Consider the following 60,948-nt stretch of genomic DNA (forward strand, 5'->3'; position numbering starts at 1 on the left):
AAATCACTCAGAACTAGTGGGACACTCACTGAAGTTGTTGCAGTTGGCCCCTTGATAAAGGGGCCTCCCACCTCTGTGGGCACCTGGGACAGACCCTGAGCCTGCAGATCCCAGTCCTGCTGTTCTGCACTGGCTTGGCTATCGCTTTACAACACATCAGCATTCAAGCCTGCAGCCACAGCCTCTGCAACGTTTATCACTCAGAGCTTTCAAGTTCCTGGCAATTTGTGAAGATGTTTTTTAAGCATTAGTCAAGAAAGCCTGACTCCGAATGTCTATGTCTTCCCAATCTACCACTGAACTGTCTCTGAAAAGCAATAATCCAAGATTATTTTATTTTGGTGCTCTGAATTGCACCACGCTTGCTCACGATCTCAGTCTCTCCCCCAACTCCCTCTCCCTTCTCCCTCTGTCAGGGTCCTCTTAACTTCAAGCCATGAGTTGTGCTTGGGCTAGATACAGTACTAAGCCCAAACACAAGCTTTCATCGCTGCTCTACAAAGCTATGTATGCTTTGACTTCGGCAGCCAGCCATCAGCATGTTACTAGCAGATTTCTTACAGAAAATCTGAGGTGAGACTGTGAGCAGTAACATGTGTAAACTCACCCCAGGAGCAGGCAGAGCTCACACCTTCCTTGTCACCACTGCTCAAATATTCTCCCACGCTTTGGTTTGCCTCTCAATCCACTTCCTTTGTCCCATCTCTCTCTGCCCTGGGTTCCCTTTGCCTCATTCCTTTCCACACACAGTGACACACGCAAGTCACCTCTGAAGGGGGAGATGCTGTGTCACACTGGTGGCCACAAGTGCTAGCCTCTTGCAACAGACATGCTAGTTATTTGTGAAACCACTGGTCTTGAAAGCTGTTGCTTGCTCACTGAAACATGTCAAGAGTAGTACACTGCATTTGCATCTTCCTCTCAATTCCCATAGATTTAAAAACAGCAAAATGTAAAAAAATTAAAAGCATGATGTTTTTACAGGAGTACTAGTACTTCTGGAAGAAGCCAGCCTCTAGGAGACAAGAACATAGAACACACAAGAATTCCCACTAGCATCTGACCTTTGCAAAGTTTACTTGGAATAGATGACTTTCCCCAAGCTTTGGAAATTATTTCTTTTGCAATGAACTGTTTAACTGTAAGAGTTCACCTGGATTTCAAAGGTTTATCAGGTTTCCACAGAGCCTGTCCAGGCACTGCCTCATATCTTTCCTTTGACGTTGACTAACCAAGTCAAAACACACACCTTTAACCAGGTAAGCTGTTCCTGTGGAAGGAACTTGAGAGCTTTTCTTGGGTTTGTGCATAACCCACATTCCTAAACCACTCCAATAGCTGACCTCTCTTTATGAACTGATTCTTTCTTTGCAGCTCAGATCATGTTCCCTGGGAAGGAAAGAGAAATTAGGTCTTCTGTCCAAGTTGGGCACTGGCCAACTTTGGCTTCTTGATAAAGCTCTCAAAAAACCTGAAGACAATGGTGTGTAATGAACCAACACATAACAAGATGCTGCAAAAGACACAACGTTTATGAAGAGAAAGGGTTAAGATCTTTACCACCGTGTGCAGAGCAGACTAGGATAAACAACACACTGGGGCAGGCACACCATGGCACCAGAGTGGCACAGGTGAAGTGAGAAGGGCAGAGCAAGGTTAATTCACAACGCTGGCAATTCAGTCAGTCAAATGCTATTTCACAAGACTTAAAATTCACTGAGCATGCAAGGTAGTTCCATCAGCAACCACTGACAATTAAACAACAGAATTCATATTGCTCTCTGAGCAAACAGAAATTTGACAATGGAATAATGGAAAGTTAGTATTTAATACAGGACAACTCCCATCCTCTGAACTATATAGTCAGGCTTAAGCATCACAGTAAGTCTGGAGGAAAAGCGTGGCTGCTTCACTATGCTGAGTGATTCACTTCAACATCCAAACCACCTTGGGGAAAAAAAAATATACACGTAACATTCCTGGAATCATAGAATGGTTTGGGTTAGAAGAGGACTTTAAAGGTCACCTAGTCCAACCCTCCTGCAATCAGCAGGGACATCTTCAACCAGATCAGGTTGCTCAGAGCCCCGTCCACCCTGACCTTGAATGTTTCCAGGAATGGGCCATCTACCACCTCTCTGTGGTAGGGCAACCTGTTCCACTGATTCACCGCTCTCTTCATGAAAAAATTCTTCCTTCTATGTAGTCTTACTCTATCCTGTTCTAGTTTAAAATCACTACCCCCTTGTCCTACCACTGCAGGCCATACTAAAAAGTCGGTCCCCAGCTTTCTTATAAGCCCCCTTTAAGAACTGAAAGGCTGCAATAAGGTCTCCCCAGAGCCTTCTCTCAGCCTGTCCCCATAGGAGAGGTGGTCCATCACCTGATCATCTTTGTGTCCCTCCTGTGGACCCACTCCAACAGGTCCGTGTCTTCCCTGCGCTGAGGGCTGCAGAGCTGGATGCAGTACCCCTGTGGGGTCCCACCAGAGCGGAACAGAGGGGCACAGTCACCTCCCTCGCCCTGCTGGCCACGCTGCCTTTGGTGCAGCCCAGGGTACGGTCGGCTTTCTGGGCTGTGTGCACACGTTGCCAGCTCATGTCCCACCTTTTATCCGCCAGTACTGCCAAGCTCCTTCTCTGCCGGGCTGCTCTCAATCCATGCATCCCCGTTCTGCTACTCCTATCTCCTGTCCCATCAAGAGAATAAATGCCACCCACTGGATTATGATAGATGGCTCAGTATGGTCAACTGAACATTTGGTTACTAATCTTCAACATCTGCATGCATCGCTCATTCACTGTATTATTCTGAATTCACATATATTAAAAACAGATAAGAAAGATGCAGAAAAGACACTTGGTTGTCCAGCAGAAGAGAAAGTGGTGATAGTCCCAGAAGAGCTGTGACAGGAGAAGTCTTTACCAACAGTCCCAAGATATTCCTACCACACTGATGGCACAGACTGGTCTGCAAAGTGTTTCCTGCAACTCACTTAAAACAGCAGTTACAGATTAACTACAGGAAACAATAAATATACCAAATATAGGAATCACCTAGTCTTAGTGGTTATAAATATTATAATATGCTAAAAAGATTAATTGCTCCAGGGAATGGTTTTTCTATTTATGTTATCCAGAAGATTCCTCTGTATCTCTCAAGAACAATGCCACTTTATCAGAATGTAAAATGAAACCTGAGAACACACCCTGCTACTATAGCTGCATAGAGACAACAAAATATTTTAAAAAAAAAACAACCCAACCACCTCTCTTTTTTCCTTCACCTGTTGTTTTGTGGTGGTTTTTTTTCTTTGTAGGGAAGACAAAAGAAGATACATATGGAAGCAGCAAAAGAGGAGACAGAGTTAACTCCTTCACTGGGCCAGTCTCTTGACAGCTGTAGTAGAAACAGTCTCTTGCCTCTATTCTCACCAATGGCTGGGGACGTCTAGAAGGAATTATGTCCTACTTTGACTGCTTGTGGAAAGGAGGGAGGTGTAGGAGCCCTACCTTCCATCCTATCTTATGCCCCACAAAAACACCCAGTGCCCAGCCAGCCTCAGGAGCATACAGGGTCCTCACAGGCTTCCTCCAGACAGCACACACCTTCAGCTAGCCTGGATGCTCTTCTCCCCGCATCCGCAGAAGCTGCTTGCGCTTCCACAGTTGGGGTGAGCTGTCAGTAAAGGTACTGGCCCCACGTGTGGGTCCAAGTCTCATCCCTGGACTCTTGACAATGACATGTGCAGGTCTACAAGCTTCTTCTCAATTTTGGTTTTTAAAGATGATGCAAAAAGATGACCAAAACAAGGCTGGACTGTCTTCTAAAACTTAATTTCTACCCGGAAATAAGAAATAGATCAAATTTCTCTAAAAGATCACTAACAAAAACACTTCAGAGAGGTATGAATATCTAAAATACACCAGGAAAAATGCAGTGCAGAAATTATTTATTTCATGCCAGCTTAACTCTTTGACTAGATATTTTAACACACATTTCAAAAATATATCCAGTACAATAATTTAGAACACTACAGAGAAAAATTTGTAACTCAGTGAATTTCAAAACAAGGTATTATGCATACATACTTGTATCATAAGGCAAAAGAAGATAGTCTATCCATAAGCAGCACTCCTACAGCCTATCTTGATATTACACTGGACAATGAAGATCTTCTATTACTAAACCTATACTTAGAAATTAATTCCCTTATCTTCCAGTACCTCTATAGAAATAGAAGGTATTTCTATAGAAATTAATAAATTCCTACAGTGATAGCTAAGCTATCACTCTGGAACTATTATAATTCACAGGAATATGTCAAATATAACATTAACCTGAAGAAACAACTGAAGTTGCATATTATTATTGCCTGCCAATTACAACTAAAACACAGGCACACACAAAAGCATGCTGAAGAATACATACATTCCAGTGCACTTTAATAGAAACCAAGAACAAACCTGACTGGGCTCACCATATGAATGAAACAAGACACCAAATACAATGCAATGTGAACAATGACAGCAATTAATGCATTAGAAAGGGATCTATTTCAAAGTGCTTTTTTTGCTAGGAATGCCGAGTTTCTGTTAACGTAATCAAATGGTGTAGGAGTGTCTCAGCTTCAGGCTAGACTACTTCATTAGAGGCACAGCTAGTATTAGAGAAGCAGTACGTGTTCCTGCAGAGCCCATTAGGGAAAAGGAATGTAAGAGTTTCAGAAAGTGTACAAGGTTCACAAGTTAAGTTGCTCTGAAAAAACGAACCATTTTCTGAATTTTAAAGAAAAATTAAAAGCTAGGAGACTATATATATCTACACACCCTAAGTAGTGTTTTTGTTAATAATTAATATGCTTACATTTGTCTCTAATGGATATATCTGATTTCTTTAAGAAGCCTTTTCATAAAAAGCTTTCCTTCATAAAGTAATCTCTTATTTAGTATTGTAAAAGCCTCTCAGATTGCAAGTAATTACAGCAATAATTAAAATTGGAACAAAATACTGTATTTTTCACATAACATTTAGAGTATTTCAAGATAAATTTAATAAAATACAAATTACCATAAGTACAGAAAATCAGAGCAATCACTTTTTTAATACTTTCTATGTAAAAATCATTGTCATGGTTATGTTTCAAAATAGTAAGAATAAATTTTGAAAAGATCGCAGCTTTCCACCATCCCCATTAACACTGTTAATGACTATTTTACAAGTGCTTGTTTGCAAGATAAAGGCAAATTAAGTCTCATGATTTTCAGTAGTGTGAGTTACAGTAGTATGATGTTTGCTTCTTAACGTGTTGTTGTACCTAAATAAAAAAATACATCATAGTTTGCCCAAAGTGTCACTGTTAGCACAGACCAGAAGTTGCATATCTTTTACTTTCCCTCATAAAAATACTCTCACTTCACTGCCAAGAGATGCACCTTTCTTAAGCAGAGTGCAGAGGACTCACTCACAATATAAGTATCAGAATATGTATATTTTTAAATGCCTGAAAAAACAGACCTACAGATTTAGTAGGAGTAGTAAGTTTGACCAGACCTTTTGCTATCCATACTTTTTAAGAAATCTAACACTGACACACTGTTAAAGTAGCTACTGTTTTCACTCCCACTTTTCGAAGTTCATTACAACTTGCATGGATTCTTTTCACTGGTTTGAACCTCTGACATGAAGATATTCAAACATTTCTACTTAACTGGGGTGGGTTTTTTTGCGTTTTGGGGGATTTTTTTGGTGTTCACAGATGAAGAGGAAATTGTGGAAATTATGATGAAATGGAAGTATACCTTAACTGCTCAGTAATTCAGAAAGCGATATAAAAACGAAATACATTAATTGTCATTCTTTAGCTGCAAATAAATATGACTAAATAGTGACAGAATAAATACACCAACATTCAGTTCCCAAAAGCACAATTTGCAAGACAGTTATATTATATATCACCTAATATGGAGCATCAAATATGATGCAAGAACACCATTAGCCTATGGTACAGTCACTGCTTAAACATACCAAAGCTAGTTTTAACTTTTTTTACTGTAGTACTGTTAGGACTAGAGCAATAGTAGCAAAGAACTCATCAAGAGTTGCCGCAATCTGGCTGGGAATCATCACGGAATCATAAAATGGTTTGGGTTGGAAGGGACTTTTAAAGATCACCTAGTCCAACACCCTGCAATCAGCAGGGACATCTTCAACTAGATCAGGTTGCTTAGAGCCCAATCCAATCTGACCTTGAACGTTTCCAGTTCGGAGTGGGGTAAATCCTTAGGTACATAGCCCTCACACAAGTTCAGCATTACTTGTACTAGCAGTAACCAAACTAATTTAAAACTAGCTCAAGCACACAGTAAATGCTGTGCAGGCATATCCCTTATTTCCGCTATGTGCTTTTATAGCTGTCCTCCCTATTTCTTTGTTGAAAGTATTCCAGATTTAGTCAGATGAACTTGTAACTGGTGTTCAAAACACACTTTAAATTACTTGTCCTACAAATTGCACATAAATAGGGCAAGAGTATCTGCTGGTCAGCAATGAACACTATGGATGAAATCTGACTTCACTTATCAACTTCTTACTTCAAACACCCAGCGTTCAGTGAGCATGAGACACCAGGGATCTCCAAGTACAATCCAGAGGAGAATTCTTGAGATCTTCAGAGCTCAAAAAGCAACCATTGGTTACTCCACTACTCCACTGCAACATTAAAAAAAAGGTCAGTGGATTCCCACCTCACTGAGCTCAGAATTTCTATATTGGCAACTGATAGCCCACTGCCATTTATTTATTTAGCCAAGTCCTCAAATTATTCTATCTCAATGAAAACTGCGCAGAGAGCTTACACCAGGGACTAGTTACTTTGGTATATAAAATCCTGAAAGTCCTATTTGCAGCCACTCCACTAATTTTCTGAGAGGAGAAAAAACAGGCCCCGACAAGGTTCCAACTCTGAAGCCAGCAAGGGCTAGGTAAGGGTACTTCACATGCATTCAGAAAAACAAACATTCCTTCTACGACTTTTCTATTAGCACTGAATTTAGATCCCTTTGTAGTGACATTTCAAGAGTTAAATAAAGAAATTGAACCTTATTTCATCCGAAACTTTTTACAAATTAAATGAGATACAAATTTTAAAAATAGAAGTATCAAGTCTAAGAACATTCATGTGGATGCATATGCAAGAACACATACAACCCCTTTCATGTAAGGCTGAATTCAGGATAGCATTTCTAAGTAGATTTAAAATGAATAGGTGCCAACATAAAGTTGCTAAAGAACAACCCCAACAAAAAGAGTCTCATTTTCTCGAATTCCAGTCCCTGAAACAGCCGTAAAATTCTGGTCAAGCTTTTACAAAATATAAAATACCCAAATTAAAAAAAGTGTCCTCTCACAGGTAACCTGGACACTGCGTAAGCCTGAATACATGAGGGCATGGCTGTTGATCAGTGTATTCACCTAAGAACAGAACTGACAATTATCTTATGTCTGCCGATTTATTAATATTATTATTTCTATACAAATAGAGTATTTTTTCTCCTTCATAGCAACAATTCAGTGTTTTCAAACAGGCTGATTAATATATTACAAATACCACTACTGTTAGAACACATGATGTACTAAATCATAGGAGGTAGTTAGATCCCCATTAACAATTACTTCAGAAAACAAAGACTATTTTTAAAAATTACTAAAACACCTCATTCATGAAAATTTACTTTTCAGAAGAACTCATTCCTAGCTGTGTTAAGGGATGTCTGTTTTTTAAGCACAATAAAGAATTTATGATAGAAACATGTTCTCTGTCAGTTTTCAATGTAACTTTGCAATAAGCACATAAGAAACCTCCCAAGTGGTAAAGATTTAAGACAAACTGCAATAAAGCAACAATTTAAATTAACCAAATTTCCAAAGATATCATGAATTTGACCACATCTTTTACCTTATGATTACATTTGAAAATTCATTCCACTAACTACAGTTTAAAAATATATCTACACCAATGAAATTAATGTGAAGCTTTTTTACACTGTTAATAATTGGCATTTTTGAATGGCATTCAAATGAATAAGCATTATTCTTCTTGCAACGACTTACTGCAAAATACAGGCACCTTAAAAACAGATACATAATGCAACCAGGGCATCTGGGACATTAAAAGTGTTTACCATTACCTAGTCATGCTATGTATTTCCCTTCTTTTAATGAAATACTTTGCAATTTGAAGCCGTGCTTGAGGTGTGTGCAAATTATAATGTTTCAGCATTTAACTCAATTTTCACATTATATTCTTTTGCAGTTACAAAAACACTAGTGTGCCAAGATTTTCAACAGTTACAACTGTAAAAATCTTAAGCAGATGTCTTATCTTCGATAATGTATTCTTGCTATTGCACATATGCTCATATGACAGTGAAACTCTGATTCATATTCAGTTTCAACTATTTACACATGCTAAGATCATTTATCTGCATACAATGAAAAAGAAATGGCCTTTCTTGACCAATTGCTTGCTTTCTTGCTCCAAAATTTATGCCAAAAATTCACAGAATCATAGAATACCAAGTTGGAAGGGACCCCAAGAATCATCTGGTCCAACCTTTGTTGACAAAAGCACAGAATCACAGAATGGTTAGGTTTGGAAGGGACCTCTGGAGATCATCTAGTCCAACTCTCTGCTAAAGCAGATTCACCTAGAGCAGGTTGCACAGAATTGAATGCAGGGTTGTTTTGAATGTCTCCAGAGAAAGAGACTCCACACCCTCTCAGGGCAGCCTGTTCCAAGGCTCTGTCACCCTCAAAGAAAAGAAGTTCCTCCTCAGATTCAGATGGAACTTCCTGTGATGCAGTTTGTGCCCATTGCCCCTTGTCCTGTTGCTGGGCACCACTGAGAAGAGCCTGGCCCCCTCCTCTTGACACTCATCCTCAAGATATTGTATGCCTTGCTAAGATCCCCTCTCAGTCTTCTCTTCTCCAGGCTACACAGGCTCAGCGCTCTCAGCCTTTCCTCATAAGGGAGATGCTCCAGTCCTCTAATCGTCTTCATAGCCCTCCACTGGACCCTTTCCAGTAGTTCCCCGTTTCTCTTGAACTGGGGACCTCAATGTTAAAAACATCCTGTGTTGTAGAATCAACCACTTCAGTGGGGAGATTATTCCAATGGCTGATTGTTCTCACTGTGAAAAATTTTCCTCTTATGTCCAATCAGAATCTCCCAGGAGCAACCTGTACCCATTACCCGTTGTCTTTTCCATGTGACGTGACTCCTTGTAAAAAGGGAGTCTCCATCTTCTTTTTAGCCACCCTTAAACACTGGAACATGTATTTTATGATTTAATGGAAAACAGCCTGCCATTCAATCTTTCTGCTTATACAGGGTCTGATTCAAAGACCACTGAAACCAAAAGAAGCCTTTATTTAATTCAGTAGGTTTTGGACTAGGCATAAAGTTCAAATAGAAAAAATATAGAAAGTGTTTACTACAGTAATTGATATAACTGCACTTTGGATGCATTAAGATGCTCTCACAGCATTTGTAAAATACAAAAAAATTCCATCCAAAATATCCCCTTCCTAAAACTCACATTACAGTTCAAGTTGAGCCCTAGGTGTATTGATGAAGTTTATCTTCTACTAACTTAAGTAATAGTCTTCTCCTTTTGGTCATAACAAAAAAGCCCACACTGACGCACAACAATATCTACAACAGAAGAAGCACATTCTTGTCGTAAGTAGTGAAAGTTACCATACAGGTGCATTTCCAAAACAGTTGCTCCTTCATATTCTTTTTTTAAACAAAAATGGTCTTTTCTGGTTCAGCGATATATCATAAGTACACTATTTACCAAACAATGAATAGGAAATAGATATCCACCAAATCTTCAGCTTTGAGGAATTTAGACATCATCAAATATTTTGCTTCGAGACATTGACAGGTATCTTCCACCAGGCTGGTACCTGCAGAATCAATTTTAAACATGAAAAAGTATCACAGGAAATAAAAAAATGAAGACTTATGAAATCATATAATTCTCACTGCACTTTTACTCCTTAATAAATTACAGATTTTGAAGTTCTACTGAGTTCCTGTTTCCATGAAAATTTGATAGACAGTGATCAAATCTCATGTGACCAAGAAAAACAGTGATACAAATACTGGGAGTCTTAAAGAACTTTGCTTCCTGATACAAAGGAAAAGAGTTGAATGCTTTTGTTGAACAGAATGTTTTTCTCCCCACCTCCCCCCCCTTATTTTGAACAAAACAAAACAAAACCAAATGGGCAAACAACAGCATCCTAAAGTAGTTTGGGTGATTAAAAGAACATCTCATTCAGTATTCCAAAAAGAAATAGTATCAAAGAAAATTAAAAAAATGGCTGCATAATTAGTGGGAACAAAGAAGCTGCACAAATTGTTGGTCAAATGTATTTTAAAAGCATGTTTAAAGGACAAGTAAGTTTCAGTGCAAACACAGTGTACCCCCTCTGTGCAGTACTTAACAAAACCTAAACAGACACAAAGCCAGAACATAGCGTCCCTAGTGCCCTTACTGTACTAAAACGCCTGCAACTATTGCAGGAGCTATAGTTTTGAAAATCAATGTTACTCAAGCTATTTCTAAGTGAACTGAAAGTTCATATGCAATTATTCTTGATTTATTACCTCTGTGAAATGAAATGTAGGTTACTAGAGGAAATCTGAACTAAGCTCTGTGGCTTCAGATTTTCCTTTTAAAGAAAAAAGTTCAGAAAGTTTCACACTGCAAAGTTACATCGGTGCTAGAAGACTTCAGACACTGTACTTGAAAAGTATTTACTCCAAAAGAATTATATATGCATACTGCTATTTTTGTAGACTACTACCCCTTCCACACTGTGAAGTCGTCAATAGCTGACAGAACTGCTAGGCTAGTTACTCTTTAAACTCTTGTGCTTAAAAAGAACCAACTTCTGAAACAAATCAATCTGTAAAACCTGGCAGTGTCACTTAACAGCATTTTTCGCATACTTCTGAACTGTTCCCATTATAGATATAAGTCAACTGAAACAATTTATGATTTTTTATTGGATTTTTTATGATAGTTTCAGATGAAAAATAATGTAAACTGTACCTTTTTGTCAGGGAATTGAAAGTTATTTCTATTAAAAGCTTCACCTCATAACTACTTAGATAAAAAAAGCACCCATTAAATGCATTACTTGTTTCTTCAATATAAGCAGAGCTTAGCAGTCACATAAGATACTCTATTTCACAACTAAGTAAATCTGGAGTTGCAGTCACACAGAATTACAGATTTCTCTATCATGGACAGAGCTACACTGTGCAGGACTGGGACTTTTTGTTCAATTAATTCAGTTTTTAACTTACTCCAGTAGTTCCAAGATTTGATTCCAGGTGTATTCCTGCAACTACTGGTCCTGTAATACTCTGTTTTCTCTGTTGCAGCCCTTTATGATGGTTTTTATACAGGGAAATCAACTAAGATTTCTAAAGTAGGTAATTCTCCAGTGTTCTGGGTTTATACGTAGTATTTTTCAGATTACACCGACATATGAATTTATATTCAACTCAAATCTTACCCAAACATTTCTAAAAAAACTGAAAACCCTTCAGGTTTCAACTGGTTTTAAAACAGAAAAGGAGAAGGAAGAAAGGAAAAGAGTTATGTGACACGATACATTTTTTTTAAAAAGTCTATTAATATAAAACCATCTGATACAGCTGTTGTAAGCCAGAAGACAGTATCATTTAATTGCAAATAACACAGAAGACTCCTCACCTTCCCGAGTCCGATTCAAGAGGGTCATCATTAATTGACTCAGCATTAAAATCCAAAGGCTCTGCATCCTGGAGGAGTTCTATTCTATCCCTTTCAGTCTTACCATTTGATCGGGTATACTTTGATAGTGCTGAATAGGTAAAAGGAAGGAAAGACATTGATTTGGTCTATGAATGCCTTGGAGTGTGTAAAGACATCAAACTTAAAAGACCAGAATCATAACTTGCTACTATCTCATCCAAAATAGAAGTGCAAGGATTTAGAGGAGATTCAATATTAAACCAAATCTGGCTACATGCTTGGATATGTAGTATTCCATTTTTGTATCTCCACTGCAATGCAACTAAAATTTTTCTTTTGCCCCTCAAATAGGATGAGGTCTAATTTGCAAAGAATAACAAAAAACCCCAAAACAAACAACAACAAAAAATAATTTATATGCAAACTTTACTACTAAATCTACCAATCATCCATTCATCTTCCCAACTTCCCACTTTAACTAAAGCTAGCTGGAGGTTTTTTGGTTTTGTTTTGTGTTTTTGTTGGTTTGTTTTTTTTTAAAGAGGCAATGCCATGACTTAATGCAATACAGTTGTTTTGCAGTTCACTCTGCAACCTTCAGTAGGCCAGACCTACAGCTTGTTTTGGTGCTGGAATGCTACACGTTCTTATGGTTAATGTTAAAATATAATTTCATACAATTTCAGTTATTCTACCAGTTATTCAATTCTGAAAAATTGGGTTTCTGAGTTTGTGATATGTTATTTGCTTTACATTTGTTGGTTGTCTATCCAGTTATTCCATTATTTCAGTCTGAGGGAGTTCATTTGCAATTAGAAGAGGTATATTTTAAGATTTTAAACTCTCAACTTCAAGACACAACCTATATAACATCTCTTTCCTGACAACTGCTACTCTAATTGCAGTAATTACATGTCCCATAAGAAGACCAAGTAATTGAGACTAGTCAGAATCTCCAACCTCAACTAGCTGAAGTGCTGAAGATGGGAAAAAACACAGCACTCTTTTCAGGTGTCTTTAATGGGCAAGGTGGCACTGTGCCACAGAAGGGCACATCATCTAAGACAAAAAGGAGCACTTTTGAAGCTACTCACATAGCAAGTATTGTGGAGACAAGATATTAAAAAAACAAAACAAAACCAACTCCCCTCAAAACCCACAAAGCTTACGTCTATTGGTATTGGTCTCTGAGAAGCTGGATTCTTTTTGGTCTGTGTGCACAACTCTGTTTCTAGTGGAATCGTCTCTATTTCCATACCGCTCCTTCCATTCCTGGAAAAATTACAAAAAAAAAAAAAACATAAGCTGTGAAGAAAATGCATATGTCGAATGAACAAATATTTCAGAACCACAATTTAGAGCTCATTGGTCAGTAGCATCAGACTATGAAAGCAATACTTTGAAAATGTTCCTGTTCAGTATCTTGACACAGGAAGAACTTTTGTTTTGTTTTAAAATCAAGATTTTAAATCCCTTTTTTTTTTAATCAAAATTTAAAATCCCTTCACTAAACCACTAACTCTGTTCTTTAGAAAAAAGACTGGCAGAAAACCAACTATATATTAAATCTGCACTCAAAGCGACTGCTCCAAGGTGAGAACGCTGCTTTTCTTGATTTCTACTTCCACCTAGCGGTAGAATGGAAAAATAACCAGATGCAGAGAGCACCAAAAAGCACTTGGACATTCCATGTTTACTAAACTTGTTCTGCTGTCTTTCAATTCCATCATGTTTTAGTACGTTAACATTTTCTAACTTCACATCTCAACATAAACTTTTCCCTATTGCTCCAATAACTTTAATATGCTTCAGATTCATATCTACACCTCAGATTACGGACTGGTAGGAACTGGTATGCTCAAAGTTACTGTGCTAATTTATGCCATATGTTACAAGTTTAAGCTGTAGAAGGATCAAACCTTTAGTCATGATCCAGTAAAATGTAACACTGAAAAGCCCCAAGAGTGTCAAGAACAAATGCGCAAACTGCAAGAATAGGTAACATCTCAAATAGTTGTTGAACTGCTGTTGAACTGAAATTGCTGCTTAATGTCAGATCATTTCAGTGTACACTAAATGCAACATGCATTTGCTACTATTTTGTTTCACAAAACACTCGAAATAAAATGTTCTAAAATTCTGAGATAAGGGGTAGAGAGTTACAAGAAAGGTCTATGCAGTAGTGGCTGTCATGTGAAATTACACTATCCCCGAGCTTGAAAAGCAAAGAGGTTTTAGTTCCGGTATTATCTTGCTTTTCTGCAGATACTGGCTTTTGCTTCCTTTAGTCAGCTTGGTTTTTTGCACACAACCTTTTGATTTCTCTCTTTGATTGTGACTTTCTATACTAAATTCCAAATGTTATAAATTAATGAAAAACTAAAGCCATAGTTAACTGAAGCTGCTCAAAATGAATCTGCCTGAATTATTTTTTATTCAGATAACTGCCTTCATAAATCTTTCAATTCAGTATGCACTCAAAGCACAATTTGAATCAAAGATCTCTGTTCCTCAGTGGTAACAGTATTAATTCTGCCTTAAATGTAAATCTCTCGTCTCAAAAAAATAAATGGGTAGGTTTGGGAGAGGCATATACAGTCCCCATTTCAGTGAATATGACACTGCAAATGCAGTTATTACCAGCACAGCAGCATCAACGTAAGAGCCTGATAATAAACCATTTCAGATTATTCTGCACCCTAGAAAGCTGGACCCTTTTTAATACTCATTACACCTACTGGCATACACTATTATCACAGCACACTGAGTAACAAAAGTGTCCAAGTAGTGTGACCACAAGCACCCTCTTATCCTTTAAAATTAGAACAGAAATTATGTTTTTTCCTGTCAGCCAAGACTATTCCACAAGTTTAAACTGATTCCATCAATTAATGGGGACTTACTTTTTTGTTAAATATAGCACACAATTAAATAGCAATGGCAAATCCTATCAGATATTGTAGTATATTAATATTACAATTAGCTACAACAATCTCATACCCTTCTTCTGTTTTCACCTTCTTCCTGCCTTTGTCGTTTCCTTTTCTCTATAGATAAAAAACAATTGTGTGAGCTCCATACAAGAAAAATCATTACCAGTATTTTTTTTTCAACAATGAAAAACTTAAGTTAACTAGTAAAGATACTTATTGAAATAGATGGCTCAAATAAATAAAACCAAAAGATAATGCTGTTTGTCTATCATTATGGAGTTTTCCATTAAAATAAACTCATAATGATGATAGCTTGAGTCAAGGCTGAACATCTAGGTATCAGGTGGCAAAGCAAAAAAAAACCTCTTAGAAATACTTGGAAAAAGCATGACACTAAGAAGAAACTTGAGCATTACTCAACCAAAATCTTGCTGAAGTTCTGTGACGCCCAAAGTATAAGCCAAATAGTGTGTGTCAAAATCTGCTACTGAGCTGCAAGTGTAACATCACAGTATCGAAGAAATAGTAACCTCTTGTTGAAGAGAATGAGAGACATTCCTCTTTCTCCAAATAAGAAACACTACTACTCTAAGTAAATCTAGCTTTTGTTTTTCATAAACTATGAAAGGAGACTTGAAGTGTTCCATAATACAGCATTGTATCCAGAGATTTTTATTTCTAAATATTTACTTAAGAACCCTGACAGCTTTCAACAAATTTTATGAAACATTTTCAATAAAAACATTATAAAAACCCCAAAGTTCTCCAAAACAATAGATAATTGCAGCTCTACAGAACATGCTTTCTGTGATAAAACATAGTTGAAACAGTAAAAAAATCCTAAAGGAAATGACAGAATTTGGCCAGCTCAGTCAACACACCTACACAAAGAAAGATTAAAATGGATACAGACAATTGATGATACAGACAATTTAAGTCCTAACTGTCCTTTATGACAGATTACAAAAAATCTGCTCACGTATTATTAGATTAGTAATGACCTCAAAGGAGCACCACTTCAATGAACTGTAAAATATTTAGAAACATCTAAAATTCAGATACTGGATGAGTAAAACTGATACTTCATTTAAGATGTCAATGAAGTCCAGCGCTGTTTGTACAGCAACTACAAGGCTGTAAGTCTATTGCACTTTGTGCAGTAGACTGCCTCAGTACAGTTGTCAAAACATTGACAAGCTATATGCCTTTTTTTTGTGTGTGCAACATTTCAGACAAGTTTAATGCAACAACATATTATATTCTGTAGGAAGACTAGGATAAAGGATGTAACTTACCTCTTCTGATTAGTTCTTTTCCTTCATCAATCAAATCAGAAGTCATTTCACTATCCCCCATGAACTGCTGGAATCCCAAAAGATTCAAACAACGAGTTCCTAAACTGGTAAAAGCAGGACAAGCAATTCAATCCCTTTGTTAATTTACAATGACTAGTTAAAATATATTACAATGCAAAATGTAGAACAAATTATTTAGAAATGTATGAGCAATTCAAGTTAAAAAATCAATACTAAAGAGAAGACAGATTATTATGCTGAGAAATCAGGAAATTCAGAACAGTGACATGGTCCTAAATCCAACTGGAAGTGCTCGAATAATCCTATTCAAACTGAGCACTAAAACTGTTTATAGTCTGAGAGTAGTGTAAATGACTTAAGACAATTGCTCGAAATGTTCTTAGATACAATAGAATTTATACATATGATATCTCACTGGCTCTTCTTTGCCGGAAGACAATTACTATAAAAATTCTGCCTATTATTATTTCTGTGGTTTTGAAACAGTAAACACAAGAAAGCCACCTTCATCTCAGGTTTCACTCAGGAGAAATGTCTGGCATCCTCTTTAAGCTGTACGGATGCTGGCTGCCATTTCAGATACCCATTAGGCAGCAGTCAGATAATAAACTTGCTCCATCTTTTTTAAGTCCTGGAACTAGATAGCATGGAACCACTTTCACCTTTTCAACGTCATACCAGGCAACACAAAACTGCTGGTTTTGTTATTGTTTTCCTCTCTCCAAAGTACAGCATCACTATCATGTTCAAAGTTGGCTTCATTGTATATTGATGCTGAGATGTTTTATTCCTATACTAATCTGAACTTTAAGACTTCTGGATCAAACAAGGGAGACAGCTTCCCTTGATAGATTTTAATTAAACATCCAGTTTTGCATCTATCTGATTTATTAGAGGGCATTAAAGTTAATGTAAAAGAACTTCCTCTCCTTGAGTTTCTTTTCTTCCTTTTCAGTACGGCATTAAAGACTCAGGATCATCATGGATGAGAATTCACACCAACTATTTTCTTGTCATTGCCTTTCCTGTTCAGTGGTGGGGTTCTTTTGTCCCCACCACGAGTTTTGTCACCCAAGCTAAAGGTAAGCAGGGAAAACCTAGGCCTGGATCCTTGTTGCCTCACTATCTATGGATGTACGCAGAGTATTAATGGACATTCGAGGCATTTAACTAATTCTACATGACTCAAAACACATACATTGCTTCTGATTGAATGGTGATGCAAAATTGACGAAGTGCACATAACATAAATGTAGCCAAGCAAGGTCAGACCAAAATATCTCTTACAGTGGTCAAAAGCAGATTTTTTGAAATGTAAGGATAAAGCACGCACGTTAACAGTATTTTCTGCAGTTACCCTTCCAGCCTTCAACAAATTGTGGCTTAGGGAAACAAGATTAACACACTATACTTCTGAACTGAAGTCTGGTGATGGATCAGAAATTTGTTATGAGTCTGTCAGAAAGTTCACTACCTGAAGTTTCTACTAATGCTTCTTAGTTTATTAGAAAACCTTGCTGAAAACATAGCTTCCTCACAGTAATTTTTATCTCAAAAGCAGAATCTAAATATTCATGGCCTCCAAAGTTTGAACAGATCAGACCTCAAAATCTAGGAATGAAGTTTAATAGGGAAAAACAACCTCACAATTCAGTTATGTGTTCATACAATTGGTAACCTTTAAATGTACACATTTCACATATATAAATAGCAATTTATTGCTTTATTTTTTGCAGTTATTAATATGTCACAACTCAACTGCTGGAAAAGGAGAAGTGAACCTCTTCCTGATTGCTGAAACTAGTACTATTAATGTAAAGAAATGTGGAGGTTCTATCTGGTAAATACTTACCTAAAGTATGTGGCAATACAGAGAATGACAACAAGCATTGGGTAATATATATAGAATCCATCTGCAATGAAGGACAGGACTCTCATGGATCCCATTATCTGAAAGAAAAAAATCCACATGGAGAAACTAATCAGCTATATTCTACATATATCCATAAAGGTTATGTCATTTCACCATTTTCAGTCCACAACACACAAACACACAATCCTTTACAGTTACTGAAACACAGGTAAATATTATCATCCAGATCTAATTCAGACAGTTGACCCAGAATAACCAGATACAGAGGCTGCCTCTAACAGTGTATCAGCTCATAGGTTTCTAAGATGCTAGATGTTGCTGTCTCACCTAATCCAGAGCCAGTTCAAATCTGGTGGATCTTTTCATCTGCTGTGAAAGGAGTCTCTGGACAATACTAAGAATCTACTTGCTAGCAACAAACATGTAAGATGTAACTTGCTATCCTACAGAAACTGGTTTTTCAGTAAAACCAAACTCACTAGTTTTCAGTGGCAAGTTAGATTTGCTCCCAAACTATAAAGATGTTCCATATGCTAAAGCCAGTGGAAACCAAAGCTATTAGGAAGTGAAGAACAACCTGAACTTTTGAGGATAATACTTTACTTTCTTCGGATAAAGAGACCAAAACAGAAAAAATAGAGCTATTGATGCCTCCTGGCAAACATTAACAAACTCCTGGTCTGTAAATAAATAAGTATTTCTACTTTGTTTAATACTAGCGAAAAGATTTGAGTATCTAAATCTTTCTGTAAGAAGCGTTTAAAAATATTTTGCCTATTGTCCAAACAATGTAGAAGGCTCAAACCCACATTTCCTGTACTTACAGATGTATAAGCAGTTGGCTGAGTGTTTTTGTGAGATATTGTTGCATCCATATGGGTCAAGCCCAAAAAGTTCAAGCATAGTGGTGGAGTAAGACGGCAAAATAACCTGCACAAATGCGAGAGGCAACAGCATTTCAATTTCTTGCACTAAGAAATCATAACTGGATGTACCACAGAATAATGATGTACAGCTCAGTAAGATTTATACTAATACATTTATAAAAGAAATAATATAAATGAAAGTTTCATGGACATTTTCAATTGAATATTTGACACAAAATCTGCAAAATATATGCCATATACTCACATGCCACTGAAAAGGAGACTGTACGCATCTGTCTGATGATGTGAAGCTAAGTAGTAATAGTTAAATACACGAATTCTGAAGACAGTAGAGTAAACACAGATACTTAGGAAAAAGATGGTAAGAAAACAGGCCATCTGGGGGAAAAAAGAAGTTGTTTAAATGTGGAACTCTGCTAAAGGTTTAATGCATTCAGCACAATCTGTGCATGCAACAAGTTGACTGTAGTCTGACTTTTCATTTTGAGATGGCCCAGTAACACCAGCTCTGAGAAGAGTTTCAGGTTTTTTGACTAATTTGAGAATGATATTTGTAACATTCTGCACTTCATGTAAGTTAACACAATCAACTCTAGGAACATTTACTCCTTGTAAGTAAATGAAATTGCTGTAATTGCCTTGATAATTACTATGACTAATTCAACATTTCTTCCCACACAAAATGATAAAAACAAGTGTTTTCAATTCAACCTATTTTGTTAGTATACAGGAATTTTTCAGGTCAGTTCCTTTACTGATAGATTTGTGCACACATATGCTATAGCCACGCCTGTGACTGGATTTTTGGTCAGCAACAAATTCCTGTTTAGGAAAGAGAGGTCACACACATGGCTGATTAGACACAACCTAATTAAACACCCAAACTAACGTTTCACAAATTACTCAACACATGATATTCAGGCCAACCGCATCACACCTTCACCCCATATTGGTAGTGTTCTAAGAAGTGGCAAAATGCAGATTCCCTCCACTGAAACAAAATTTGGTATTACCGATTTTAGAGACCTTCTGAAAGTTGACAGATTATTTAGAGACTTGTTTTTAAATCAATCTGGTCTACTATTGTTGTAATAACAATCTATCTGAAAAGATTTCTGTTGAGTGATTACCTCAAACTTACCTCTATGTATATATAATTATATGTCTTTTCTGCCAGCTGTATGAAAACTGCAAATAGCGATAAAACCGGTTTTGTGCTGAAAAATGTACACTCTGACCATACAACAATTACAGAGAAGGTGGCCAGAACAACTGCAAGCACCCTGTAAAACCATGGTCGTAGAAGACATTCCCAGTACCACTCTGGAAAAAAGACAGACACATCCAGAACGGGTTAATAAAATACCACACAACCGAAAATGGAACTCACTCACAATAACTGTTATGAACTTCCCACATGCACACTCTTAAAATCAAGGCTGGGATATGTGGGATCACACACTCAGTTTCAGGGTTTTTCCAATGCCTAGAGATCTGGCTCAGCCCTAAGGAATCATGCACAACTGAGGAAAACAGAGTAAGATCTGGGAGGCACATTTTGTAAACATTTGGGCGTGTGGGGCGTGTAGAACAGAACTCTTCACTTTTGGCCCAAATACTCTAGGTAATGCACTTCCTGTTTGTTCATCTGTTACTTCCTCAGACACAAAGCTTAGGCTGTATACTATGAATTATAAGTTAAAACATGATTAGAAGACACCTTCTGAAAAGATGAAAAAGCAGCAGCCACATCTTCTAATGTTTGGTAACATGTCATGTACCAAACATGAGAGTCCTTTCCTCTTTGCTTTACTGGAAGAGTAGTGCCACCTCAATAATATCCTGCAAATGTAGAAGGTGGCCAAGATCCAGTAATTTAGTTGCTGTATTTCTTTCTTCTAAGGCTGCGAAGTTTGCTATTGCTATTACAGCATGTAACCACTATTAAACTTCTAAAAAACATAAAGCTTTTGGTCAAGACCATGAATCAGTAACGGAGGACTATTCCATTACATAAATGCATTAAGATGAATGTTTGCTTCCCTCTACTGTAACTGAACTTTTTATATAGAACAATCAGTTCTTCTTACAAAGCAGCACCAGTTACTCCTTTCACAATGTGCATGACAGCACTTACCAACTGTTGGTGTATAGAAATACTGAATAATTTTGTTCTCTGGTTCCTGGGAATGAAAGGTATGAACAAACTGTCGAGTTGCACTGGTTTCATTTTTTGCCACATCTTCTAGGTAAAATGCTTGTTCTAAAAGAATTTGCCACTGGACTTGTGTACGACGATGTCTCTGCACTGAATAGATTACCTACAATAAATTCCAAGAAATTATGGTTACAACATGCTTGTTTCAAGAAACAAGAAAAAAAGCCTTGCAATATCCCTTAAAGATGTCTGCATTACAGAACTGAGAAGATTAATTCTATATACTCACAAAAGCAGGAAGTTAATTCTCTAAAAATATAAATCCTAAGAAGACTACATACTTGACTACTGAGTTTTGCCGGTTTTTTATCACAGCCTATCTATAGCAGTTAACAGCCTACTTTTTCTACAATACCATTTTCTTTTCGTCTTAGTGAATATCAAGCTTTAACTACAATTTCTTTTTCAGAATGCACTATCAATCAATCATTTCAAAGCTTACTCACAGACAGTTAAAACGCTGTCAAGATATAACACAACATCAACACTTCTTATACATCCAGAAATTTAATCTGGACATCACTTGGAATATTAAACTTCTACATTTTCTTTTGCTGAGAAAACCTTCTGTTAAGTAGCAATCCCAAAATCCACTATACTTACCAATTCAGGTAAAGTGCACTGAAAACCTTTGTTTGACTAGCATTTATTCTCACTACATTAGCATAAGTGAGGCGTTCTCTCATTCACTAAAATACCTGCTTGTGAAGTTTGACCAAACTTTTTTCACTTGGATAACTGTTCTGTCTTTCATCAAAATCTTCATAATCATCCATGTTTCTACCCATTCTTTCCTGGTATTCAGTAGGACACTGGAAGGAAAAGGTAAGACTAAATGGAAGCTGAAGGAGTAGCAAGTGGTCTTTGTTAATTCTCTGTGCATGTTTGGGGCACTTCACGCAACTGAAAACTCACTCTAAGCATAGCTTTTGCCATTTCTAAAATATTATGTATGTTAAAATACAGCAGATAATTACATAAATCATAAGAAAGCATTACACAAAGGACTTCCTCTCAAAGCCTGGTCAGGAACCCACAAGATGCCAATCAGAAGTTTTATGTTAAGGGGAAAAGAAAAAAATATACAAGTATTCAGCAGGTGCAGGAAGCACCCCCTCCCAATTGAATAATATGGTTGAAGATAGGTAATTTATTACCTTTTTCAGTATTGTATCAACACATTTTCTCAATGGGTGGTTATACTTGATACTCTCACTTACTTTACGGACCTCCTGTGAGGAAAAAGAATGATTGTTACATTATGTTAAATAGAACAAGAGATTTTACAAAGTCTGATAAGAGTTCCAGCCCTCCCAACGGAAGACATAAGTATCAGAGTTAAAAACAATAGACATTCATAAAACCCACAACTTTACTAGACAAATAATAAAAAATAATTGAAGGACTATTCATAAAGAACATCTACGTGTTTTTTAAAAAAAGCACAAGTCTGTGTGCAAACATTACTCTGTGAATGTATGGAGGCTTGGTTTCTATGCATGAATGCTGAAAACAGAAAAAAAAATTCTTGTTTGTTATAGGCAAAAAGAACTACTTTCATTCTTATCTGGTGTAGTTCCTTTTTTTTTTTTTTTCTTTGAGCAGCTTCAGGAATATCATTTTACACTACTTCAGTTTGTATCTTCCCCACATTTGCATCTGCACATACCTCACTTCTGAGACCATCTGGTATTTAAAAGTAATAAAAAGATGCTACCTAACAGGTAGGTAAGTTGTGTCAGAAGTGGCTTCAGAGTTTGATAGGCTTACTGAGAACTAGACTTTATTTTTCATCCTACTGGCAATCCAGAGTAATCTTTTCACACTGTTTTGTTGTTACAACCAGCACTTTAAAAACAACTATGAGTTCCAGAGAGTGTGGAGGACAGAAATAATTGCAAAGGCTTAAAAATCCTGTCAAATAGGATCACTGGGCATACAGAAGGACTTTATCTGTTTAGTCTGACAAAGCACAAAAATCCTAAGCCTACACAAGAGCATGTCCTTCCTTTTCACTGGTTAAGTTGCACTTCCAGTGCCACTGTTTCATCTTTGATCCTGTTTGTATTAGTCTGTAGCTGCCTTGCTCTCCAGAAACAAGAGCGTGCCAACAGACACTCTTCCTTTCAGAGTGAGGAATTCTGTTACTTTTTGTCATTGGTTCATAGGAGCATCTTCTAAGCAGCTGAAGGTTGTGCAGTACAAGGGAACTCTTGTGAAGTAGTTCACTGATCTCAGGAGAACATTCTTTATGGGTTGTGAATCTCAAGTTCACTGATCTCAGGAGAGAACATTCTTGACGGGTTCTGGAATTTCAGGCAGCTGATGCTAGGGAGCCATGTGCTAATAGCAAGAAGCCTGTCTAAATGAAGTGAAGAAACAGAACAATAGGTAAGGAGCTCACCTTTCTTTGAGCTAACCACCAGGTTCATAGGCAAACGCTGGCCAGCCCCACAGGAAGGCAGGGCTTTACAGCCTGCAGTAATGTATTTTAAGGTTTGATTCTGGGAGCGCGGGTCCCTGCCCTGTTAAGCAGGACTTAGCTCACGGGAAGAGCTCCTCTCAGGCACTGCATTTCTCACCCGGTGGCCTTTTTTCCCATTTAAGCTACCTCTGCGGAGAGCTAGTTTTTAAGACCTTCTGTCTAGAAGTTTTGAACTGTAATTTTGAAGATGCGTGCACGTTATTTCAAAACAACTCTTACCTGTTATCAGTTGCAGTCTGGTGAAAATTAGGCCTTTCATTTTGTATTTCAACATTAAAATAAAAACCATGGTCAGAACCGTGCTCCTGTAGCAGACACTACAGAGCACGAGGCACCTTGGGCCCTAGTGACCTGCAACAGCAGGATTCCACCGCAGCCTCCACCCTCCTGCGTCACATCCAGGAACAGACCAGAAGCTTTAGCAGCTGCAGACACGCACAAGCAAGGTCCGCACGGACGAACTGCACTGGATGAGAAGCTTTGGTGCCAAGGTTATTCTTTCTTCTGTTTTAGCAGTAAGAGGAAAAAGTGCAGCCGAAAATGGACCTGTAATGCAAATCAACTTCTGGCTTCAGGGCTGGTGCTGTCGTGAGGGTTTGGGCTTCTGTGACAATGGGACATTCCTTGACTATAGCCTGTTAGAGAGGAACGGGATCCACCTGTGTAGAAGAAGCAAGGGAATCTGTGGCAGTAGGCTGGCCAGCTTGGTGGGGCTGGCTTTAACCTGAAGGACTGGTGGGCATGGGTCCAAAGTGGCAGTGCTCACGCCGTCACACCCAGCTGGGGAATAAGCCAGGCCAACCAGAGCAGCAATGTATGTTCCTTAGCAGCCTCCCAAGAGCAGAACCAGGCGGCCAACGGCTTCAACTGCCAGTCTCTTTTCAGTAGTGCCCAGTGACACAGGACACGGGCAACGGGCACAAATGGCAACACAGGAGGTTCCGTCTGAATCTGCGGAGAATATTCTCTACTTGGAGGGTGACAAGAGCCCTGGAACAGGCTGCCCAGAGAGGCTGTCGAGTCTCCCTCTCCGGAGTCATTCAAAACATGCCTGCGTGTGATTCTGTGCAACCTACTGTAGGTGAGGCCGCTGTAGCAGTTTGCTTTGATAAGGCAAAGCAGCTTGTGTCTTGGAAAATGAGTTTAGCTGTAGGTCTCAATTCCCTTTCTATTTTATCATATTCAGTACTTTTTTATAATCTTTTTGGAACTTTGCTCATCGTAGTAACTAAGTGCAGCATCTTGCACAAAAGCTTTACACCTTCTGTTCTGAGAGCAGCAATATATGTTCTTTAGGCGGATCCTTTTGCACCCCTCCCGGGACACCTGCATGCTAAATTACCTCTTGGAAACATCAGTACACCAACACATGTAGAATGGGGAATAAACTGGAAGAACTAGAGTTCTGTGTGCGGTCACAGGGTCATGATCTCATTGCAGTTACAGAGGCATGGCGGAATAGCTCAGATCAAGTAAAATTTCTTCACTGAAAAGGTCGTCACCATTGGAACAGGCTGCCCAGGGAGGTGGTAGAATCACCACCCCTGAAAGTGTTTAAAAAACATGTATCTTTGGTGGTTAGGGACATGGTTCAGTGGTGGACTTGACAGTCCTGGGTTAAGGGTTGGACTTGATCTTAAAGGTCTTTTCCAACCTAAATGGTTCTATGTTTCTATGACTGATACACTATCATAGATGCCTGTGCACTTTTTAGGAAAGACAGGCTAGCAAGGAGAGGTGGTGGTGTTGTCTTTATGTGAGGGAGCAACTGGAACGTGTCAAGCTCTCCCTAGGGGTAGATGCAGAACAACTTGAGAGGTTACATTAAGGAGCAGGCCAACACAGGTGATGCTGTTCTGTGTGTTTGCTACAGGCCACCCGATCAGGAAGAGGAAGTCGGTGAGGCCTTCTACAGACAACTGGAGCCTCATGGTCACAGGCCCTGGTTCTCATGGGGGACTTCAGCTCCCTGGTATCCACTGGAAAGACAACGCAGCTAGGCTTATGTGGTCCAGGAAGTTCCTCCAGAGCACTGATTATAACTTTTTGACACAGGTGGTGGAGAAGCCAATGAGGCGAGGTGTGCTTCTGCACCTTGTGCTAACACACACAGAAGGACTGGTTGGGGATGTGAAGGCTGGGGTCAGCCTCAGCTGCAGTGATGGTGGAGTTCAGTATCCTGAATGGAAGAAGGATGTTGTCTACCTTGACCCCGGCAAAGCTTCTGACACTGCCTCCTCCCATAATATCTTCATATAAGCTCCAGAAGTGTGGGTTAGATGAGCAGACAACCTGCTCTAGGTGAAACTGCTTTAGCAGGGGGTTGGACTGTGTCCTGTCACTGGACATCAGGGAGAAGAGATCAGCACCTGATTCTCCAGGCATCTGGAAAATGCTCTGAATAATTTCCTTTAAAATTTGGTCAGCCCCGATATGGTCGGGCAGTCGGACTAGATCATTGTAGTTCTCTTCCAGCTGAAACATTCTATTCTATTCCAGTGAACGAAGTTTTTGTTGCTCATTTTCCAATAAGTTCTGCAGTTATGTCCCACTTAGATGTTTCTAGCAATTTCTTCAAAATGGTATTACTGAAGAATGAAAGTTCTACTATTATGTTGACATATCACAGAAGTCCCACCCTACCCTACAACTCTTCAGAAGAAGTATTATTTCCAAGCCATGGTATCAGAGCAGTAGAATACTGAATAGCTATTCAACACGTTGCATTTCATTCTGTTCTTGAACTACAGTAGAGCCTACTGCTTACTTACAAATAGCAATAAACAGTCTCAAAATAAACTCTTAGAAAAAACCAATGATCTATATATTCTGTTCTCAAAAGGCATACAGCATGGTCCCACAAAACCAACTTGGAAACTCTTGTCAAGATTCCAGAAATATACTGGCAGCAGAGCATAAAAACAAGCATACACAAGTTGCATGAACACCAGTAAAACATATGTACAATGTATTTTCAAGTTCACTCTGGAATGTTATTCATTAATGACCAATATTACTATAAAAGGGTCAATAAAATAATAAAATCAAAAAATTATGGCTATCAAATTAACAAGTTCTTCACATCAGGGACTATATCTCTTTTAATTTTTACACAGGATCAAGTATCATCAAGGAGCACACTATAGTGATTTTCTTGATTTACTGGTATTTCACGTAAGTTCTTTATGTTTTCTTGCCACAAGTGCCCAATACCAGAAAATTCCGAGATGATTAACAGAAGCCTTCACTTATTTCACAGTGGAAGGTAGTTACTTACCTCCATAATGTCCTCTAAATTCTCTTCTGCGTCTGCTTTTTCAGTCATCAGTTTGGCAGCTTTGAAATAGGTCTTCATGAGTAGATAACCCCTCTTGGCGCCATTCCAGTGAGAACGGGGTATTTCCACCAAACCATAACCCAAAAGCAATACAAGAAGAAAGAGACCCCATGTGTTTGCAGCAGCTATCCCAATGGTCTGAAGTTGGTTCCTAAGGGGAGGGGGGAGGGGGGGGGGGGGAGGGAGGAAAACAAAAAAAAAGAAAAAACAAACAGCATACTCCTACCCCACCTGCAAGAAAGTGACCTTAAAGTATCTATGCTCAATATGGCTTTCAAGTTCACAGCAACAGACTTAGTATAATCTGTAATTCTCACCTAGGGCCAGTCTGTTACTTGCCCATACCTAAAGCTGCCATGATTTTTCTTTATCTGTTTTTGCCCCTTCTGGAAGGAAGGCAAAAAAAAAAAAAAAAAAAGTTTGTTCTCGAAGGAGTATGTTCCTTTAGGAAACAACATGCACTTAGCAAGCTTACCGGAAGCGTGGTCATAACACCATAATGACAGTCACTGTAAGAAACAGCCTGAGAACCCAGGATTTATATTCAGAAGTGGAAGTCAAAATCAACTAGGCATTACATGAGTGCGGAAGACCATCAGCAATGTTATAAATACCAATTATTTTAACCCACCTTATTGCCTTTGAATAGAACCTACAGTAGACAGAAGCACTACACCATAAATGCTCACAGAGACATTCTGGAAAATGTTGTTCTGAAAACACTGAGAAAGTTTCTGCATGAATTGCAAATGCATTTGTAGGGAATAAAAAAAAACCCCACTGCAAATATAAGAAGATTCCTCTGCCATACATATACAAATTTGTCTACTAGTTTTCTGATTTTTATTGCGTAGTCAAAAAATACCTTTCCATAAAAGTCAGCAAAACTTTCCAAATATCTAGTAAAAAACAGACCAACTAAAATTGTTTTTTTAAAAAAGACCCATTTCATCTGCAAAAAAGACACGTGACAATTTCTTAAGAACTCATGTAAGTGCTTCCAATATTATTCTTACCATTGTAAATTGAAGTTTGGGTTTACAGCCACATATATCAAAAATGCTCCAAAAATCAGCAAGTAAGTGCCATAATAGATTGCATTCTCAATCAACGCAGTTTTAATCTTTCCAGTAATGGAGAATCCTCCTGATCTAGCATATGACTGCATGAAAGGTAAGAGAATCCTAGGAGGAAAGCAAAGAAAACCAAACCACATCAGCCAACAAACAAAGTAAGAGAGATTGAGACAAGAGTGTTTAAGCTAAAGACTCCTAAGCTTCTAATAAATTAGCTAGTTATATGTTTTTATTCTAGATGTGCTGGTCTGATGCCAAACCTTAAACACGCTGCAGATAAAAACATTACAGTTAGCTTTACTATGAAAAATCTGTGTTAACTGGGAAGTCACTACCAACCCTGATTCCTGACTGAGTTACAAAAATAATTATTTGATGATAGGTTGATCAGAAGCCACACATCAATCTAACCCAAAAGCACAGACCATCTGTTTGCTGTAGCTGTATCTATAGCTTTATATAGTATACCAAATAAAATCAAATAATTTACAATATTGCTCAAAAATCACCCAACTTATTCATGTAATTATTTTGGTGCTCAGTTGCCTAAACCCCATTTTTTCAGGCAATCTATCGTAAACTGCTCAGTTTCAACTATAAAAATGAACCAAGAGTAAATGGCTACCACCTAAAAAGGAGAAAAAAAAAAGTATAGTCAATTTAGTACAGTAATTATTAGAGAAATTTTACTGCTAGCAAATAATATATGATTAGGTAGCTCTGTGACATAGTGATATATATTCTTAAAGAGTATGCTGTGAGTGTTGAGATGTTGCACTTAGATAGTCTGTCATATTCTTTTGCCTTACTTACCATGTTAAAAACTGTGACGTCCAATATACAACACGCCAGAAAATTGGCATAATTCCATTAGGAATATAGCTCCATGGTTTCAAACATTTTTGCTTGCTGTAACAGTGTAAAGAAGCTTACTGTTAATTGTAGGGCCAAGATAAAACACATTTTCTATAAATTCCCTTATCTAGAAAGTTATTTGAAAATAGAAGTAATACACTACTGTTTGAGTACAGAGTCAACCATCAGTCATCTCAGAAGAAAATAAAATTAATCACCACTTAAAAATATTTATTGTTCTCCTCACTGCAAATAACATAACTAGACAGGACAGCTTTCTTGGAGAAAACCATAGTAGCTCAAAGTCTACAGAGAAATAAGCAATTAAACAATTGAACGTTACATTTTTTTCTTTTTAGGCAGGAAGTACTTCATGCAAAGAAAAAACATTTCTGTAGACAGAAGACTACTCAACTTTAGTTAGTACAGCAGGGTTTTAAAAAATATCTAGGGACTCCATCATCTAGCTCTACTACTTAAGAGGACTTAGCAGTGAAAAATATGCGTTAACTGTTTCTTCTGTCACCCAGCCAGATATAGTCAGGCTTACATATACTTTGACTTGTTGAACCAATACTTTTCTGACAGGTAGTTTGCTTCAGAAGACCAGAAAAGCCATGAGAGCCTTTTCAGTAAAGGAAGAGCAAAAGACAAAGTGCCCATCCACATTAAGGCACTTCCTGGTTTTTTTCATTATACCTGTCTGGATAATGAAGTGGTGGTGAATCAAGGGGCAATATAATCAATTTAATGGGATTATCTATTGAGAAAAAATCAGCATTTTCCAGGGTGAAACCAGTTAAGCCTAAACTGTGAATTTTTATGTAAACAGCCTAAATTTCTTCAAAGTTATCATATTACCATAGAATGACAGGTAGCGTGACTAAAGGATTCAAATAAAGTTTTAAGATCTGAGTGGCACCAACACCACATCTGCTCAAATCTTACTTAACTGATACTTCTATTTTATATATTCAAGTCATATACTACAGTATAACATCCATCAGCATGTTCTGAAACTGTACAGCAATTAAAAGGCTACTGAATAGTTTTCAAATTTTGTGTTTACCTATCTACATTTAATTAATGTGCACTGGGTGGTCTTAAATAAAGGGTACAACGTTGTGTCATGAAGTCTGGCATTTTACTGTTCTTCCATGGATATACAATATCCAGATAGTCTCTGCTTCAGGGCAACAAAACCGGCAGTACTTTGCATGGATGTTATCAACTGACATCTTAAAATGCTCTAATCACCCTACAGATAACTACACTGCACACATCTACAAGATGTGGAAATAGCCAGTGGAGGCTAAAGTATAAGCAGCCATGGAAAGAGGCCACAATTAGCCTACACTGACCATGCTACAGGGAGTATTTTCTTCCTGCAAGAAGACTAAGCTGGCTATCATTACTCTGATAGACTACGGTAAATTTCAGATAACTTCAATTACTATATATATGCAATTATAATAAGTAGATAGATATGCTGCTTACATGTAAGATAAGCCTACTCATTTCATTCAAAAGCTATAAAATTAGGTTTTCAGACCTACAGCCTTTAAGATTGTGGAGGAAAGATAAACATTTACCAAGACCTCTTTGCATAGATAAACAGCATTGCTTGAAAAGCTTAGTTCTATTACTTTAACAATAAAAGAGAAGAAATCTAGCATGAAATATAAAAAAAATTAAAAAAATTAAAAAAGGAATATTTAGGTAATCTGTTAGAACCGCTGTATAATTACTATCAATAGATTCAGATGCACTTTTCTTCACCTCTTCCTTCACCTTCCTGTATACACAACCTTCAAGTGTTGTATCACACAGAAAACACTTGTTTATTAGCCTTAAAAACACAGTACACTCCTAGCATTTTAAAAAAAGAAAATCATAAAATACCTCTTTAAAAACAATCTAATGAAGAAAACGTATAGCTCATACCTTGGAGCAAGAGTAACATAAGAGCCATTAGTTTCTGCAGGGCTGGAGTTAACAGCAAGTTTGCACCGATTATAAATAGTCTAAAAGACAATTAATTTTGTATCAGTGACTAAAAAATGTATAGCATTTATTTAAAAATAAGTCATTCCCCATTTTTAAAGACATTTCCTGTACTCTAGGTTTACATTTGAGAGCATTTATCCTACTCACCCCTCAAAACAACAGGCAATCTATAGTACAAGTAAAAAACAAAGTGTTTTTATGTTTCCTAAATAAATTTTTAAAACTGTTAAGTTTTAAAACATTTGAAATAGACTTGTTATCTGATCTGATCAACAAAATCAAAATTAATTGTAAACACTGACACCATCATGCAAAAAGTTAACAAGTGTTTAGTTTTGTAAGATACTGCCTGGAAAATGTATTTGCTGTTTAAAATACTGTCTTTTTGAAATTACGATTTTAAAAAAATACCATACACAGTTTATGCAACTAAACAGAAAATCTCACAAGTTTCTTACCGTACTGACGTCCAGAGGCAGTATAAATACAATAAGAAAGCAAAGATACCAAGCCAGTAACGTTGCTATGATCACCAGCCTATGCTGTTTCTTGAAGTCTCCATACCGATGCAGTAGGAATAAGGCTAGAAAAAAGACAAATACTATCTCAAGGCCCAACGCTGCACCACTCATTATTGAATGTTCACTCCAGCTACACAGCGCAGCTCACGTAGGAAAGCAGATCGTAACTGTAAGACAAAAAGACATTGATTACATTAAAATTTCTGGAAGATAATTACACAGAAAAGAGTAGTTTAACAGACATTTTCAATATACTAATAGACTTATTTCACATGACAAGAACTCTGATCAGATGAAGAACAAGACTTCTAGCAAGGTGCTTTAAAGTCCTCTGCAGACATATCTATAATTCTCTTTTTTTTTATTTCTAGCAGCATAGTAGAACAACTCCTCTTCATCTTCTTGATACACAATATAGATCCAGAAGTCAAATCTCTGTGCTTGAATAAGACTATAAGCCTAACTTTTAAGTCCAGTATCAATTTCAAAACAAAACCTATTTTGCTCTTTTTTTTTTCTTTTAGAAGAAATCAACTAATTTGGAAAAAGGGTTAAGTGTTTAAAGTACATGTTTCTAGAAAGCTAATGAACAACATTTTTTAATGGACCATTCCTCAATATGCATTTAAACACTATACTAATTTAACAGAGAACAAAAATACAGAGAAATCATAGAACAGTTTGGGTTGGAAGGGACCCTAAAGATCATCTAGTTTCAACCCCCTGCCGCAGGCAGGGACACCTTCCACCAGACCAGGTTGCTCAAAGTCCCATCCAGCCTAGTCCTGAACACTTCCAGGGAAGGGGCATCCACAACTTTGGGGCTGCCCTGACATAGGTGCAGAACCTTGCACTTGGCCTTGTTGAACCTCATGAGGTTCACTCAGGCCCACCTCTCAAGCATGTCAAGGTCCCTCTGCATGGCATCCCTTCCCTCCAGTGTCAACTGCACCACACAGTTGGTGTCATCAGCAAACTTACTGACCCACTGCCACTGTTAATGTCACCAACAAAGACACTGAACAGCACTGGTCCCAGTACAGACTTCTGGGGAATTCCGCTCATCACTGATTTCCACTTGGACACTGAGCCATTAACCACAACTCTGAGTGTAACCATCCAGCCAATTCTTTACCCACCAAGTGCTCCACCCATCAAATCCATGTCTCTCCAGGTCAGAGGCAAGGTAGTCACATGGGGCAGTGTCAAAAGCTTTGCACAATTCCAGGATGCCACCTGACAATGCTGTTGTCACAGAAGTTCACCAAATTCCAAATGACCTGCCCTTAGTGAAGGCATGTTGGCTGTCACCAATCACCTTCTTATCTTCCATGTGTCTTAACAAATTTTGCTGGAGGATCTGCTTCATGATCCTGCCAGGCACCAAGGTGAGACTGACTAGCTTGTAGCTTCCCAGGTCTTCCTTATTTCCCTTTTTAAATATGGTAGATATGTTTCCCCTTTTCCAGTCCATGAGAACTTCACCAGACTGCTACTTCCTCTCAAATACAGATAGTGGCTTAGCCACTTCATCTGCCAGTTCCCTCAAGACCATCAAGATGCATCAGATGCATCTCAACAGGTCCCATGGACATGTGCACCTTCACATTCCTTAGATGGTCTCGAACCTGATCTTCTCCTATAGCTGGCAGCTCTTCATCCTCCCAGTCCCTGCCTTTGCCTTCTGCAACATGGGCAGTGTGGCTGGAGCACTTGCCAGTGAAGACTGAGGCAAAGAAGTCATGAAGTACCTCAGCCTTCTCCACGTCCCAGGTAACTGGGTATCCCGTTTCCTTCTGGAGATGACCCACATTTTCCCTAGTCTTCCTTTCATCACTGATGTACCTATAGAAGTTTTTCTCGTTGCCCTTGATGTCCCTGGCCAGATCTCATTCTATCAGTGCTTCAGCTTTCCTAACCTGATCCCTGGCTGTGCGGACAGTTTCTCTGTATACTTCCCAGGCTACCTGTAGGCTTCCTTTTTGTGTTTTATTTAGTCCATGTGTTATCGATTTGTTAATAAGTTAAAATTGATTGACTTTGATTGATTATTTGATTTTATAGAATTATTTTATAGAATAGAAATACAGAAGGATAAAAATATATTTTGAGGAAACTTATGATTATTTAGTAAAAGCTGTTATGAGACCCTCTGTACATCCTGTACCAAGGCCAGAAGAATGGGCCGGAATCATTGTTGAAACTTAAGTAATAATTTAGCGTTTGAAAGGTTTCTTTGTATCTGACCAGTCTTCTGTATATAGAAAGTGTATTGAGATGTCAGAATATGAGATTAACGGAAATTGGGAAGAGTCGACTGGATCAGCTTGTAGTTGCCTGCCAAGAAACCGTGAACTTTAGTAAAAGGTAATTCCGGCAGGGGGAGATCGCGACCACCGACTCATATACCACCTACCCAAATCGTACCCCAGACCCATTTCTGGACCTTTCTAAGCTCTATTGCGCAGAATCGGATATGGGAGGAGAATATGTTAATGATTTATGGGAAATATTATGATTATGTATGAACATTTAATGAATATGTATGAATAAGTTTTATATATGGTGTCTGATTTTGAGACCTGGTGTGCATTGATCGTGAGAGGACTCGCTCACGCACCCGGCCGTTAATAAAGAAGTGTCTGCTTATCTACATCACATTGGTGTCGATAAGTTCTTCATTCCGAGATTTCGGTAACAGTTTTGGCGACCCAGATGGGACCTCGCTGAAGGAGACCGGAGGAGTCGGGGACCTGATCGGTTCCAGCCGGCACCGAGGATTTCTCGGGGATACCCATCGATCCCCGATCCGTAAGGCTCTTCACAACATTCCCTGGATTTTTCGTAAGACACTTCTTTTTTTTAATTGTAGTAAGTGGGTTGGAGTCCCGCTAAAGTAAGTAAGTAAGTGCACTAGAGGAAGTGGGTAGAAGTCCCACTATAATAAGTGTATGGTAAGGAGTGGGTTGGAGATCCACCAGTGAGTTTGAGTCTCACTGAGTAAGTCTGCCTGTCAGACGCGGTGAAAGCTGCGCAGGGTTGGACTAAAAGGACCCTTGTGGAAGTGGAAGCCTAGGCATCTGCCCGTAAGACATAAGCGAAAGCTACTGCAGGGTTGGACAAAAGTGGAAACAAGAGAAACTATATGCTATAGTGTTCTCTAAGGTAGTGCCTCTAACAAGAAGTTAGAAGAAGTTTTTGTTTTTGTTGTTTTGTGTTTGTGCATTAAGAAGAAAATTAAGAGGTACAATATTGTGTTATATGTTTGTTTAAAGTAACTGTGGGAAAGTGTGAGTGTGGCTGTAAGGGTGAGACATGCAATTGAGCACGAAAGTGAGTGTGGAGTGTGGATCCGTGGATCGGAGTGACAGAGTTGAATAATTGTGTATTGTACTGTGAGTAATTACACCACGGCAACTAAGTTAACTCGGTTGTTTAAAAGTAAAAGCATGGGTAATCTTGCTGTAAATGACAAAATCCCAAAAAATTCTTTGTTGGGATGTTTATTGGCACATTGGGGAAATTTACAGGATGATCTGCAAAAGAGCCAGATGATTGAGTATTGTAATAATTTGAGTATTGTAATAATTGGTGGCCTTTGTATATATTGGATGATCAGGAAAAGTGGTCCACGAATGGGACGCTGAATTATAACACCATTCTGCAGTTAATGCTGTATTGTAAAAGAGAAGGGAAATGGAATAAAATGCCAGATGTGGATTTGGTTTTTTACTTAAGACAAAGAAAGGATTGGCAGGATGAATGTAAGCTAACTATTAGAGATAATTTGGTAATGGCTATAACTTCTGATAATAAGAAAGTGGAAAAAAATGTTGTTCAAATTGTGAGATTGGGAGTGGATACAGGAGCGACATTTTTTTATTAAATACCTGTAAAGGAAAAATTGGAACAAACCCAGGCCATTCCTGCAACCCCTGGATTTGAAATTTGGAAATAAGATAATTACACATGAATTTTTGTATGTACCAGAATGTCCAATACCCTTCTTAGGAAGAGATTTGTTATCCAAATTAAATGCACAGATTGTTTTTGACGGAGAACTTTTCTTGAAAATACCCGAGTCAAAAACGGGAGAAATCCTGATGATACAAGAAAAGGTAAAGGAACAAGAAATTCCACCGGAGGTGGATTTGGCAGTGATCCCTACTGTATGGGAAACAAATATTCCTGGTAAATCGAAACTAGCAGAACCTGTTAAAATAGATATGAAGGAAGGCGCAGGAACAGTGAGAATTAAACAATATCCAATCAAACCGGAAGTGAGACAGGAATTGAAGAAATTGATGGATAAATTTTTGGAGTATAAAATTTTGGAAGAATGTGAATCCGAGTATAATACTCCTATTTTACCAGTCAGAAAACCTTCGGGTGAATATAGACTGGTGCAAGACTTGAGAGCAGTAAATCAAATAGTTAAGGATATTTATCTTGTAGTAGCAAACCCTTATACACTGTTAACAGCATTGAGGGAGAATTATCAGTGGTTTACAGTGCTTGATTTAAAAGATGCTTTCTTTTGTATACCTTTGGAAAAGGAAAGCAGAAAACTGTTTGCTTTTGAATGGGAAAAACCTCAAAAGATGCAGCTGACATGGACTAGATTACCCCAAGGATTTAAAAACAGTCCAACTATTTTTGGAAATCATTTAGCAAAGGAATTTGAAATCTGGAAACAGGACAAACCAAGACCTGGACATTTACTTTTACAATATGTGGATGATATATTGATTGCTACAGAAGAAAGATTTATTTGTATACAGGTGACTATTGACCTTTTGAATTTCCTGGGACTAAATGGGTATAAGGTATCCAGGAAGAAAGCCCAAATAGCCTGCCAGACTGTGATATATCTCGGCTTTGAGATTTTAAAAGGACAACGACAATTAGGAAAAATTGCAAAGAAGCTATTTGTGGTATACCTGAGCCAGGAAATATTCATGAACTCAGAGCATTTTTGGGAATGACTGGGTGGTGTCACCTTTGGATCATGAACTATGGGCTAATAGCTAAACCGCTGTACGAGGCCCAAAAGAATTCTCCCTTTGTATGGGGCCCACAACAACAAAAGGCTTTTGTAGAGTTGAAACGTGCCTTAATGTCTGCACCTGCCTTGGGACTGCCGGATCTAACCAAAGATTTCCAGCTGTTTGTACATGAAAGACAACACCTTGCACTGGGCGTGTTAACCCAGAGGATAGGAAGCTGGAAACGACCAGTCAGGTATTTCTCTAAACAACTGGACACAGTGAGTAAAGGGTGGCCAAACTGCCTTCGAGCAGTGGCCGCAACAGTGATGCTCATACAAGAAGCTCAGAAATTGACTTTGGGAAGAACAATAACAGTCTATGTTCCACACATGGTGATAACTGTCCTAGAACAGAAGGGGGGACATTGGCTGTCCCCCAGCCGAATGATGAAATACCAGGTGGTATTGACTGAACAAGATGATGTGATTCTAAAGACAACTAACCTGGTAAATCCTGCAGTGTTTTTAAGTTCCATACAGGAAGAAGGACAACTGGAACATGATTGTTTGGCTACCATCGAGTATGTTTATTCCAGTCGTGAGGATCTGAAGGATGTACCATTGGAGCAACCAGACTGGGAATTGTATACTGATGGAAGCAGCTTCATGGAACAAGGAGTCCGATACGCCGGGTATGCGGTAACAACAGACACCACAGTTACAGAAGCAGGAGCATTGGCTAGTACCACATCAGCACAAAAGGCGGAACTGATTGCTTTAATCCGGGCCTTAGAGCTAAGCAAAGACAAGAAAGTAAACACCTGGACTGATTCAAAATATGCCTTTGGGGTAGTGCATGTCCATGGAGCTTTGTGGAAAGGGAGGGGGTTATTGTCCTCTCAAGGATCAAACATTAAACATCAAACAGAAATTTTACGATTATTGCAAGCAGTTCAAAAGCCGGATCAAGTAGCAATCATGCACTGTAAAGCACATCAGATTGGAAATACAAAAATAATAGTTGGAAATAATTTAGCTGATAAAACAGCAAAAAAAGGTAGCAAAGAAACAAGCATCGCAAATGGCAATAATTCCTTCTAAAACAGTAACCCTTCCTAGGGAAAACCCGAGATAATTCAGAAGAAGATGACAAATTAGGTCAGTTATTAAATGGTAAGAAAAACTTAGCTGGATGGTGGATAACTCCTAATGGACAGGTAGTAATTCCACCTCTTGTGATGAGAGAGGTAATTCAAACGAGACATCAAGAATGTCACTGGGGAGCAGAAGCCTTAGTAACATCTTTACGAAAGCAAGTAATATCAGTTAAGATGTTGGGAATAGCTAAAATGGTAACTGCAAAGTGTGAAGTATGTTTGAAAAATAATCCAGTGATTAAGAAAAAGGTTCAAATGGGTAGGCTGAAATCTGGTACAGAACCTGGAGATTATTGGCAAGTAGATTTTTCAGAGTTACCTAGACAAAATGGGTACCAGTACATCCTGGTAAGGGTTGATACTTTTACAGGATGGCCAGAAGCCCTTCCCTGTCACACCACACAAGCAAAAAGAGGTTGTGAAGTGGTTATTACAAGATATAATTCCGAGATTTGGAGTTCCTATTGGAATTTCCTCTGACAGAGGTCCACACTTTGTTGCTGAAGTAGTCCAAACTGTTAGCAAAGTATTGGGTATTAATTGGGATTTGCACGCGTCTTGGAGACCACAATTTAGTGGAAAAGTGGAGAGGATGAATCAAACTTTGAAACGACAAATAAGTAAAATTTGTCAGAAACCAGTCTAAAGTGGCCTCAGGCACTTCCATTGGCGTTATTATGAATCAGGGTACAGCCAAAGAGTGGAACCTCAGTCAGTCCTTAAGAATTATTATATGGAAAACCATATGAATCTCCAGAACCAAATCCAAACATACATGTAAAAGGAAAGCAGGATGTGTATAACTATTTGCTTTCTCTAGGAAAAACTTTGGCTGCAATTTGGAGTGCAGTTATTTGGAATAGACCTTTATCCCTGGAAAATTCAGTGCATGATTTCCAACCAGGAGATGTCTATGTGAAGACCTGGACCTCTGAACCTTTGCAGGAATGTTGGAAAGGACCTTTCCAAGTACTGTTAACCACTTTTACAGCTATCAAAATAGCAGAGTCGGAGGCTTGGATCCATTATACTCGAGTGAAGAAAGCACCTATTCCATGGAAGATTATCAACCGTGACCCAAAGACTTTAAAATTTACTTTAAAACATGTCTAATTTTTTTATATCACATTATAATTGTTTTTTGGATTCTATTTTGGTTGACTGTGTTGACAGGATCATGGGCTGACTTGGTGGACAGGAACAAAAGACAAATAGAGACAGAACAAGTAATTGAAATTCCCAAATAAACGGCTGAGGAAAATTTGATGGTGGGATTGATTAAAGAATTTGCCAATTTACAAAATGTTACGCAAATCGCTGCTTGTTTACCAATACCGAGGGCAGTAGGTGAATCTATTTCATGGGGAATCTTAACCATGAATTTGACCAAATTAGAATATGAAAATGAGATGATGGATTGTAAACAAGAACCTAGGGAAACTTGGGAATTGCAAAAGGTTAAAGTTGGAGAAGAATCACCAGTATATTCAACCATGTGGGAATGTAAAGGACGATTTGTGGCTAAACCGGGATTAGATGGAGATTTAGGGAACAAGGGATGGTGTTATTACCCTAAAATGGCTACAACAAACACCAGTGTATGGATAACCGAGACAAAATGTGAGAAAAAGAATCAAACCCTACAAGAAAAGGAAACAGTTTGGGATTCAGTTTGGTCTATGACCTTATATTCCCATTTTCAGTATATGGCAAAAACTCCTTGGTGTTTTACATGGGAGGGAAAAGTGTTTTCAGTATTACCCTGGGTCAATGACAGATCAACTTCACTAGGAGAAAAAGAGAATAAAATAGTGCCATGGTGGAAATGTGAAAAAGCGTATGATTGCAACAATGTAGACTTAATAATTCAAAGAATCCCTCCTTTGGCTGCTGCTTTAAAATATGGTTGTTTTTGTCGAGGTTTAAAGAATACTCTCAATTTAACCAGCACTTTTACAGTTAGAAGAGGAACTTTGTTTAGTTGCAGAAAAGCTACTATTCGAAGTCCTGGACATTTAATTTGGGCATTGAGTGATGGAACCTGGACAACTCATCTACCATTAGATGGTAAAGTGAAACAAATTACTTTAGGCATGCCAACATTGTGTCCGATTTGAAAGAAATCACCATTTAGAGGATCCCTAGAAAATTTAGAACTGAAACGAATAAAGAGATCTGAGACAAATGATGATAATTGGAATGAACCATCTACAGGAGTGAAAATTGGCTGGGCACTTGAACCACTTTTAAATCCTATAGCATCATACAGGAACAGAGCATGGCTTTATAAGTTAACTGGTCAAGTGGAAAAATTAGCAAACGTTACTAAAAAGGGGTTTAAGGAATTGAACATACAATTACAGGCGACCTCCAGAATGATTTTACAAAATAGAATGGCACTAGATATGCTCCTACTTAAAGAACATGGAGTATGTGGGTATCTCAAGGATAAATTGGACCACTGTTGTATCCACATTCCAAATGTCACTCAGGATGTGGAACATGATCTAGACCTATTAGGAAAAATTGAAAAAGAAACTGAAACAATTCAAAAGGATATGTCAGAAAATTGGCTTGGAAAAATTTTTAACAAATTAGGATGGAACTTGAGCTCTTGGATACAATCCATAATCAAAACTTTGTTTTTGTTACTGATTGTCTTTTTGATGAGCATGCTAGTATATGCATGTTTGAAGAAGCAGTTTACCAATAGGATTGCAGTCAATCGTATGATTATGAGAGAAGTACCTACTAGTCCACCAAGGTATAGCCCACCACCAAAATATGTTGAAACAAATGATATGTAAATAATGTGAAAGTATTGAAATAATGATTTTCAACACTTTCAAAGGGGGGAAATGTTATCGATTTGTTAATAAGTTAAAATTGATTGACTTTATTTGATTGATTATTTGATTTTATAGAATTATTTTATAGAATAGAAATACAGAAGGATAAAAATATATTTTGAGGAAACTTATGATTATTTAGTAAAAGCTGTTATGAGACCCTCTGTACATCCTGTACCAAGGCCAGAAGAATGGGCCGGAATCATTGTTGAAACTTAAGTAATAATTTAGCGTTTGAAAGGTTTCTTTGTATCTGACCAGTCTTCTGTATATAGAAAGTGTATTGAGATGTCAGAATATGAGATTAACGGAAATTGGGAAGAGTCGACTGGATCAGCTTGTAGTTGCCTGCCAAGAAACCGTGAACTTTAGTAAAAGGTAATTCCGGCAGGGGGAGATCGCGACCACCGACTCATATACCACCTACCCAAATCGTACCCCAGACCCATTTCTGGACCTTTCTAAGCTCTATTGCGCAGAATCGGATATGGGAGGAGAATATGTTAATGATTTATGGGAAATATTATGATTATGTATGAACATTTAATGAATATGTATGAATAAGTTTTATATATGGTGTCTGATTTTGAGACCTGGTGTGCATTGATCGTGAGAGGACTCGCTCACGCACCCGGCCGTTAATAAAGAAGTGTCTGCTTATCTACATCACATTGGTGTCGATAAGTTCTTCACTCCGAGATTTCGGTAACACGTGGAGCTCCTTGCTCAACCATGCAGGCCTCCTAGTGTTTTTGCCCAACCTCATCTTTGTTGGGACGCTTTACTCCTGACCTTGGAGGAGGTGATCCTTGAATATTAACCAGCTTTCTTGGATGCCTCTTCCTCCATGGCTGTATCCCATGGTTACTCTACCAAGCAGATCTCTGATGAGGACAAAGTCAGCTCTCCTGCAGTCCAAGGTAGTGATCCTGCTGTACACCCTCCTTGCTGTCCTAAGGATCTTCAAATCCAACATTTCATGGTCACTGCAGCCACGGCTGCCCTCGAGCTTCACATTCCCCACCAGCCTCTTCTTGGTGGTGAGAACAAGGTCAGGCATAATACCTCTCCTTGTTGGCTCCTCTGTCACTGGGATTAGGAAGTTGTTGTCAATGCATTTCCCAAACCTCCCGGATTGCCTATGCCCTGTTGTGTTGTTCCTCCAAGATATACCAGGATGGCTGAAGTCCCCCATGAGGGCCAGGGCTTGTGAACATGCAGCTGGTCCTGTATCTGCCTATAAAGGGCCTTACATGTAAATCTACTTGCATGCGCCTCTTTTAGGTTTGAAATTTCACGTGGTAGGAGGTAACATGCTAGATAATTCATCTTCCTGCTCCTCTCCTGTTCTTCAGAGAAGCAAAGGTCTCACCCATTCATTAATAGTCTTACCATGATATGTTTTTGCTTTGCTCATCTTTCTGGGTTTAGTTACTCAGCGTTATAGTCAGGACTGCCACAAGTGCCTAAAAAGTTCATACATCTTCATAGTAGCATGCTATTATGCAAAGGGCCAGTGAGCTGCATGACTACTACAGAAAATTTCACTGACTTGTTAAATTTTCACTTAAACTGCTCCTGACCTTTTCAATAAGCAACATTTTACCACAGGTACTTCACATGTTAAACAAAAAAGTTTATTACTCTGGTCAGACTGACATGCTGCTTCATCAAGATTACCATTTATTGCTGGTTTGATTTAACTGAAATAGTTTTTGCTATGGCTTCCCTAGTGTCGGATTTTCAGTGATTTCACCTTTCATTGGAACTTTAGAATGCTACTACTAAATTTTTCCTCAATTTACGTTTAAATCCCTTCAGAATTTGTTGAACTACTACTTTTATGAATTTCTCAGTATACTGTTTAAGCAGATCTGTTATGGATGAAGGAACTAGAGCAGTGAAAACTGTCATATTTCCGCTAAAAAATTCCAAAGTTTGTGATGGCAGTACTTCCTTGAGAACACACAGAACAATCATTCTCCGATTTTTTCCTGAAGTTTTTCTTTCTCCCCAATTTGCTACTTTCACATTTAATTCCCAAATAGTAGAGCAGTCTGCTTACTCCATATCAGCTGTTATACACAGAGTATCCCATATTAAAAAAAACAGATTGAGCTACCTTCCTGATTTTTTCTCAGATGCACACTCACTTTATATCTTCTCCCTTTCATCTAACATTTTAATCAAATTATTAGCATTTCTGTTATGTCAAAGCACCCCCCCCCCTTACGTTCTGTTTGTACTACATTTTGGCTAGATCATTTGTAAATCATGAATCAGAGATATTTAATCTACTCCCTAACCACTTATTCTAAGCATGTCCTTGACATTCTACTCTACCACTCTCTTTTCCTCAGAAAACAGTCTTCTGTATTTATTGTACAGGAGCAAACTCCACCTCAAAAAATTACTGAAAAATAAATACTATATACCAAGGTCATTAAGTCAGTGCTATCTGACATATGTAGCTTTGGGTGCCCATTATAGCCACACCTTATACTACGTAAACAAAAAAATTATACACTGTATTCTCCATTACTAACACCTACACAATTTTTTACTACAGTCACACCTAAAAAGCTGCTCTCAGAACAGAAGGTGTAAAGCTTTTGTGCAAGATGCTGCACTTAGTTACTACGATGAGCAAAGTTCCAAAAAGATTATAAAAAAGTACTGAATATGATAAAATAGAAAGGGAATTGAGACCTACAGCTAAACTCATTTTCCAAGACACAAGCTGCTTTGCCTTATCAAAGCAAACTGCTACAGCGGCCTCACCTACAGTAGGTTGCACAGAATCACACGCAGGCATGTTTTGAATGACTCCGGAGAGGGAGACTCGACAGCCTCTCTGGGCAGCCTGTTCCAGGGCTCTTGTCACCCTCCAAGTAGAGAATATTCTCCCCAGATTCAGACGGAACCTCCTGTGTTGCCATTTGTGCCTGTTGCCCGTGTCCTGTGTCACTGGGCACTACTGAAAAGAGACTGGCAGTTGAAGCCGTTGGCCGCCTGGTTCTGCTCTTGGGAGGCTGCTAAGGAACATACATTGCTGCTCTGGTTGGCCTGGCTTATTCCCCAGCTGGGTGTGACGGCGTGAGCACTGCCACTTTGGACCCATGCCCACCAGTCCTTCAGGTTAAAGCCAGCCCCACCAAGCTGGCCAGCCTACTGCCACAGATTCCCTTGCTTCTTCTACACAGGTGGATCCCGTTCCTCTCTAACAGGCTATAGTCAAGGAATGTCCCATTGTCACAGAAGCCCAAACCCTCACGACAGCACCAGCCCTGAAGCCAGAAGTTGATTTGCATTACAGGTCCATTTTCGGCTGCACTTTTTCCTCTTACTGCTAAAACAGAAGAAAGAATAACCTTGGCACCAAAGCTTCTCATCCAGTGCAGTTCGTCCGTGCGGACCTTGCTTGTGCGTGTCTGCAGCTGCTAAAGCTTCTGGTCTGTTCCTGGATGTGACGCAGGAGGGTGGAGGCTGCGGTGGAATCCTGCTGTTGCGGGTCACTAGGGCCCAAGGTGCCTCGTGCTCTGTGGTGTCTGCTACAGGAGCACGGTTCTGACCATGGTTTTTATTTTAATGTTGAAATACAAAATGAAAGGCCTAATTTTCACCAGACTGCAACTGATAACAGGTAAGAGTTGTTTTGAAATAACGTGCACGCATCTTCAAAATTACAGTTCAAAACTTCTAGACAGAAGGTCTTAAAAACTAGCTCTCCGCAGAGGTAGCTTAAATGGGAAAAAAGGCCACCGGGTGAGAAATGCAGTGCCTGAGAGGAGCTCTTCCCGTGAGCTAAGTCCTGCTTAACAGGGCAGGGACCCGCGCTCCCAGAATCAAACCTTAAAATACATTACTGCAGGCTGTAAAGCCCTGCCTTCCTGTGGGGCTGGCCAGCGTTTGCCTATGAACCTGGTGGTTAGCTCAAAGAAAGGTGAGCTCCTTACCTATTGTTCTGTTTCTTCACTTCATTTAGACAGGCTTCTTGCTATTAGCACATGGCTCCCTAGCATCAGCTGCCTGAAATTCCAGAACCCGTCAAGAATGTTCTCTCCTGAGATCAGTGAACTTGAGATTCACAACCCATAAAGAATGTTCTCCTGAGATCAGTGAACTACTTCACAAGAGTTCCCTTGTACTGCACAACCTTCAGCTGCTTAGAAGACGCTCCTATGAACCAATGACAAAAAGTAACAGAATTCCTCACTCTGAAAGGAAGAGTGTCTGTTGGCACGCTCTTGTTTCTGGAGAGCAAGGCAGCTACAGACTAATACAAACAGGATCAAAGATGAAACAGTGGCACTGGAAGTGCAACTTAACCAGTGAAAAGGAAGGACATGCTCTTGTGTAGGCTTAGGATTTTTGTGCTTTGTTGCAGATATAGACAAAATCAGACAGTTTTTAATTTTTTGAATGGAAGTGTTTGGTTACCCCCACGTAGGAAATTCATTCCAAAATTCTGACACAAACTCCTCTAGAGTCCAAACCCTGCTAATAACTCTTGGCAAGCACCATAAATGGCTCAGTTCACACCTAATTCCCTTGGAGACTCCCCACTATCAACAGTATTAAATTACCTTGCCAGGCTGAACACTAAGCACACTCATGACTATCTACATTACAAATGAATTAACTATCCTGTCTGTTGCAGAAATACTCAAGTTACTAAATGCAGCAGCAGGGAATGAAAAAAAAGACATTTTCTTGGAGCTTTTATATAGCACCAAATTTAACAACAAAGACAGTCCAGTAACATCTCCTTAAAGAAAAGTTTTTTTTAAAAAAAGAAGTGTATTTGTGAGGAAAAGGCCTTGGTCACAGTAACATGGAGTCCAGTACCCCTTTAATCAGAAATCCCAGATCAGACTGTACCAGTTTTAGTCTTTTAAAGCTCTGCAGGGAAACATTTTACCAGCAGATTTTTCATTTTGCAGACTAATGTAATTGGTGCTTCATTTCTTTCCAGTCAGTCTAATATGACACTTTCTGCAGATTTCTCATTGCTGCCCATGACTGTCTCCCCAGCTTACCCAATTCCTTCTACAGTGTGCTGGAACCTACGCAGTATCCCAGCCAATGCCTGAGAAGGCCTGTACTGAGGGTGAACGTTGCTTCACATGGCTTACTGATATGGATAAAAAGAAGTATAACCTGTGTGATTCCCCTTCATGTAGTCAGCTTATTAGGCTTTTCAAATTATTTCCCTCTAAGAAACGCAACACTGTTCTCGATCCCATGTTTGTTGGGTGCTGGGTGTTCCTGCTTAAGCGCAGGCACAAAACTCTACGCATTTGTACCCTTTCCTCTCCCAGAGGCTTCTGAATCTTCAGGGCATTTTGATTTCCACTACCACACACAAAACGGTCTACAATCCCTTTTAGCTTTACGCCTCTAAGTTTTAATAATCACATTATTTCATGATGGAAACTCTTTGTGAAAATCATGAAAAGTAGTTGACAAGGAACTGGCCTCCTTAATCACAACAGTAGCTATTCCCAACTGTTCTTCCCAAGGAAAAGCATACTGAGAAACAGAATCAGAAGTCCTATTAAAGACCAAATATAAGACATCAACTGATCCTCTCGTATACAGTAGACCTACCACTGAAATTAGTTAATTACTTCAAAAATTTGTCCTTGACAAATTGATGCTGTCTTTTACTCAGCTATTATATTCTAGATGCTTACAAACAGCTTTCGTTCCAGATTTTTTTCAGGAAACCAAAAGGAAGCAGACTAGTCTGCCAATCTGTAGTTCTCCCTGTCCTTCAAAAATTAGTAATAAATGTAGAAGAATGGCTGCAGAAGCGTGGCCTTAGAATCTCTGAAGATCTGCACAATCCAGGCCTGGTATTAGAATAGGCCTGTAATCAGAATTGTACTGAAGTTGCTGTGCAGAAGTTAACAAGAAGGTAGCCTTGAGCTATTCTCGAATCCTGAGACCAAGTAATTATGTTGTGCCAACAGGCCGTGGCTGTAACAAGCTACAGCTGCTGGGAAAGCAGGTGCAGGGCCAAGAAAGATGGGGACCCGTATGGGAAAATAGGGAGTAACAAACTACAAGGCTGAAGCACAGCAACTCAATTAGCTACATGGATAGAAGGCTTATTTTAGTCATGATAATTAGGGGTGTGAGAACCACGCATGTTTAGAGACTACTAACCAATTTTATTTCTGCTTTACGAATATGCATGTGTATCGGTTCTATATAAGTAGTGTTAGAAACTAATAAAGTTGAGCAAGATGCATATCTCATATCGAGCGTCTTCTTGACTCCGGCGAACCCTTCTTCCAACCAATAAGTACAGCCACCAGGCTTCTGGCTTTCACATCTTTGGTACTTCAACCATTTCTAGAATACTGCAGTCTTTTTTTGTTGTTCCTGAAGTTGTCACAGGTAAAGATCATTGAACAGATTTGGAAAAGTTACATTTCTAGAAATGCGGGATATTTCAGTTAAAACACTTGAAGAACCAACCAGCTAGAGATTTCCTTGCCTTACCTTGTATTTTAAATGCCATAATTACCTCTGAAAAAAACTGTCACCAAGAAAGTTACAAAACTATGAAAGAGGTATCAAAGATAGCAATGGACAAAACTGAGTGAGAGCCACAGCATACCGAAAGAAACATCTGTGTGACAGCATCTCCCTCAAGCTGAATTCACGACTCGGTGGCAAGTATAAACTGAAAGCTGCCATCTCCAGCCAAATACCAACAGACAGTTCAGTGTTGCCCTTTTGCCTTTCTGTCAGGGAATAATGTGTGAGCTCCTACTGAGCTTCTTCCAGCATATTTCACTTGGCAAAAACAAAAATAGTATGCCACAACACCTGTAATAGGTTTCTGAAGCCTGCCCTGCTCTGCAAAGCTATGCTGCTAAGAATCCTAAAGTAAGACTTCAGACATAAGCAAACCTTTTGGACTGACAGACAGAACTGCCCCACACTAAGAGCCCTTGACACTTCCATCTTTAAACAACCAAATGGGCTAACTTCACATTTTAGAAATCTCAGAGAACAAGAGGTCAAGCAACAACAAAAATAATCCCTTCAGCCATTTTCATATCCAAGTCTGCTTAGCGTGTTGCTGGTATTTCTTTTTTGTTTGGTTTCAGGTTTTGAAGGGGTGGGGGTGGAGGAGTTTTTTACATCCTTATTAAACATTGACCTTTGCAGCTCAGGGAAACAGTATTTATAAGCAGACAACTGACAGATGAAAAGCTGCTTAATCTCAGCACAGGGAGCAAACTATCTAAAGAAGGAAAATAGCCATGAACTGCCTGAGAAAACCAACCAGAGAAGTCACTTGATTGCACTATTTGGGAGATTAATCAAATCAAACCTCTGAGATTAATCAAAACAATATGATTTACATTGCTTTGTTCTTCTAAGAAACACTAGCCTATGTACTGATTAATACTTTATTAGTACCTGTAATCTCAACTATCTTGCAACAAAGAAAAGATTTTAAATTGACTGAATATTTAATTGATCATATATCAATATTTAGGGAATCAAGGTTTGTATCTGCTAATGACAAGAAAAAAAATAAAAATGCTGTGCCAAATCCGTTCAAAACAGCAATATCCTCTGATTTGGTGGGAAACTAGGTTCTCCACAGAAGCACGAAATTAAAGACCAAGGAACACAGATAGTTTTGCATTCAAAAGCAAGCAGAGACCATCAATACAAAGCCACTGGAAGTTTATCTGCTTTACATCATGCTGCCTTGTCCTCTAATACAGGATACTAAGTACCACAGAAGCTGATGCTTTCATAGGGTTTACAGGAGTAGTCTGGTAATAACACATCAAAAAACCTACCTGCTTGGAGGAACTAAAATAGAATCAGATACAAAAGCTGTAGCATTGCAAAAAGAACCTAAAAAAAGAACAGAAATTGCTTCCTGGGCTGCCAGACTAATGCAATCACATAAAACAGGTGGCAGTAAGGCAGTCACTCACATGATCACAACCCTAACACTGCAATAAGGCAAACATAAGACTATTTGTTAATTCAGAGCTTTTAAAAAAAATAAATCGATTTTATCCCTTTCAGCAAAGTCTTCTTTCTATTTCCCACACATTAATAAAGGAAAGCAAAGACTGACAAAGAAAAAAGTGGCTGCAGAACAGGTTAAATATAATCACTTCTTCAAACTAAAAAAACACTTCTCTTTCATTAGATTATCCCCTTCAAAAACCTTTAAACAACTGTTCCATGAGTTTAGTTAAAACTGGAAACAGTTATCAGAAATTCTTTTTTAAGATTATATGAATGCTAATTTGAGTCACATCATTGTCTACACCTGACTAAATAGCTGTGTGCAATTCGCCATGCGTTCCATTACTAACTTCAGTTTTATAGGCACATCTCTCCATCGTTATGCAGTAAACAAAGGACAGCATTTACAAGCAAGCATCTGACTAAGAGCAAAGTAATAGGTGTGTTCAGCGCTAGTTTTCCAGCCTCACCGATTTCAAAACAAGCAGTTTGGAAAAAAACCGTGAAGAGCTGCACTACCAAAAGATAGCCTCACATACACGGTGTGAGGCTTGTGGAGTCTAAACGAGCACGGTCAGGGACAGGACCAGAATATAAAATCAAATTTTAGGCCTTCACAGCGAAGGTGTTTCTGAAACACGGGAAAAACCTTTCACGGCAAAACGTCACCGTCAGCAGAATTCTGGTCTTCCAAACCGCCGCACATTAACGCCCATAAAGGTGGTAGCTGCATACCGGCTGGCCTGTAAGGTGCACAGAATCCAAGTCTGCAGGCACCGAGCAGACACCAACACGCGTCCCTGTAACCTACGTGCCTGGGGTCCCTGAAAGAAGGGAAAAATGAGGGCCCCGGAGCGGAAAAAGGACGCGTCGACACCGCATGTCCCCCTCGCCCCCCGATACCCCGACGGTCGCTGCACCCGCTTCCCACCCGAAGGGCGCCCGGGACATGCCCAGGGCCCCCCTGCTCCCGACGCGGGTCACCCACCGCCCCGGCAGCGCCACCCACACACACACACACACCCCGCCGTGACTCGGCGCTGCGGCACTCCCGCGGCCCCGGCGATCCGGCCTCGGCCCCCCCCCCGCCCGCTGCCACCCTGGGCCGCGCCGCTCCCTCACCACAACCAGAGCCCTCTGCTCAGCAGGCAGAGCCAGTCCCTCACGGCGCGCCGCCGGCCTCCATCCCGGCCGCCGCCGGCCTCTGCTCGAGGGCTCAGATAGCCCCGCCGACAGCCGCGGCCGCTTCCTTCCGCGTCAGACCGAGCGGGGCCGCTGACATTTGCCCCTCACCAGCCGCCCGCCCCCCCGGTGGCGCTTTGTCGTCACGGCCCCGCCCCGGAGGCGAGCGCAAGGTACGATGGGTACGGCCCCTCCGCGCTGAGGCGGCGGGCAAAGGTGTGCGCGGCGGCGAACTACGGCTTCCGCCCGGCTTTGCGGCGGGCACCGCCGGCTTCCGCCCGGCCGGGGGACCGTGGCGCGCGGGTCGACGGCGCGGTGCGGAGGAGGGTGGCACGGCCGGGCGCCGGGCGCAGCGCGGGGCTGCCGCCATGCACAGGTACGGGGGGGGGCGCCCGCCGCCCGCCGGCGGGGTGGGGGAGAGCCGCGCCATGCCCGGGCTGCGCGTGAGCCCTGCCGCCCGGCGCGCGGGAACCCCACGGGTGTCCGGCGCGGGAAGGGACGGGACGGGGGGCGCTGGGGCCCCGGAGGCGCGTGCCGCAGGCTGCTGGCGGGGCACAGCCCGCGCGGCGCCGCTCCCGCCCGGCGCTGGGACCCCGCCCCCGCCTCCCGCGCGGCGGCAGAGCGCCCGCTGCCCGCGCATCCCGCGCGCCGCCCCTCCCGGGAGGAGAAGCCCGGGCGGGGGCGGGGGCGGTCGGGCCGCGCCCCCACCTCTTCGCCGGCTTCTCTCGCCGGTCCCCCCGCTCGCCCCCTCACGCCGCCCGGCAGCGGGGCGCGCTTGGTCCCCGGCGGGCTGTTGCAGCGAGCACGTGCCTCCGCGGTGGCCTCTGCTTGCGCTTCCAGCCGCTGCGGGCGCAGCGCTGCTCATCGCCCTGCCGGGGGACGTGGGTTATGCGCGACTGTCAGAGGGTTCTGTGCGAGGAGCCCCGTCCTGTTTGGTGTCAGTCTGGCGGTACTTTCAGAGCCCTGTGGGTTTTGCTGTCTCTGCAGAAAACACCTCCAGGAGATACCATCCTTCACCAGCAATGTTTCCAGCAGCTTCACCTGGGACTGCGACTCCGGCAAGACCTTGAAGTCCCTCTCGGGCCTGGGAGTGTCCGTCCTTAAGAAAGACAAGCTGGGCAATGAAAACACACCACAGGACTTGCTGGTGTCTTCGTCCTGTCCTCCTCCGAAACGGCAGAAGGTGAAGGACTTCATCATTGTGCGTCGGCTTCGGCTGCTCCAAGAGGCAGAGTCAGGTACTGTCACCCCGGTCCAGGTTTTGTTCACCCTTCAGCAGAGATGGAGAGTGGGTATCACAAGTCATTAGTACTTCATTTTTTGCGGGCTTGTGCTCTTTCCCAGCAGAGTATCACTTTTAGATCTAGTGGCATTCAGGCTTGGGCAGATAAATACTCCTTTATGTAAGCCTTTAACTAGAGGCAGTACGTCAGGCTCCAGAACTGAGACTCATGTAAGCCATGGCTGGCTCCCGCCTAGCCCCACCAGCCCCCATCTGTGTGCTAGGGGTTTGTGCGGCATACCTCTGTGTCTGTCAGCTCTTGCTGCTTGGGACTTGGGTGCCACCTGTGCCCAGCAGGGCCTGAAGTTGCATCTGTTGCTCTGCCCAAGGGACCTATTCCAGGAGATGTTTTGCCACATACCAAGCAGGGCCAAGCTCTTCAGGGCACAGCAGTGGCTGCCAGATGAATATGGACTGTTTGTGCTGCTGTCCCCAGTACAACTTTGAAACCCAGCGAGGCTTGATACTTAAGCATCTAAGCAGTAAGATACTTGGTCCTTGAGACCAAAGGGATCCATTCCGCATCTGTTGCAGTGCAGGCTGAGGTATGCCAGGGGCCCAGCATCTTGTCTTCTGCTGGGGCTGAGTGGTGAGCAAGGCAAGGAACTCTGCCAGAGAGCTACAGGGAAGGTGCAGTAAAGGGTGTAAGGTTCCTGGGCTGGAAAAAGACTGGGAGGGAAAGAGCAGGGCTGTAGCCTGAAGACCTGGGGCACTTGAAGAAGGGGTTATAGAATGCTGTATTCCTTCCTCTGGTATCAAAATGTATTTTCAGTTTGCAGTGACTACAGAATGCACAATAAAGAAATAGCTTGCTCCAGACACTAGGCTGTCATATGAAAAGTGGGAATACCCTCAGACATCCCTGCTTTTAAATGAGACAGTGCTGGATCACTGGCAGCTGTTCTTGAGCTCCACCACCCAGAAATCTCCCGTGTACATGGCAACACCTTCTGGAGCCTTGTATCTACTGATACTGTTAACTCCCTGAGAAGTTGAGATGCACCACATCCTTTCAGATAACGCTGGGGGCGGTGGTAGTTAGCATGTGTGTTTTAACGAGCAGTTTGCAGTACCTGGTTTTCTCTGTATACCGTGCAAAAGCATAGCTCACCTTGGGCTCTCTTCTGGGAGCTGACATGCACAGGAAGGATGAGCATTTCAGCAGGGGAAGAAAAAGAAAGTGAGGACCCTACAAGCCTTAGAATGCAAATGCCAGTTTCAAAAGTGAGTATGTGAATAAAGATTATTGTCATCTTTTCAGTGAAATTGGTTTTGTATAACTTTATTATGTACGCTAAATTGTTGTTATCAAAAGCTTTGCCTTTGCCAGTCATACCTAGGCAAAGACGGTACTGTCTTCCTACAATGAAGAGCTGAAAGGGGAATAAGTAGTGGGCTGATGTCTGTATAGTCTAGAGGGAGACTGTAGAGGTACTTTTAAAACCAAGCCAAACAAGGCATCTGATCAACAGGAAAAATGAACCAGCTTTAACTGAAACACGTTTCTCTTTCACTAAAGGTGTTTCTTGGGATGTACTTCCAGATGAATTGCTTTTGGCAATCTTTGCATGTTTGCCTCTAAATGACTTGCTAAAAGTTTCCGTGATTTGCAAGAGATGGCATCGTCTTTCGTAAGTATTACTTATCATCGCTTAGTGCTAAGAAAACATTTGCTTCCATAGACTGTTAAATGATCTGGTTCTTACCTTGTTTATTCACACATAATTCGGTTTATGTGGAAGGGGGTTATACGTATGTATAATCAAAAGATGGCTCACATATTTTAACGTTAGTAAATTCTATAAAATGGCTTTCCCTCCTGTCAGTCTTTTGTGACACTGAAAACTTTCTGTGGTTGTACTCATAGTTCTGACCCTTTCTAAATCACTAACAAGTAAAATTCTGTGCCTTAGGTTTGATGAATCTCTCTGGCATACTCTTGATCTGACTGGTAGAAATCTGCTGCCAGGAGTGATAGGACAGTTGCTGCCTGCAGGTGTTACTGCATTCCGCTGCCCAAGATCCTATATTGGGAATCCATTGTTTAAAACAAGCAAGTAAGACTTTTTCTGCATGTTGTGGATCCTGAAACCACATATCAAATATTCCTAGTTTCTCTGTGTATTTTTGGGTTTAAGATCTCCGCCAGCAGTAGCATTTGTGCTGTCTCTGGAGTGTAGAAGAGCTGATCAGTGGTTAGGCATATGTTGAAATTAGAGGATCTGTATTCACCTGTCAGTTACTTAAAACCAAGCTAATGTGATTTTTCGAAAGTATCAAGCACCATCATCCACTTGCAATTTATATCTTGTAGCATGAAGAATTGTCAGCATCTCCAGCATTTTTATATGGGAAGATCAAAGTGATTTAACTCCAGCACAGTAGACTTTCAGGTATTATGATGAATCCTCTAAATGCGTTGAAGATAAGAGTTGTGCAGTTTTAGTTGGTACCTTAGCAGTAGGTGGGGTGAGCTTAGTTGTATGTCCAGTGTACAGCGGAATACAACGGTATAATTATGATCTGCAAGCTTTGCACTGTTTTAGTGTATGGGGTATACTTATGGTATGGGGAATTTGTAGAACAGGCTTTATTGCAGTTTTAGTAACCTGCCTTTCTCCTTTTGTAGATCTCTCAGAATTCAACATATGGATTTGTCAAACTGCACGGTGTCTGTGGCAGATCTCCAGAGTATTCTTTGTCTATGTGAAAGGCTGCAGAACCTCAGCTTGGAGGGACTAGTACTTTCTGACAACATCATCAAGTGAGTGACATGTTTGGAATATTCAGTAAATACCTTCTATTTGGTGCTATCATTTTGTGCAGGCTAGCAAAAGAATGCAGTTAAGGGTTTTTCATTGTGGGAGTCTTTTGAAACGGCCAGTTCGAGCACCTAACAGACCTACCTGGCAGGCTAAATGAGCTGCCTCTTTCCTCTCTTGTCCTCCAACAGATGAGGCGAGGAGGAAACACTCCTCTGGAAGAGTGTTTCTTGGTGGCTTTTTGTCATTCCTCAGAGTAGGGGGAGATTGGCTCCTGCAGCCAAGCTGCATAGCAGAGCTCCTTTTTTCCTATTTCTATGCTCCTAAGAGAACTTCTGTGTTTGGCATAAAGGTTTTTTTCTGTTTTAAGGGGTATAAGTAACTCTTCTGCCAGAAGGTTGTTGTGCTTCTGCACTATTTCTCACTTCTTTCTTAAACTCCACTTTGTCTGGAAAATCACAGATTCTGTCAAGCAGATAACTGTTGGTCGATTAAACTGGGAAGACACTTAACAGGTGTGCAGTCAATGTCCTGTTCAATCACAGGTGATTGTGGAAGTGCCAGGGACCATAGGTCAGGTGGCAGAGACTCTGGGTGTCCTGCTTTCTACTTCGGAGCTTTCTGATGCCTTCCTTACTCCAGGGCGGGGGAACAAAGCACAAACAAACCCATTAGTCTGGCTTTTGATACCAGACTAAAGTGTCTGAAAATGGGGTACTAACTAGGCACCAGTGATGAAATGTTACTGCCTTGTGTACGAATGTAGATACAAATGTAAGTTTCGCTAACTGCAAGCCTGTTTTAGTCTGGCAAACAAATGCATTCAGGGGGATGCTATTTGGACATGTGTGTTTTTCAGGAATAACCTCCATCTTGCAGAGGTGACTTCAGAATGTGGTGATTGCTTTGTCTTTTAGAGGTATAGTGATCTTTAATAAAGCCATGGTGTGTATTTAATGGTATACGACAAAGACAAGGTGAAAATACATTGTTTCCTTTTAAACTTAGCAGTTTATAAATATGCAGACTTATCAGGAATGTCAGGTAAATAAGCAAGTATCCCCTTTGACACTTCACGGTGATACAGCAAGTGCAGGGTTGAGAGCCTTAGTGACTCTTAGGTTGGTCAGTTTACTAAAAATACGGTGCTGCATGTTTAACCAATAATTCTGTGCCTGGGATCTTAACTTTTAAAAATAATCACACATCCTAGCAATGCAAACAATGTTCCAACATTTAAATTTTATTAGACTTTTCTTTTTTCTTCCCTACAGGAACATTGCTAAGAATCCTGATTTGATGCGACTAAATCTCTGTGGGTGCTCGGGGTTTTCTGCAGAAGCCTTGAAGCTGATGTTGAACAGCTGTTCTACGTAAGACAAAAATAGTTTTTACTATTGCTGCTTACTGCTATTCCTGAGAAAAAGGATCCTTTGTATTTTTTTCCATAGGCATCCCAATTGTACTTGTCTCTATGTTTTTTATGAGCCTGTTCCTGAATGCCAAACAGCTGATTATTAGCTGAATAGTCAGATAGTTTCTTCCCATCAAGTTATTTTCTTCTTTAATAGCAAAGATGAACTTCAGTATTTTTAAATGAGTTTCTTTAATCATCCTTAAAGCAAGTCTTGCTGGGTTAACCCCATTTATGTTCCTTTGATATCATGTAAATTTGATTTTCTTAATGAAAGCAGTATGTGACCCTTACATAGTAGAGTGTGTGTTTTGAAACAGAAAAGTGGAGTCCCAGGGCTCCCTTTGCAAACAGAGTACAGCATGAATGGCAAAAACACTGTGCCTTTCCATCCAAGACAGAATAATCCTTCAGTAACCTACTTTATGAAGCACTGTGTTCAGATTGACAGCTCCAATGATTAAACCATCTGCCACCAGGAAGTCATTGAACTGAGCCCTAGTCAGTCTGGAGTTTATGTCGTGATCTTTCTGCTGACTTCCTGTGAGATGCTGGACAATCTACTTAATCTTTGCTTCTGGAAAAGCATGTTTTTAGTCAAACGGCATATTAGTGGACAGACAAAGCCTTAATCTTTTTCTGCCTCTCATGGGTAGGTAATGCTTTCTATTGCTTGGTCAGATTCCTTGGATCATGAGCTATTTAGAGAATGGCAGTCTGTACAGTGCACAGCAAATAGCAGATGGCAAAACTGATCCTAAGAATGCTAGTGGTGATTTAACTGTTTTTAATTTATACAGAGATTGCCAGCTAAATGCTCTAGTTGGGCTGTTCACTGTCTCGGTCCTCTGGTTAAATCTACAACACCTGCACACAAAAGACTTTGTTCCAGCCCTGAATGGTGATTGGCTGTAGGTAATCAAGCATGTAAAGAGATTTAAGGTTACAGCATCACCAATGCTTACATAAAACTATGAAGTATTTTATGCCAATTAGGATTAATTGGTCATCTGACCACTGCTAGTAATGGATAGCCTTTTTTCCCTCTCAATGTGAACATCTGTTCAGTAGTAACAGATTTAGGTCACAAACCCAAAAGCAATATGAAAAGACAGTGTCTCCCCGTGGCAGTCCCCGGGAGAGAATCATATCACTTCCTAATGGAAGTGGCCTTGGGAAGTCACTAACCCCTTGCCCAGAGCTTGGTCTTGCGCTGGCAAGGTTGATGATAACTTTGTGTGGTTGGATCTTGAAAACCTCCAAACACAGATTCCATAGCTTCACTGGGCAACCGGCTCTAGTGCTTAATTATTGTCACACCAGATTTTGTAGTCATGAATACAGGAAGTTGGTAGCAGGTGTGTTACAAGTTTTTGCATTAAAAGTATCAACTGTAATAGATAATATCAGAACTCACTGTTTTGGTGATTCTCCCAAACAACTCTTTGTTCATTTGTGTGTAGGCTGGAGGAGCTGAACTTGTCCTGGTGTGACTTCACAGCCACCCATGTCAAAGCAGCAGTCAATCACATCACTTCAAAAGTAATGCAATTAAATTTAAGTGGATACAGACAGAATCTACAAATACAAGGTAAATGACAGCATGGCAAACCTTTTATCTCACTATAAGATAAAGCAGCAGGCTTTATATATTTTTCTGGTCGGCATCCACTGTGCATATAGAAAAATCATGCACCAACACTGATTCTGTGCTCTATATAGCTTGATGTTCTTGCTGTCAGAGAATCTTACTTCCGTCTCTGGCTCAGCCATGAGAAGTGAGATGATTTGCCTTCTGAATTTAAATAATAGTGAGGTGAAAGCTCATGTCATCTTCAGTTGAAAGGTACAGCCCTTACTTCTGAAGTAAGTCCTGAAAGCTGGATACGCTGGATCCCATGTTCCACTGTAAACTGTGCATTGGCCTTCCAGATAGTTTTTGGATCTTTCTTAAGGCTTCTGCTGTTGTGGGGGCTGAAGGCATCTTCCAAAAGACATCAGTCATAGTAACTACTTGAGTTTCAGCCTGACATGCTGTCATACAGATACCATTTAATTTGAAAGGCAAATCATCTCAGTAATCAATATTAACCATTTACTTGCTAAGAGTTCTAGGAGGAAAAGTTAGGTAAAGTTGCAGGGTAATAGAAAATGCAGATAAATTCGATTTGGGGAGAGGGCACAACAAAATGGGCAAGGATATAGATAAAGGATGAAATGGCTTTGGTGGTACAGAGAAGTGAATTTTCTCAATGAGCAAATGTGATGCCAGGGCATTGGCTGACAAGGAGATAGGCAACATACCAGTGGTAACCTCTCTTTTCTTCTGTTTAAATGTCACACAGACCTTGGCATGCATTCCTTTGTGGGGAAATGCACCAGTCTTCTTTTTACCTCAGCCCAAAACCCATAAACAAACATGCTACACAATCTCATCAAAATCAAGAATTTGAACCTTCTGTTGATGTGACCATTAGAGACAATGTGTAGAGCTCTTCTGTTGCAGAACACTTTCTATGAGTAATTTTACTCTGTTTCAATGCAATTTTTAATGCATAAGATTTCAGTAGCTCACTAATCATCATAATTTAGGTATTGTTTTCTTTAGGTTTTATACGTGAATTCTGAAATACCAAAATCCTCTTGTATGTTGATTAACAACCTGCTAGTAACAGTGGCCTCAGTGATATCTGAGCCACAGGTGATCCTATGCTGTTTACAGACAATGAAAAGATAGTATCATGAATTTACAGTTTAAATTAGGAAAACCATAACTGTAAAGGGGAAGAGAACTTTCTGTGGGTAGAAATTGAGATGCCTGAAGAACTTGATGGTCTGAAAGGGTATTTGATGTGTGGAAAATTTTTGGTGTTTTTTGACTAGTAAGAGTTTCAGGCATCTCACCATTGCTGTGTCTCGGTAGATTTCTACAGCAGTATCACTTACTTAGTAAGATGCTGGTGCAACTGACTTTTAGGGACACTACTTTGGACTAAATAGATCCGTTTTACTGAGGATTAAAAGAAGTCCCTGTATCCTGAAGTATCTTGATAGGCAGACTATATGCTCTTAAGCCTTAAGTTTTCTTTTTAACAGAAATGAACATGTATGGAAGTGAGTAGGCTGTATAAAGCATGTTTTTCTTACTGGAAGATGGACTGACTCTTTGTGACCTCTTTTCAGACGTTAAAACACTGGTGGAAAGGTGTCCTTCTCTCACCCATTTAGATCTAAGGTAAGGAGACCTGTGCACCTGGTCCTTAAATGCTCTGGTTCAGAGGACTGCCACTTCTACTACAGTGCAGTAACTATATAGTAATAATGCATGATTGTGTAGGATTGAACAACCAGAAAATATGTTCTGTGCTAAACCTACAAGAGATTTGCTATCTGGCATGACCTAATCTGAAGCAGGTAACTAACTTGAAGATTTCTTGTTACTTTGGCATAAATGTTGCATACATACAGGATTTGTTAATTCACAAGTGATAGTACTTGATAGGTAGAGTAGAAGGAAGCATTCAGATGCATACAGTTTATAAGCCTAGCATCCTAGAGAAGGTTTAGTTCATCTGATATGTATTTTTTACTTGGCCGTAGAACTGAGGAAAAAAAAAAAAGTGTATTTAGGTTTTAACCTAGTCAAATTAAAATATTTTGAAATCTTAATGTGTAAAGTAATTGTCTTTTCATGGCACGAGACAAGATCTGCTGCAGAATATCTGCCTGCAGAGAAGCTTCTGCTTCACTTGCCCTTCAGTGAAAATCAAAATCTCTCTGTTGTGGTTGCAACCAAGCACAACACAGCTGCATGCACTTAACGTAAAAATTACCAAGCAAGAACTAAAACTATCAGTGTCCTGTCAACATCATTCTCACACCAAATCCAAACCACAGCACTGCACTGACTGCTAAGAAGAAAATTAACTCTATTCCAGCTGAAACCAGGACACCCTCCCACACAACACACACACACACTAGAAAGGGGTTACCTCCATACTCAGCAAAAAAACACTTCAGTGGTAGAAAAAGAAATTGAAACTCATTAATTTTTTTAGCCTGAATTTTGGAAACACCGAATTTACTGCTGCTTTATACTTAAACCGCCATTATATATGCTCTCGTGTACAGTGACAGTGTGATGTTAAAGCCTGAGTGCTTCTGGTATTTTCATCAACTCATCTTTCTACAACATCTGTGTCTTAGCCGATGTTACCAGATATCACCTGCTTCCTTAATGTAAGTAATCTCTAAATGGCTTTGGTTTGCTGTTCATGCAGAGGGTATGTTATTTTAAACTAGGTTTATTTTAGGTTTAGAAATGCAAGTACTGTTCTGAAAAACTTACTGGTATGAGGAATAAGGAGCTGAGATAAAATAACCTGACTGCTAGAGCATGTACCTTTGAGAATCCAGACTGGAACCAAAGGTATCCAAGATAATCTCTCTGTGATCTCAGTCTGTACTCACAGAACTTGCTGATCAGTATGTCCATTGGTCTTCCCTTAATGGCATTATACTACTGGTACTCATTACTGTGAGGTACAGCTGGAGATTCCAGTGCTGCCAGTGACCAGTATCAGTGTCAATATTAGGTTTTCAATTATGTAACAAGGAAGGGATAGTCCTTTGGAAAACCTTTAACAGAGCTGACAGTTGATTAGCTAATCTGTTTATACTCCTTTGCTTTTGTGTGCACCTGTGTCAGTTACTGGTTGCCACTGAAACACAGCTTAGAGTTAGTTGCTTGTGGGTATTTTCTGCCTTTTATTAGTATATCAGTCATTCTGTTGTATTATTACTATATCAACTTAATTCTCTCAGGAAAGATGTCAATCTACAGAAATGATCAACAACAAGGAAGAGGTTGTGAGAGGAACAGGACTACCAAAATGAGGATCTGAAGAAACTTTTCTGTAGCAGTTTGTGCTGTCATGATGATACCTTGCATGCCTGCTTGTCAATTTTGCCTAACACTTGCTTACAGATAGAGAGTTCACGTGATGAGTGGGCAAACATGAAGCATTCAAGAAGCCAGGGCTAGCTATTCACTGGTATGTTGTAACAGACTGGAGGCTGAGAGTACCTAGGGGCTTGTGTCCTGACCCATATCCTGCAACTTCATCTGGGGCAATTCCTTCTTGACCAAAATAAATCAGTCCAGGGAAATGAAGGGGCAGGAACCAGTCTGCTTACACTGTGTTGAGAAAGAACAGTAAGAAGCAATTTACTCAGCAGGTTTCCTGAATTGTCAGTACAGAGAACTAGTTTCAGTTAAGTATGTGCTTTTAAAAAGTAGGAAGGAGAATTTAGCTTAAGTGCTTACCTTCTAGAACTTTGTAGAAATGCAGTTACCAAGTTTGGGTACAGACTGCAAAAAAAAATGTTTTCAGGTTCATGATTATTTCCATATTTTTCTCTTTCTAGAGAACTTCGTGAAATTCCAACATTAAAGACTCTTCAGGTGTTTGGAATAGTGAATGATAGCTCTTTACAGCTCCTCAGGGAAATGCTTCCTGGCATCAAGATCAATTGTTCACCCTTTACAAGTATCGCAAGGCCAACTGTTAGCAGCAAAAAGAACCATGAGATTTGGGGCGTCAAATGCAGATTGAAAATCCTGAGAAATCCTTGTGGCATATGATCATGTACAATGCACTGGGTGCAATGGACACGCTGTGTACTGGAGCTCCTTAAGCAGCAGAGTGCTGGAGCACCTTTAATCATAGTACTGTTACTATTAAAAATCATTCTAACTTGGGTTTATGCCTTAATGTAGTTTCATAAATATTTTTTTAAGTATTTCTTTTTTTACATAAAGCCTTTAGAAATCTGATTATCTGTGAGCAATTGTAGTATTTCTTTTAGGCTTTTTATTGTTGTTTTTTTACAAGGGAGATTCTTTAATGACAATGATTAACAGTGTGAGCCTCTAGCAACTGTTGCAGGTTCTGATGCAGCTTTTGTTGCTTTAAGGT

General features: G+C 39.9%; 2 protein-coding genes across 4 annotated transcripts; one reads left to right on the plus strand and one right to left on the minus strand.

Annotated features, from left to right (window-relative positions):
- Positions 1-3,935: 3,935 nt before the first annotated feature.
- LMBRD2 (LMBR1 domain containing 2) lies at positions 3,936-49,596 on the minus strand. 2 transcript variants are annotated; one of them, XM_055699695.1, is made up of 19 exons: positions 49,453-49,580; positions 49,066-49,154; positions 31,262-31,491; positions 30,741-30,820; positions 28,755-28,850; positions 27,882-28,049; positions 26,806-27,016; positions 22,201-22,275; positions 21,742-21,855; positions 20,963-21,146; positions 19,967-20,148; positions 19,070-19,203; positions 18,763-18,868; positions 17,918-18,015; positions 16,045-16,148; positions 14,817-14,863; positions 12,986-13,088; positions 11,796-11,925; positions 3,936-9,972 (listed from the first exon to the last, which is right to left on the minus strand). In XM_055699695.1, the coding sequence occupies exons 3-19, from the start codon at positions 31,433-31,435 to the stop codon at positions 9,912-9,914; spliced, it is 2,067 nt and encodes a 688-aa protein (XP_055555670.1). In that variant the 5' UTR covers positions 31,436-31,491; positions 49,066-49,154; positions 49,453-49,580; the 3' UTR covers positions 3,936-9,911. The 2 variants fall into 2 exon arrangements, with proteins under 2 accessions (XP_055555670.1, XP_055555671.1); XM_055699696.1 differs by lacking the exon at positions 49,066-49,154 and having other exon boundaries at positions 49,453-49,596.
- A 124-nt stretch (positions 49,597-49,720) lies between these two features.
- SKP2 (S-phase kinase associated protein 2) lies at positions 49,721-60,731 on the plus strand. Of its 2 annotated transcripts, XM_055699701.1 has the most exons (10): positions 49,721-49,888; positions 50,500-50,750; positions 52,314-52,425; positions 52,708-52,851; positions 53,424-53,558; positions 54,831-54,929; positions 56,434-56,561; positions 58,154-58,205; positions 59,102-59,209; positions 60,398-60,731. In XM_055699701.1, exons 1-10 carry the CDS (start codon positions 49,881-49,883, stop codon positions 60,612-60,614), a joined length of 1,254 nt encoding a protein of 417 aa, XP_055555676.1. In that variant the 5' UTR covers positions 49,721-49,880; the 3' UTR covers positions 60,615-60,731. The 2 variants fall into 2 exon arrangements, with proteins under 2 accessions (XP_055555676.1, XP_055555677.1); XM_055699702.1 differs by lacking the exons at positions 49,721-49,888; positions 50,500-50,750; positions 52,314-52,425; positions 52,708-52,851 and adding an exon at positions 53,109-53,187.
- The last annotated feature ends 217 nt before the right edge of the window (positions 60,732-60,948 follow it).

The sequence above is a fragment of the Falco cherrug genome, chromosome Z, assembly GCF_023634085.1.
Source record: "Falco cherrug isolate bFalChe1 chromosome Z, bFalChe1.pri, whole genome shotgun sequence".
NCBI lineage: Eukaryota > Metazoa > Chordata > Aves > Falconiformes > Falconidae > Falco > Falco cherrug.

Bases quoted from the DNA above. Each gene is read 5' to 3' on its own strand.
- LMBRD2 (XM_055699696.1), bottom strand. From the start codon at position 31,435: ATGAGTGGTGCAGCGTTGGGCCTTGAGATAGTATTTGTCTTTTTTCTA. The intron at 28,851-30,740 runs GTATGAGCTATA...ACACTGTTACAG, and splicing joins TATGTTACTCTTGCTCCAAG to CAAGCAAAAATGTTTGAAAC. The intron at 14,864-16,044 runs GTAAGTTACATC...TTTTATCTATAG, and splicing joins AAAAGAACTAATCAGAAGAG to AGAAAAGGAAACGACAAAGG.
- SKP2 (XM_055699701.1), top strand. The intron at 52,852-53,423 runs GTAAGACTTTTT...CTCCTTTTGTAG, and splicing joins CCATTGTTTAAAACAAGCAA to ATCTCTCAGAATTCAACATA. The intron at 58,206-59,101 runs GTAAGGAGACCT...TCTCGTGTACAG, and splicing joins CTCACCCATTTAGATCTAAG to TGACAGTGTGATGTTAAAGC.